This window comes from Phyllobates terribilis, unplaced genomic scaffold, assembly GCF_046119375.1.
Source record: "Phyllobates terribilis strain yellow unplaced genomic scaffold, ASM4611937v1 Scaffold_1__5_contigs__length_1240528914, whole genome shotgun sequence".
Classification (NCBI taxonomy): Eukaryota; Metazoa; Chordata; class Amphibia; order Anura; family Dendrobatidae; genus Phyllobates; species Phyllobates terribilis.
In genome coordinates this window covers 36807557-36868504 of record NW_027362761.1, presented here as the reverse complement: position 1 = coordinate 36868504, position 60948 = coordinate 36807557, and the positions used below count along the sequence as shown (strand labels likewise).

The following is a 60948-nucleotide window of genomic DNA, read 5'->3' as shown; positions in this document are numbered from 1 at the left end:
CCTGTTTAGCGTTGTGCAACACTGTAGTTGTGCGTCACTGAGCAATGTGCTTCTCATAGGGAGGAGTGACTTGGAAGTAGGCTCCGATAGAGGAGCTTTAATCATTTTACATAGCTAACCTCTACCACACATCCAAAGAACAAACACTAGGGCAGACATTTCCATATAGACACCAATGCATTCTGCTGCTAAGTAAAAGTCATCAATGCGAGTTTCTAATGAGCACTTTGGATCACAAAACAGAAAATACTGTAAATGGCCTAACTTGTCTGAACCAAGCTTCACTTTTGTAAGATATTAAAGGGATATTCCTATCTCTAAGATACTATTCCAATGTGTAGTTGGTGTAATATTAGAAATTACCTCCAATTAGAAATGTAGTATAGTTCTTCTAATTTGCTATGTCAATTACCCCATGTGCAGGGTATTGCAGTAGCTTAGGTATACACCTCTAAGACCACTAACAACTGACTGTCACTATATTAGTGGTCATAACCATGAATACCTAAGCTACTGCAATGCGCTGCACATGGGATAAGCAACATAGCGAATCAGGAGAACCGTACCACATTTCTAATTGGAGGTATTTGCTCATATTATTACACCTACTACATAGTGGAATAGAATCTTGGAAATGGGAATAGCCCTTTAATAAAACCTAGGCTTATTCGTAAAAACTTTTTAAAGACAGTGAAAAATATATTTAATCTAATCATAGAAACAGGGAATCCATTCCAAAGCTGAACACCTTTCCTGCTTCCCCAGGATGGATCAGAGAATACTTTTAGTATAGAGAGAGTGTTTGTGTGTTATATCTGTTACAAAAGGAGTGAATAGTGGTGCCAAAGAAAAGAGGAGCTGTTAAATAAAATAATGCAAGAAGCAATCAGCTCAGATATCAGAGCACCAGCTCCCGTGAACCTATGAAATAAATGTAAAACATCACCCTTAATATATTCAGGAAATATGGAAGCAATGCCTGACCAGGTTTCCTTTCATGTGTTGTAGAGTTCAATAAATCCCTTTCACATCAAGTGTGTATTTCCTCAGACCACAACTGAAATGCATCTATAGGTTAGGGGTAACTTACTGATCCGCTAGGTGTCCTAATGTGGTGTGCCTGATTGACCTCAGCTCCATTCATTGTCTATGGGACCATTGGGGGCAGTTCAGTGCCCAGCTAATCACGGCAGTCCCATACACAATGAATGGAGTAAAGGTCAAGCATGCGCACCTCCGCTTCATTCAGATGGCACTCTACAGAGTCAGTTCTTCGGATCGGTGAGGGTCCCAGTGATCAGCCAGTTATTCTTCACCTAATTTGAATTGTGGGAATAACCCTTTAAAAAGTCTTAAATTCAAGTCATTGACCTTGTGATGGATTAATCATACTGCCCAAACTACAGAACGCCTGAACCAACACTGGCTCTGTCAGGTATGTTTCACTCTAAAAAGGATTTTAAAGAAGACATAGATTTAGCAGGCAGCCGTGGACCATTCATCTTCGGATGACTAGTACAGGAGGCCAGTCCCCGGCAGCTTCTCACAGTCTCTCCCTATACACACATAGCAAGAGATCTCTGTGTTTCAGAGTACAACATACTGACTAATAAGACAGCCCTTGGTTCCGGCAGTATGAATCAGCTGCCAGGTTCACTTTAACATGAGTTTGTTTGCTGAAACATGACTGGGATCCAGCTGATAAGGGGAGTGAAAAGCAAGTGTCATAATGCTCTGCCCTGTGCCTTCATACAGGTGCCATCTACAACCACCGACTGTGATGATCTCCTCAAACACTAGTCACCTACACCATACAGGATATTATGGGAAATATGGAATACTAATTCCTAACAGGCTGCTCACATAGGAATTGTTATTCACATTACAATGTAGGTCTATATTAAATGTCCATGTGTATAAAGTATCACCATGAACTCGCAGCATATATAGGAAAATAGGCAAAAAGGGCACAACCATGTGCAAGAATATACATTTTCTCTTCACCAAGCAATGGCACTTTGCATCATTTTGCTGCTGAAAGGAAGGATACATTGGTATTTTAAAAGGCAATGCGGCAACCTTATTCCACAAAATTCTAAGCTAAAAAACAAACCTGCACAACATTCACTCAGTGAGAAAAAGTAAAACGGACGTAAATCATAGTCCATGGAATTGGCACGAAAGCCCTTGTGGCCCTGAATAGAAGTTTTGAGCTTTGATATCGCCTGCATCACTAGCATACAACTTTCCAAAAGTGATTAAGAGATGGAAATACCAGCAGCCTGTCAGGAGGCAATTCTGGATGATGATGATGATAACAGCGCAGTATAGAAAGTGACACTGAAAGGCTGTGCTCGGCTAATAATTCCTGACACCCCTTATAACCCCAGACCTGAACTAGAACCTAACAATGGCATTGTTAATGCCTCTTTTGGCAACAGCATTTTTTCACTTGTTTTGGCTAACTAAACTAGCACCAATCAGTTTCTTTAAAAATGCTAAGCACATCTTCTCCTTCATACTAGGAAGGAGAGATCTGCTATTCTAACATTTTCACTGTCAAAAGAACCTCCTGAAACAGCAAACAGGTTAAAAGTACCATGAAATGACAATCCACTTTATCGCTTAACATCAGACACTCGCTGGAGCTTCTTCAGAAGAATCTGTGTTAGGTCAAAGGTAGTAAAGCTTATACCGACTGCCACTGGGCCCTTTACCCAGTTCATACTGAGGCCTTTATACAACCCACGGATCAAACCCTCTTCTGCCACCACCTCCTGCATGGTTCCAAGTATGGAGCTGTATGTATGTCCAGTTACTCCAGCAGTCTGCATGCGTCTCCTCACCACATCCAGGGGGTAAGAGGCGGACTGACCAAGGAGTCCAGCGCAGGCACCGAATAACAGACGTTCAAAAGGGTATGGTTGTGCCCTGCCACTCTGCTCTAAAATGACAAATACAGAAAAATACCATCATTTTAGCCATATTGGTTATATGTAGCATATAAATTAAGCAAAAATTGCGTTTGTCATGTGTTCAAACAGATCCAAAGACCTTTCTTATAAGGATACCCATTAGATGCCCTCATAACATGGAGCTGGAAGCTACTATTACACCTATAAAGAAGTACGTTAACCAGTTTCTTTGTCCCAGCAGCTGGTGTTTAATTCTGCGGCTAGCCTCTTCAGCATGCCACCTGAGCAACTGGCGCATACTAGGCCAAGTAAGCACCATAGGCGTCCATGATGCCGGGCATACGAGTAAAGACCAGCAGCCATGGAAAACCAGACTGGAAGCACAAATCAAATTGCTCATATCACACAATGACATTTATTCCACTGCAATACAATCCAAGTTAGAATTATCTGCAATCTTTTCTAGATTACGGATACAAAGTCACGGTTGTCATTGCATAACTTGATCAGCGACGGTCCTAAATGCCAGACACTTAAAAGGGGTTAAATTGGAAACTTAAACCCCAGTTACATAAATGACTGAATCTTCATATGCAGTGGTGGCCGAAAGTATTGGCACCCCTTCAATTCTGTCAGATAATACTCTTCCTGAAAATGATTGCAATCACAAATTCTTTGGTATTATCTTCATTTAATTTGTCTTCAATGAAAAAACACAAAAAAAATTGTCCTAAAGCCAAATTGGATATAATTCCACACCAAACCTAAAAAAGGGGGTGGACAAAAGTATTGGCACTGCTTGAAAAATCATGTGATGCTTCTCTAATTCGTGTAATTAACAGCACCTGTAACTTACCTGTGGCACCTAACAGGTGTTGGCAATAACTAAATCACACTTGCAGCCAGTTAACATGGATTAAGGTTGACTCAACCTCTGTCCTGTGTCCTTGTGTGTCCAACATTGAGCATGGAGAAAAGAAAGAAGACCAAAGAACTGTCTGAGGACTTGAGAAACCAAATTGTGAGGAAGCATGAGCAATCTCAAGGCTACAAGTCCATCTCCAAAGACCTGAATGTTCCTGTGTCTTCCGTGCGCAGTGTCATCAAGAAGTTTAAAGCCCATGGCACTGTGGCTAACCTCCCTAGATGTGGACGGAAAAGAAAAATAGAGAGATTTCAACGCAAGACTGTGCGGATGGTGGATACAGAACCTCGACTAACATCCAAACAAGTTCAAGTTGCCCTGCAGTCCGAGGGTACAACAGTGTCAACCCGGACTATCCGTCGGCGTCTGAATGAAAAGGGACTGTATGGTAGGATACCCAGGAAGAACCCACTTCTTACCCAGAGACATGAAAAAGCCAGGCTGTAGTTTGCCAAAACTTACCTGAGAAAGCCTAAAACGTTTTGGAAGAATGTTCTCTGGTCAGATGAGACAAAAGTAGAGCTTTATGTTGATGCTTTTTCCCAAAGAGTGTACAGGAAAAAAAAAAAAGAGGCATTCAAAGAAAAGAACACGGTCCCTACAGTCAAACATGGCGGAGGTTCCCTGATGTTTTGGGGTTGCTTTGCTGCCTCTGGCACTGGACTGCTTGACCAGGTGCATGGCATTATGAAGTCTGAAGACTATCAACAAATTTTGCAGCATAATGTAGGGCCCAGTGTGCGAAAGCTGGGTCTCCCTCAGAGGTCATGGGTCTTCCAGCAGGACAATGACCCAAAACACACTTCCAAAAGCACTATAAAATGGTTTGAGAGAAAGCACTGGAGACTTCTAAGGTGGCCAGCAATGAGTCCAGACCTGAATCCCATAGAACACCTGTGGAGAGATCTCAAAATGGCAGTTTGGAGAAGGCACCCTTCAAATATCAGGGACCTGGAGCAGTTTGCCAAAGAAGAATGGTCTACAATTCCAGCAGAGCATTGTAAGAAACTCATTGATGGTTACCGGAAGCGGTTGTTCGCAGTTATTTTGGCTAAAGGTTGTGCAACCAAGTATTAGGCTGAGAGTGCCAATACCTTTGTCTGGCCCATTTTTGGTGTTTTGTGTGAAATGTTCAATGATTTGATTTTTGCTTCATTCTCTTTTGTGTTTTTTCCTTGCAAGCAAATTAAATGAAGATAATAATACCAAAGAATTTGTGATTGCAATCATTTTCAGGAAGAAACTGAGTATTATCTGACAGAATTGGGGGTGCCAATACTTTTGGCCACCACTGTAGTTCTTACTGATAACTTTAATGACCAAAGGAAATAAACATAGTATAAATCAGGTAGTAAAAGCAGTATATACTTGACATGATGGGATTAAAACGAGAGTGGAACAGGTAGTGATCGGAAACCACTGCACAATACATTATCTAATAAGTAATGTAGAAGGTACCTGCAAAGAAAAAGTACACTTTAAGCCCAAAATGCAAGATGGCCAGTCCTACTAAAATGGTGTGCATAAGCACCATAACAGGACAAATTTTCTTAAAGTAAAATTATTAGGAAAGTGTGGAGGGATGGCACAATATAGCTTAATGGTGCAGAAAATAAATAATTGCAGTGATGTAATGCCAGGACTATAATCTGTTTACCAGCATGTATCTTCTTTAATGTCTCATAAGTGAAGAAGCTGATTCCAGCATATGGTATAACGCCCAGAATAGTAGGATTGAATCCACGGTACAGAGATTTCAAGCCTTCTTCTCTGGACATGCGTATGAATACCTGAAAGATGTTACTGTACCTAGAACATACAAAGCGCTGTAACATTACTTGACAATCACAAGGCCTTTCTAACAAGAATAAAACTTTACTATAGTAAGGACTATGAATAAAAACTATAAAGGGGTTGTCCAGGCTCGGAATGAAAGTCTGCAGTCACTCTATGTGCCTGCAGCCTCCCAAATCTTGACAGCGTGCAGTGCGCATGCGGTCAGGATTCCCCTGTATTGCCAGTGAGAGTGGTCAGTCACGTGACCACTAGTCGTGGTGGTCCTCCCTCTAAAGAAGTGCAATGAGTGAGGACGAGCATGTCGCAAATGTGAGCGGAATCATACAAATCGCATACATATGGACCCGCTCATGCCTGTAATACTGGAGAACCCTGTATGCACACCGTACATGTCAGTATTCAGCCTCCAATCACAGAGTGGATGCAAACTTTCAGCTCAGAAAACCCCTTTACATATGTTCACACAAACTTTTTTTTTGCCCCCTCTACACGCTTTTCAGTGCCCAAAATCAACAACAAAACATGCTTCAAACAGCTTCTCATTCATTTGAATGATAAAACATGCCAAAAATATGGAATGCACTACATAAGAAGTTTTTTTTTATGGCATAATTTTCTAAACACAGCACGGTCTGAAAACAATACTTGAAACATATCGCACCATGTACAAGTCTTTTACAGAATCAATTCTTTTGGCATCTACTAAGAAATATTCTCTTGAAGGAGGTGGGATAAAAACTCTTTACACATAACCTTCAAAACGTCTCCATACAGCAGTAAAAAAAAATTAAATAAATAAAACACGCTGTATTGATTTACTGCATGGGAAATATTTAAATTTAAGTTATTTTAATTCTAGATGAACTCAGTCTTGTACGGCACCCGCTTAATACGTAGATGATGTGCACACATAGCATTCATAACATGTCTAAGAAGTTCCCAGCGCATGGGAGAATAGTCACATGTGCAATTAAAGGTCTTTTACTATAGTGCTTTACTGAGTGCTCGGCTGTGGTGCACACTTTCTTCTGTGTGGTTTCTACACGGACAAAGGGTCTAGCTTCTTAATACACCACTGGACTGTCAATGATCTCAAGCTTCCAAAATCATTCCAACAAGAAGTAGATCATACTGTGGGGAGCAACATCACACCACTAATTACAAGAGGCACATTATTTCATCAAATTCCTTATGATAAAGGCCATGCACGCCATTGCAGGACATTTCAATGCATCTAAAATAAATTTTAAAAAAAGAAACTTTGTAACTTTGTAATTAGTTCTCACAATTAGCATTTTGTGTCTACAGCTCCCATGTCTCAATGGTGACAAACTAAAATCAAACCCTACAGATTGCCTGAACCTACAATCTGAATGCAGTATATCTGGTTAAAGACAATGTGCATATACAGATGTATGCAGATTAAAATATCAAGAAGTTCTGAGGATTTTTCATATAACCATCCACATTGAACAGTGTCTGAAGACAGCAGTTGTGACACCAAAAGTTGTAAAAAGTTGTATGGAGCTTCTGGTTGCACATGCACTCTACTGCAATGGGCCCTGCTGCACTAAAGTGCTAGGGCACATGCACTCTACTGCTCTATTCAAAGAGCTCTTATCAATGGGCCCTGCTGCACTAAAGTGCTAGGGCACATGCACTCTACTGCTCTATTCAAAGAGCTCTTATCAATGGGCCCTGCTGCACTAAAGTGCTAGGGCACATGCACTCTACTGCTCTATTCAAAGAGCTCTTATCAATGGGCCCTGCTGCACTGAAGTGCTAGGGCACATGCACTCTACTGCTCTATTCAAAGAGCTCTTATCAATGGGCCCTGCTGCACTAAAGAGCTAGGGCACATGCACTCTACTGCTCTATTCAAAGAGCTCTTATCAATGGGCCCTGCTGCACTAAAGAGCTAGGGCACATGCACTCTACTGCTCTATTCAAAGAGCTCTTATCAATGGGCCCTGCTGCACTCAAGTGCTAGGGCACATGCACGACACCCCGCTACATTCAACTTCTGCTAGCCGTCATCTGGTGACCAAGGGAGAACAAGGGATCTAGGAGAGGGACCTACAATGATCTAACAATCATTACCTTTCCAATGGATAGGTGACAATGTAAGAAGACAGGAATATCCCTTTAAGTCGTGATAAGCCTCTAATCAACGGCATGCCAAAATGCTGGTACAGGTATAAATTGTGAGCATCAAATAAGTATATACACATACTGCTGCTAGACAGTCGTGAACTTACATCTCCTTTGGTGTGACGGCCATACGTGCACGAACAAGGTCCAGTGGATAAGTTAACATTGCTGCTGTTATACCAGCGAGAGATCCTGCTAGAAGACGGGGTATGGGTGTCAAAGCACTGGTGGAAGAAAAGATAAGCAGATCTTAAAAAAAAAAAAAATCAGAAATGTGCAATGTTCTGGATGTTTTCACACATTGCGAAGTTTTACTTTTTGCAGCAGTTGCAATAGAACGGCAACATTTTTCAGACATACAATACTATTCTCATACTGACAAGTGAGTGCAAATTTCTGGGATATGCCACCTATTGAATGTGAAATGCAGCTGCCACAACTGCGATTTAGTGGTCACGGCTGGTTCTGCAGATCAGCTCCTATTGGAAAGAATAGGAAACAAGGTACGGTAACCCGGCAGGAGCCATTAAACAGTGTACTGAGCAGTGGTGTTCTTTGCCCTACATACTTTTTACATCTGGGGCCCCTGAGGCGATAACAGCTGATCGGTGCAGGTGCCATGTGTCGGACCCCATCTAATGTTATATTGATGAACTATCCTTTGTATATAAAAAGCAGTGGACAATCCCTTTAAGTGAAAATAGAATGAAGAAATGACGTGACCCTGTCATACAGAATGTATACTGCATATTAAATTAATGGTGTAATACACAACTCTAAACATGGAAACTCCCATACTTTCATACTAGTGAGCATTCAAGTAAGACAAAGCTATTCCTGTAAATCAGTATGTGATTCCAATGAGGCACATGATAGCCATTTACACGGACTCAGCAGTGTGACCAAGGACAGTCCGCATGATACTTACAATGCTACAGTTATCAAGGGCACACAAAAAGTATCCTACTGACTACCTAATGCATTCCTTTATTGTTTATACAGATTAGGACCTTATTTCTTCCTTTACTAATTTAACCCTTTGGAGGAACCGGCCTGTTTGCACTGGGACCGGCAGATGTCTTGATTTTGAGCTTTAGTGTCCCCCCCCTTCTACCAAGAGCCATAAACTTTTATTATTTGTCCGTGGATACAGTCATATGAGGGCTCTCTTATTGCAAGACAAGTAGTAGCTTTGAAGGACACCATTCAGTTCACCATATTATGTGCTGAAAATGGGAAAAAATAACAAGTGGGATGAAACTGCAAAAACCCCTGCAATTCCGCAATGGGTTTTCAGGCCTGCTTTTACTGTGTTCATTGTGCAGTAAAGATGACCTGGAATGATTTTTCAGGTCAATACAATTACGGCGATGCCAAATCTAAGTACAGTTTTTTGTGTTTTTTTTTTGTTTTAATATACTTTAGTATTGAAATAAATTCAGAAATTTGCAAAAGAAAAAAAAAAAAAGAAATGGTTTGTGTGGCCATTTTCTGAGACGTGTGTCTTTGTGCTTCTGTCAATGGAGCTGTGTAAGGACTTGATGTTTCATTGATACCATTTTGGGAGACATACAACACGTTGATCACTTTTTATTGCATTTTTTGGGGGAACTTGGGGTAATGGCAATACCGCAAACTTGGCGTTTTGATTTTTTGATTACTGCAACGGATCTCCCGTTTATGCAGCGCACTCAAGTCCTGAGCCCGATTTACAGACTGCCATATCTGTATATCACAGTCTGGCTGGCCATGTGCGTGAAAAGGGTTAAAAAAGTATTCCCATCTTCTACGTTTATAGAATATCCACAGGAGATGACATATAGTATGTTCAAGTCTTACAATGGGACCTGCATCTATTTCAAGAACAGTGCTCTGACTCTCTTCGTTGCGAGTGGAGCGTTAGACAGAATTCCCATTCATTTGTTTGGCAATTCCAAACTTCATCACTGACAGCAGAGTGCATTGAGGTTCCATTAATCTGCTATACATTTATGGCATAACCTGTGGATATACCATAAATGTATGAAACAGGAATAACCCCTTTAAGGATCAAACATTTTTTTTGTGTTTTTTTCCATTGTCACATTCCAAGAGCTATAACTTACTCTCTGAGGCTGGGTTTGCAAACAGCACTTTTTAACCCTTTTAATTTTTTTTTCTTTTCATAGCTCGATGCCACTTTAGAGCTTGAAGCAAAACATTATAGAATCTACATATACACTGTTTTTTTGCCTTGTAAATCTCATTATTCTCTTTTCCAAATGTACAAAATGTAAAAAAAAAAGTCCACTATTACCGCTTTCAGAACCATGTGTAAATAAGAGTGTACAAAATCTAAAGGCCCCCATACACATTCGACTAATGTCAGTCTAACACACTGAAATCAATGGTTCGGCCAACAGTCTAATGTGTAGGGGCCCCTAATAACTGATTGCTGGGGGAAATGGCAATGGGGCATGTCCAATTTTGGACAATCGCTTTGTTCTTTCTAAAGGAGAACACAGCAGCACTTGGCCAAACAAGCGCTTCTCTCTATGGGAGATAATAGATTGTAAAGTTCAGGATATAATTTATGTCAAGTCAAAGGGGGAATTACCAGAGATTTTACACTGAGGGTGTGTACTTCTTCCCCTGCATGGTACTAACCAATCAGAAGCAGGCAGGAAAATACATTGAGAAAAAAAAAAGGACACATCTCCACAACAGCAGAGGTTTCTTTGTGTGAGACATGTAATAACAGATCACCCAGGTCTCACTGAAAAGCAGTGTTTAATTACAAAGTGCTGGGAGTGGAGCATTACAAACACGTTTGAAGCTCTCCTCTCATAATGCTCTACTCCTCTACCCCCACACTAACTGCCATGAGAAGAAAGGCATTACTAATTTCTCTTCTACTCCCAGCACTTGCAATCGTTCTGCAGTGAGAAGTGTATTTCTTATAAAGTGGATCTAGATACTTACGCTCCTTGAAAGCCATAATAGCTGCCAAGCAGTTTTTTATATTGTTCATGGGCGCAGAACTGTATGGCAGCATAGGGGATGACGCGCACCATAGTGGCAGAATTTCCTCTCCAGAGACTCAGAAATCCCTCATTAAGGTAAGTGCGATATATCAACCTGTAGGCTTCCTGTAAAAGGACAAAAAAGTTATTTGTACCCGAGGCTGTGTCAATAACTTCTACCTCTACCGATACCCGCGGGAACGTACCAGTAGTGCCCATGAGTGACCACTGCTACATTCATTGTCTATTGAAATAGTTCTCATAATCCCTTCCATAGACCCATAGATGTGAATGTAGCATGTGTATTACCATTCCATTCACACAAAACTTTGGAATCCTGAATCTCCGAGTCATGGGGGTCCAAGCAGTAAACATGTGAATCACCTGGAGCGATGCTCAAACAAGCCGGCCAGGGGCAGCGCCGGACTAGTCTCATCTCTGGCTGTGGCTACAAACTAGGTTTTCTCAGAAACGCTAGGACATTTCACGGAAATGTCCTGCTCCCATTGAGCAAGCAACATTCTTACCTTAGCAGAGAATCTGTTTGAAGACACTGTAAAGGAGATGAAATAACAGCATTAGTGGCTGGGCACTGGAATTAGGAAAATATAAAATGTACAATACAGATTAGTATTGCTGTATGAAACATAAGGTAAATGTTACAGGCAATAGCTTATATGACAAGCTGAGTTCCATGTATCCACAAGCATTTGGGGTTAAATCTACAAGAACAAGAAGCACAAAGCTTTTACTTCTTCTCTGCAGGTCTCAAGAGGGTATCGGTGCCAGTCACCGGACTTATCACTACAGCTAGAAAGCAGCTCAGGATGGTATCCAACGACTAGTAAACCTAAAAGGTGGCTATACACCTTCAAGAGCTGTCAACTAAATACATTTGACTCACAGCTATTCTTTTTGATCCACCCTCCCTCCTCCATACAAAGCACACTTGGTTCCGCTGTGGTGTGTGCTCAAGAGGGAAAGAAGAATAAACCGCTGCCAGACAAAGGATGGTAGCAAAGGACTGGAAATGTCAAATCTTTCTTCCCCAAAATCAGTGTGGCAACAGAGACGGCACATCCCCATTCACATAAGACCGTGGGCCGGCTATGCCAAAATCAGCTGGTTTGGCCCAATTTGAACATGTGTATGGCGGACCTTCCAACTAATGATTGTTGACATATATAAGACATAACGAGTAAGACTCATTAAGAAAAAATGATTACAATTATATATCAATAAATGCATCGTGTATAATTATATATTTTTTTTAGTTACTCCCATTAAAAAGGGAGGCATCACCTACAATTATTTTGTATTGTTTAAAAACAGGGTAATGTGTTTTTATTTCTAAAAAGTATAGGATTTTTTAGATTTCAATTACAAGATTATGAGGACAGCTATCTTGCTTGAAGTTCTGTTGACAGGATTTAGAGGTATGCTTTACAGTAGCCACAGAGCCCATAGGCGGCAATATACGGCTTTAACTCATTGACTTCTATAGGGGAATTTTCTAGGCACTTTGCAGGGAGGTAGTAGGTGAGCTTTGACCATTACTTATGCTGAATGAGGAGTCAATTAAAGGGATTGTCCGGTCTTAAGCTACAAGTCTGCAGAATTGTGAATCCTCACATTCCGTGCACTGAGGATTTTCTGGTGCCGGGAGCGGCCACATTCCGACTAGATGGCCGTGGCTTTGCTCAACAATCTAGCATTGAGCGAGGCTGCATCCATCTAGTTGTAATGTGGCCGTGAATGTGCAGATCGCATACTTACCGGAAAATCCTCACAGCACGCAGTGCACGAAATGGAAGATTAATGGACAATGTCATTAATACTAATGGACGATCCCATTAATATCAATAAAAATATTGCTTACAAAATAAAATGTAAAATATGGGGTTTTGAAACCATTACCTTGGAAGATGATTTTGGTTCGATCCAATGGGGCAACAGCTGTCTTGGCAACAGCACCAGCCAGAGCGCCAGACATCAAGGAGTTGAGGACTCCTTCGCCATTTTTATTTCCTTTCTATGAAAAAAACAGAAGCAAAAAAAAAAAACCAAACACCTGAACATAAATGATGGTAATATCCCAACTAATTTACAAACAATTTAATATCTGATTCACTTTCTTTCTGGCTCAGCATATCATCATCATCATAAAAAAAGCTGTACTAGTAGGATAAAAGATATGGATCTTTTTTTTTTTTTTTTTTTTACTTTACCTATGCCATGTTTTGAAGGGAATCTGTCAGTAGGATCAACCCCCCATTGGCATGTAGGTCATAGTAAGCTGAATAAAAGGATACCTTGATATCTGCGATTCTGTGTGTTGTTCCAGAGAAATCCACGTTTTTCTTATATGTAAATGAGCTGTTTAGGATTATGAGCCAGACACTGATCTGAAGGAGAATCTGCCTCCAGAGCTTACCGTTAATTTAGGAGGAGATACCAGTAATGACAGTCTGCTCTCCTGGATCGCGTGATGTAACAATCCCTGTCCCCTCCTTCAGACATCGCTCTCCCTTCCTCTTGATGTCAGTTACGACTGAAGGAGGGGACAGTGAAGTGGCCACGATTGTCACGCAATCCCTGCAGCCAATGTCACGCAAGCCCCAGGAGAGGCAGTGCCGACACCGCTAGAATGGCGTCAGCACCAAAGTAGTATAGATATTATTTTATTGGTGGAAACAGTGAATGAGAAGGGGTTGTCCAAACAGGGAAAAACACTTTAAAATAAGCTCTAGAGGCAGAGTCTCAGTGAGATCCATGTCCAGCCCATAGATCTTAACAGCTCATTTACATATTAAAATGCTAAAAAACAGTCATGTGTATACATAAATATATTATTCATGTAACATTTTTCATGAGATCAAGTTAAGAATATTTGGCTAGTACTATAAGAACTTAAATACTATCATAAAAATATTAACTTGGGCTTTTCAATTGATCAACTAAATTAAATACCTTTTGATTTACAAGAAATAATTTATATCTAATTTATATTTAAGGTAACACCCATCCAATTTATTAATATCAATTTTATATACAGTACAATACTTGGAAGTCCCTTGCTTTGTAAATATAATGGCACTCTATTGGGTAGTAATGAGGTGACAGAAATTAAATCCTAATTAAAGCCAGAATTGTTTTACACTAATGTTTTCTAATGAGAACCACATTATGATGCAGCAAAGAAAACAAAAAGGAAAAAATGTAATAGCGGCAGCCATACTGCAGTATAAAAATAAAATATGGCTCTCTTTATGACGTTGTGCAAATGAGATTTTACAAGATGTCATTCTCTATAATATAATATAATATAATATGCCAGCTATTAGAATTGGTCTTCCTCTTTTAATGGGAATCTGTCACCAGACATTTGATACTCCATTTGTGAGGAGCATAATGTAGGGGCAAAGACCTTGATTCCAGCAAGGGGTCACTTATTTGGCTACTTGCTGCAGTTTTGATAGCCGATATATGCCTATACCTGAAAACAGGTGTTCGGTGAGCTATGATGTATTCCTATTGGCCAATCCCTCCTTAAATAATAAATGGTTAGTTTCCCAACAAGCCACCACCCCTTACATGTGACTGGTTTGTTATATAGTATACCTACTTACTTACTTACTTACTTACTTAGGTATATTAGATTAACCCTGCTGTTCTGTCCGGGTCTACTATACACTTATAATGTTCCGGTCATTTCTATTAAAGTCTTGATTTTTAGCTCATTCAAGTGTTTTATTTGAATACCTGTTGCATTATTAGACTGTATATGAACATGGTTGTTAAACAAATTAAAAAATTTTTTTTTTTTTTTCCCCCCCATCAAAAAATGTTACATGGCCTTATTGCAATATTCATGCATATTGCACATAAAAAAAACACTCTTTATATAACTAAACTATAACGAATAACATCAAACTGTATGTAAATATATTAAAAAAAAAAAAAAAGTTCAGTTTTTTCCATATAAAATGGTAAATAAGGTTTGGATTGAAAGACCTACGATCGGATTACATGTAGCTGATTGGCAGTCATGTAACAGCAGCAGTTGGCCGGTCCAAATGGACCCCAATCTATGGACTCCCTGAGTTCCTAACACCAATCCAGATCACTCAAGCACATGTAGTTTAAAGGAAATACTTTATAGTTTACCCTCTGATTCTCTACCTATTTTCTGTTTTATTTTTTTCTGAATTAGGACATAAAAGTCAGAAATTATTTTTTATGAAACCATGTATTACCCCCCCATACACAATAGATAGCTGTCAACAGCCATTTCTCCTCGCTCAAGTGCTTCAGTGTCCTCTGTGAGAGACGCTGTCAGACTCTTCCAATTGTGGCTTATCCCAAAGAGAATAAAAGGATCGGTTGTCAGAAATCAAACGGAGGACATGTGGGAAGAGAGAGAGGGAGCTGGGAAGCAATGGGTAGACAGAGTAAGAAAGAGTTGGCAAGTGACAGTGCAAAGCGCATCAGTCGTAATGAGTTTGTCATATGGCTGCTGCGCTCTGCATAGGCAGTAACCAAAATGCCAAACCGGAGTTTTACAGAGTATGCAGTGCACAGCAGCCAGATGACAAGCTCATTGCAACTGCTGCACTCCACATTGCCATCATCTATTGAGAAGACAAAGAAGGTAGCTACTGAGTGCTTTACTGATTCAGCTAGCCTGTGAAGAGAAAGGGGGGAGCGGTAGAAGGTGTGTGATAGTATGCTTATCAGAAAATCCACCATACACTTACACTTACATACAATATAAAAAATTTGAGCTGTAGGTCTTTTCTTTTTAATTGTTGTGTCAGCGTGGAGAAGAGAAGCTACTGCCCTAGTGGTGTGCCGGGAGCTTCTATATGTAGGCACTTCAGATGCTTAGTGCACATATCAGCTTTCAGCTAGGTGTAAGAGGTCCAGCTGGTGGAGGGATTCTACTGTATGGCTGAGGATGGCATTTTAAAGAAACAGGGACCTGCACAAGCTCATCCACTAGAAGAGGTGGTCAGAAGAATGTACATTGTGGCTCCTTCACTTGGTGTTGGTGCTGTGTGGAGGCCATTGTTGCAGTGGTTTTGTGTCTATGGGGCGGTGTAGCCTGGAGTCATGGTGACTCAGTCTAGTAGCATGGGTGCTGTGAGGGACCAGGCCGCCCTCCATGCTGGAGCATTGTCAAGGTTAGAAAAAGTTAGGACCCACTGAGAGGTTCGTCATGACGGGGCAGTGGGCTTCATACGGTCTGATCAGAATGTTATGGCAGTTCTGTACATTTTTCCCTGGCGGCATTAGATTAATGTATGATTTTGGATGTGCAGTCCATGTCTTTTCTACAGTTCAGCATACAGGCCAGTAATACTGAAGCTAGGGGGGCGCAATGCAAAGCATCAAGTGGTACTTGTATTAAAAAGGATACCCCATTTAAGAGAGATTTAAATGACAAAAGTATTTATTTGCAAGAGGTCTGCAGCTGTAACTGCATGTTATACAGTGGCACAAACGGCGATCCAGAATTTGTCACCACCATACAATTTTAACGCAATCTCCTTATTCTCATCCTGTAATCTCTGGTCGTCACAAGATCTCCTTTTTTCCTGTGCATCCTTCATACTCTAACTTGCTACCATAGCCCAGCATGAAGCCTGTAACACAACCTGAAATCCCATGTATTCAGAAATGCCTACAACCTCCAATAACTCTGTTGTGATGTCAATCCCAATGCCGACCTACTGTCTCCTTCAGTACCTTGTAGATTGTAAACCCGTGAGGGCAGAGTCCTCTGTACCAGTCTGACACTGTTCGTTCATGCTTATTCTACTTGTTTTTTATGTTGTTATCTCTCGTCACATGTATAGCCTCCTGGAATTAATGATGCTTTAAAATAAATATCAAAGCGTACCTGTACTTTCCCAAGACTATGACTATAGGCCAGGATTTTACAGTATAATCAGCTTTCTGAATAACTTAGTGATTTTTGATAATACACATCATGGACCGGCCAAAGTCTGTGCCGAGGGCTACACTAACCTAAGCAAAGTCCTTCTGCTGCTGGGCTACCGTATTCAGTGCGGGAGCGAGCGTCATAGGATTTTACAACACTCCATCACTCTGTGCTACCGTCTTCAGTGCAGAGCAGGCAGCCCAGAACAAGGATGATGCTTAGTTTAGTGTAGAGGGATGTAAAGAAATAATACTGCAGAGTCCTGCACTATAATCAATGTGTTCTTTAAAGGGTACCTCCAGTTTCACAACAATATTCAACACCAGATAGCCATTGTGTGCCTGGACCCTGGGATGTCATCATTTTGACAGATTCCATTTTAGGACATTTTATAGGAAATTTCTTACAGACAATTAAAAGAAAACCAAACAAACTCCTTTTATTTGCTTCAATTTTCCTTGCAGTTGAGTAATAGAAAAAGTCACATGAAACCTAGATATCTCTCCATGCCTTTGACTTGAGAAAGTAAACCCTTCTCCCATGAATGGGTTATTCATTCTCACATCAGGAAATACATACAAACATACTAGTTTGTTTATATCTACTTTAAAAAAAAAAAAAAAAAAAAGGTTGCATGAAAACTAAAATGGAGCAGCATGCTGGCTCAGTGGTTAGCACAGCAGCCTTGCAGCGTTGGGGTCCTGGGTTCAAATCCCACCAAGACAACATCTGCAAGGAGTTTGTATGTTCTCCCCGTGTTTGTGTGGGTTTCCTTTGGGTTCTCCTGTTTCCTCCCACACTCCAAAGACATACTGATAGGGAATGTAGATGGTGAGCCCCAATGGGGACAGTGATCATAATGTCTGTAAATGGTCTGAACTGTAAAGCGCAGCGAAATACGCTATATAAATAAAAAAGATTATTATTAAATGAGTATGAACACAAGAATTGACAACATTGAGGAGGTTCTGGAGGTGTCAATTGTAACACAAGAATTTCACAAAGGCTTAAACGACTCTTCTGCACAATGGCAGATTGTGCGTTATTGTAGAGTTCGCCCATTCCTATTTAATAAGGTTATGGCATACTACTACAACAAGTCATAACGCGCAATTTGGTGGGGTCTGAGACCCCACTGATCACAAGCTGGTTCTAGTGAAACTGTTATAGTTCCTAGCACAGAGCACAGCAAGAATGTCACGGTGCACAGTAAAATCTGTAAAGGAACAGCAGTATTCAACCAGCTGTGCTACACCATCAGTCTGAGGATTGGTGGGGATCTTGGCAATTGAACCTACAATGATCAGTAAGAAAAGACTTATTCTAGTCATAGACAGTCACATAAAGGGGTTGTTGACTGTGGACCTATGAATTCCCCCAGTGTACAGTGTGTGCTCTGCGAGGATTCGCCGGTTTCTGAGCCGGGACCAGAGGGTATGTATGAGCTACACATACTCCCGGCCAGAGTCCGTCCAGTGGGCACAGCCTCGCCCCATACACTCCCCACTGGACGGACTCTGGCCAGGAGTATGTATAACGCATACATATCCTCTGGTCCCGGCTCAGAAACTGGCAAATCCCCACAGCGCACACGGTGTGCACTGGGTAGATTCATAAGTCTGCAATCACACAGAGTGACTGCAAACTTATCGATTTGGACCAGACGACCCCTTTAGGATAATGGAAAGTTCCCTTTAAAGATGATCTGTCATTTGCTAAAAAAAAACAAAAAAAACCCACAACACTGAGCTCTCCCCTGATTCTGCCACTTTTTTCCCCCATTTTGCACTGCGTCACTACATTTATTGCTTTTGCAGTGCAATATATGAAATCCCTGCTTGCAGTCAACATTAATTATTAAAATCTATGGGCCCGATTTATTATAGCTTTCACACCAGAACTCTGGCGTAAAGATGTTGAAAAGTCGCAAAATTTTAGGTGCAACTCGGAACTGCACCTAAATTTTGCGATATCTGGCGTCTTCATGCCAATTTCTCCCAGCTCTGCTAAAATAGGCAGAGCTGGGGCATGGCGACCGCGTGTTGTCAAATTCATGATGAGCAACGGTGTTCGCTATGCCCCAAATCTTAATCTGGATTAGGATTTGTGGCGAGGTGCGCACAGAGGTGTACGCCACTCGACCAGCATTCCTGGTTCATGAGGGCGTAGCCTTTTCATGAATCTGGCGCGTCCGACTCCAGCACACTCCCTCATCAAGACCAGAGAGAACAACGCCGTTCTTGATTAATCAGGCCCTATGTATCTGTGCACCCGATTTAGTATACTGCACCTCCAGGTCTCAAGATGTTTCAAGATGTTTCTCACTTGTCTTGATAAGGAGGTGTGCTGGAGTCAGGCGCTCCTGATTCATGAAGAGGTGTACATCTCTCCGTGAATCAGGAGTGGACAAATGACATATCTCTGTGAGCGCGTCACCACAGATCCTGAATCAAGATTTGAGGCATAGCGAACGCCACCAACTCACACCAGCTCAGCCCATTTTGTTGGAGCTCTATAAAAATGACATGAAAGCCAAAAGTTGCAAAATTTTAGCGCCATACTTATGCGACTTTTCATAGCTATTTACATCAGCACTGATTTGACAGTAGAATCTGTTTCTTGATGACATCCTAAAGGAATTATCAGACCCTGATAGACCATTTATTTTACTGGGGAAAAAAAGGATCAGTCATATGGTACTTTAAGTGAAGAGGAGTACCGTAGGATCGCTCTTTCACTCATCCTAGAAATGACTAGCATGTACTAGCATCCAAGCCAAGTGAGCATGTTAAATGGAGATTTACATTAACATTGCTCATTACACACTATTCTTTGGCAAGCTTAACATGACACTACCACTATATGTTAGATGGTATGTAGATAGCACCATATTAAATCTCTACCTCCAGGTGGTAAAAAGGCTCTGCATTTCTTGTGTGATCTCTTACCTCTGACACCATAGCAGAAGGCAGCACAGTGTGTGCCCCATTTTTGCTTAGACCCACTTGGCTTTCTTTAATACCAGTCTCCATACCACGATTGTTCCTAAAATAAAAATTTAAAAAGATTCAGTCTTTTCAGATCAATATAGAAAAAAGAAAGTTTTATCAGAACAAACTAGAAAATCACCCCTATTTAAAGGGGCATTCTAAAGTTTAAAAGTTATCCCGTTTATGGGATAGGGGATAACTTTCTGATCGCTGGGGGTCTGACCACCTTGGCCCCCACCAATCCTGAGAACCAGGAGCAGTAGTGTACATGATTGATCTCTCCTCCATTCAGCAAGGGCTCTCCAGAGTCCAGGTACTCAGGATTGATAGGAGCCACGGCAGTAGAACCACAAGCAATCGAAAAGTTGTCCCCTATCCAGTGATAATTTTAAAACTTTAGAACACCCCTTAAAGAAGCACTCCAATCAAAATTTTTATCCCATTAGTATATTGCAGCACTGTGTACTTACAATTGTTCATTTTGCCTTTCTACCCAGCTAATTCTTCTGTTTTCCATTAGGTCTATGACATCACATGATTAAAAACTGACTAGCTGAATCCTTCTAAGCTCTATGTAGAAACAGGAGGTCTATTTTACCTGTATTAGTCATCAGTCACAGCAAAAGTCAATGGCAGGGGGGGAGGAGTTGAAAAGGGGAATGATAAATGCAGGGAACAGAGACTTCCTGTTTCTACATAGAGCAAAGAAAAGAGAAGAATTAGCTGGGTAGAAAGGCAAAATGAGCAATAGGAAAGTAAACAGTGCTATATAATATGATGACTGCAATATATTAAGAGGATAAAAACGGTGATGGGAGGAGGGCTTCTTTAAGCCATACCCAGTCTGCAGTGTGTGTGTTTGCCCAAAAAAAAATTACATATATAATTTGCAAGTTTTCCATAAACAAGATGGACATTGTCCAAACCAGCTGATGTGTATGGGGATTTCCCAACTCTTCCCCCCCCCTCCCCATCACATGTCAGGGGAAAGAAGGACTGGGCATTCTGGATGTCAACAGTCCGCAGCTTCCTTGGTTTTCCCTGTGCAGGGAGATTGAGAAATGTAAGCATTGAGGAGGCTTTAGCACTCACCCAAGCGCCCCTTCAAACTGAAAAGAATAGGTCTTTTCTATTCAAAATTACTGTACCAACAACATGCAGAAGCGGAGATCTGCCCCTGTGGGAAGAAAATGACAAACTAGATCCCCACTTTGTGTAGGTGTGTGACATGGGAGGAATTTAGATTTTGTGATACCCTTTAAGACCTAAAGGGTTATTACCAAGATGATACGGTATTCCTTATCTATAGGAAAGGTACTGACTGCTGAGACCTTCAACGAATCCAAGAAGGGGGCTCTGGAAACCAGACTGTACAGAGCCTCATTTTAAATGGAGCAGTGGTGAACATTTCAACATGTGTTTCATTCACTGACTGCTAGAAATACCTGAATGCTAGACTCCGCAGTCCCATAGACAATGAATGGAGTGGAGGCCGAGAATGCAAACTTCCCTTTTATTCAACACGTAACCCCCCCTCTGCAGATCCTTGGTTCCAGAGTACCATTCTCTGGATTGCTGAGGACCCCAAATGGAAGACATCCAGCGATCAGTAAGTTATTGCCTATCCTACAGATAAGAGATAACTTACTATACGAGGAAATACCCTTTAAGGCTACGTTCACATGTGTATTTGGAGAGTTTTTGATTTTGAAGATTTTTGGCAGCATTTCTGCACCTATTAACCCCTTAGTGACAGAGCTAATTTTGACCTTAATGACCAGGCCAAATTTTTTAAATCTGACCACTGTCGCTTTATGTGCTATTAACGCTTCAATGGATCCCAGTGATTCTGAGACTGTTCTTTCATGACATATTGTATCATGTTAATGGTAAATTTTGGTCAATAGGATTTGCGTGAAGAGTGAAGGCAAAATGGCCAACAAGTGCTAAGCATCTCTGGGAACTCCTTCAAGATTGTTGGAAGACCATTTCCGGTGACTACCTCTTGAAGCTCATCAAGAGAATGCCAAGAGTGTGCAAAGCAGTCATCAAAGCAAAAGGTGGCTACTTTGAAGAACCTAGAATATAAGACATATTTTCAGTTGTTTCACACTTTTTTGTTAAGTATATAATTCCACATGTGTTAATTCATAGTTTTGATGCCTTCAGTGTGAATGTACAATTTTCATAGTCATGAAAATACAGAAAAATCTTTAAATGAGAAGGTGTGTCCAAACTTTTGGTCTGTACTGTACATATAGTGGGGAAAATAAGTATTTGATATACTGCAGAATTTGCAAGTTTTCCTACCTATAAAGAATGGAGAGGTCTGTAATTTTTGTCATGGGCAACATTGAGGTTTAGCTCCCTCCAAAGATTTTCTTTTGAGTTCAGGTGTGGAGACTGGCTAGGCCACTGCAGGGCCTTGAAATGCTTCTTATGAAGCCATTCCTTAGTTGCCCTGGCTGTATTTTTCAGATCATTATCATGCTGGAAAACCCAGCCACGACCCATTTTCAATGCTCTTACTGAGGGAAGGAGGTTGTTGGCCAAAATCTCGCAATATATGATCCCATCCATCCTCCCTTCAATACGGTGCAGTCGTCCTGTCCCCTTTGCAGAAAAGTACCACTAACCCTAAGCCCAACCTTAACCTTAAACCAAAGCCAGACCTCAACCTCAACCACTAAGCCCAACCCTAACCTCAACCTTAAGCCCAGCCCCCAAGTCAAAGCCCAACCTCAAGTCCAAACCCAACCCCCACCTTAAGCCCAACCACTAAGCCCAACCCCAAGCCCAAACCTAACCCTAAACCGTAACCCCAACCCCCATGCCCAAAGGCTAAGAATGAAAGAAAAACAAATCAAAATAAAAAAGGTATCTAAAAGGCATGACACATGGGGATGACATACTAATTATTGGCTTTTGATCACTGTGCCAACCCCAACCCTTACCCCAACCCCAACAGTAAGCCCAACCCCAACCGTAATCCCAAACCCAACCCTACGCCCAACCCTAAGCCTTAACCCTAAACCCAACCCTACGCCCAACCCTTAAGCCCAACACCCTCAACCACAACCCCTAAGCCCAACCACAACCCCTAAGCCCAACCACAACCCCTAAGCCCAACCACTGTTATGATCTGCTACAAGCACTAAGGAAAGACAGGAGATCTGTCCCTACAATAGAACTAAACTGGATCCCTACGATGTAACGGGGAACCTGATCCTGCGATCAGACCCGCTAAAGTCCTCGGCTAGTCTGTACGAAGACCTATAGATGCAAGGGAGGGATCCCTACAAGAACTAGGGACTGGGATAAAGTTGGACACCTCCTAGCAGAAATTGTAGCAGTAAAAGACAAACACACAACATAGAACATAAAGGTCCGAAGACCTAGGTAAACTGACTGAGAACGGTAACAGAGCACCAAGCTAGCTCAAGAGTAGTAAATACAATGAAGTCCAGCAAGGCCAGGAGGGCGGAGCCGGATTAAATAGGCAAAAATGGTCATGTGACCAGCAAACTAGAAAAAACCTAACAGGAGAGTTCTAACAACCACAACCCCCAAGTCCAACCACAAACCCCAAGTCCAACCACAAACCCCAAGTCCAACCACAAACCCCAAGTCCAACCACAAACCCCAAGTCCAACCTTAAGTCCAACCACAAACCCCAAGTCCAACCTTAAGTCCAACCACAAACCCCAAGTCCAACCACAAACCCCAAGTCCAACCACAAACCCCAAGTCCAACCTTAAGTCCAACCACAAACCCCAAGTCCAACCTTAAGTCCAACCACAAACCCCAAGTCCAACCTTAAGTCCAACCACAAACCCCAAGTCCAACCTTAAGTCCAACCACAAACCCCAAGTCCAACCCCAAGCCCAACCACAAACCCCAAGTCCAACCTTAAGTCCAACCACAAACCCCAAGTCCAACCACAAACCCCAAGTCCAACCACAAACCCCAAGTCCAACCTTAAGTCCAACCACAAACCCCAAGTCCAACCTTAAGTCCAACCACAAACCCCAAGTCCAACCTTAAGTCCAACCACAAACCCCAAGTCCAACCCCAAGCCCAACCACAAACCCCAAGTCCAACCCCAAGCCCAACCACAAACCCCAAGTCCAACCCCAAGCCCAACCACAAACCCCAAGTCCAACCCCAAGCCCAACCACAAACCCCAAGTCCAACCCCAAGCCCAACCACAAACCCCAAGTCCAACCCCAAGCCCAACCACAAACCCCAAGTCCAAGCCCAACCACAAACCCCAAGTCCAAGCCCAAGCCCAACCACAAACCCCAAGTCCAACCCCAAGCCCAACCACAAACCCCAAGTCCAACCCCAACCACAAACCCCAAGTCCAACCCCAAGCCCAACCACAAACCCCAAGTCCAACCCCAAGCCCAACCACAAACCCCAAGTCCAACCCCAAGCCCAACCACAAACCCCAAGTCCAACCCCAAGCCCAACCACAAACCCCAAGTCCAACCCCAAGCCCAACCACAAACCCCAAGTCCAACCCCAAGCCCAACCACAAACCCCAAGTCCAACCCCAAGCCCAACCACAAACCCCAAGTCCAACCCCAAGCCCAACCACAAACCCCAAGCCCAACCCCAAGTCCAACCACAAACCCCAAGTCCAACCCCAAGCCCAACCACAAGCCCAACCACAAACCCCAAGTCCAACCCCAAGTCCAACCCCAAGCCCAACCACAAACCCCAAGTCCAACCCCAAGTCCAACCCCAAGCCCAACCCCAAGCCCAACCACAAACCAAGCCCAACCCCAACCCCAGTCCGCAAGCCCAAGCCCAACCCCAACCCCAGTCCGCAAGCCCAACCCCAACCCCAGTCCGCAAGCCCAACCCCAACCCCAGTCCGCAAGCCCAACCCCAACCCCAGTCCGCAAGCCCAACCCCAACCCCAGTCCGCAAGCCCAACCCCAACCCCAGTCCGCAAGCCCAACCCCAACCCCAGTCCGCAAGCCCAACCCCAACCCCAGTCCGCAAGCCCAACCCCAACCCCAACCCCAGTCCGCAAGCCCAACCCCAACCCCAACCCCAGTCCGCAAGCCCAACCCCAACCCCAGTCCGCAAGCCCAACCCCAACCCCAGTCCGCAAGCCCAACCCCAACCCCAGTCCGCAAGCCCAACCCCAACCCCAACCCCAGTCCGCAAGCCCAACCCCAACCCCAGTCCGCAAGCCCAACCCCAACCCCAACCCCAGTCCGCAAGCCCAACCCCAACCCCAACCCCAGTCCGCAAGCCCAACCCCAACCCCAACCCCAGTCCGCAAGCCCAACCCCAACCCCAACCCCAGTCCGCAAGCCCAACCCCAACCCCAGTCCGCAAGCCCAACCCCAACCCCAGTCCGCAAGCCCAACCCCAGTCCGCAAGCCCAACCCCAGTCCGCAAGCCCAACCCCAGTCCGCAAGCCCAACCCCAGTCCGCAAGCCCAACCCCAGTCCGCAAGCCCAACCCCAGTCCGCAAGCCCAACCCCAGTCCGCAAGCCCAACCCCAGTCCGCAAGCCCAACCCCAGTCCGCAAGCCCAACCCCAGTCCGCAAGCCCAACCCCAGTCCGCAAGCCCAACCCCAGTCCGCAAGCCCAAGCCAAACCCGCAAGCCCAAGCCTAAACCCAACGCATGACACACGGGGATGACATACTAATTACTGGCTTTTGATCATTGTGATAGACCCCATCACCAGGGCCGGCTCCAGGTTTTTGTGGGCCCTAGGTGAAAGTCTCAGTGGGCCCCTTTAACACATACCACGATTTATGATGCATAGATACCACAGAGAAATATAGATATAGTACAATGCAAAGATTTCACTTCTTACATTACATGAGCAATATCTATTGTAAATTCAACAATAGCTCAGAAACTGGCGAATCACTCCACACAGGATACTGGCCCCCATATAACGCTCCATACAGGATACTGGCCCCCATATAATGCTCGATGCAGACTGTTCCCCCCCACATAATGCCCCACGCGGGCTGTCCCCCCCCCCCCCACATAATGCCCCATGCAGGATGTCACCCCCCCCTTATAATGCCCCATGCAGGATGTTACACCCCCCTCCCTTATAATGCCCCATGCAGGATGTCACAGGGCACTTAAATACTCAAAACAGCAGCAATCAAGGTGAGTTCTGAACACTGCTGTTACAGGCAGACGCTGGCTATGTAACAAAGCAGACATCTGCCTGGTATGGAGCAGGCTCAGCTCCTGAACCCGCTCCATACAAGCACATCCCAATGGTGACAATTATGACAAGGTTAGCAAATTTCACTTGTCTGTTCCTAAATGTGGAAAGACAAATGGAATTCCCTAACACATGTGAAAGAGTCCTAATAGATTTAGTAAAGGTGCCTCAAGCATATGAATGTTATTACACACCACAATGGACTGTTACATACATGCATCTTACAAAAATACATATTATTCCAGATACGTAGACACGCACAAACACATCAGTACATGAATACATCATCTGAACCACCATCAATTGTAATGTCAGGTCAGACCCATATATCTTTGTATCGCATAAACCTACAACTCCCAGTATGTAATTAACAATAGAGATACTGGGAGTGGTTATCAGTCATCATCAGACTGCGGACCATACAGGAACCACAGTACTGATGAGACGCAGGCAGTATCACAAATGAACATTTACATCCAGGTATCTTATCTGAGAAGTCTTCTCTGATTACAGTCGTTCTCTTTCTTTTCTTCATGTTGTCCAGACGCCATGATGAGTTGTCTCATCCACAGCTCGTCTCTGCAGACTTCCATCTTCTCCGGTCTTCTGCAGCACATCCCCACACGATGCCCTTAGAGATACAGTGTCATTATAATGCTCCTGAATAAAAATATCTACACTGAGCCCCTGAATAAACCTAACTCTTACAATGCTCCATGCACAAAAAACATGACATACACTCTACCCTTCTTATGGTACCTGCTCTCCACACTGTCCTCTCCTTAACATACTGGGCCCCCTCTTCACACTGTTCTCTCACACTGTGTCCCCCCTATACTGCCCCGTCTCTATACTGTGCCCCTTCATCACACTCCCCCTCCTCAGCATACTGTTCCCTCCTTGCTGTGCCCTCACACTGTTTCCCCCATACTGCCGCATCTCTATACCTTCCCCCACACTACCTAGTCACTGTGCTGTGTCACCTCACACTTTTCTCCCTCCATACTGTCTCCTCACACTATTCCCCCACTCTCCATACTGTTTCCTCATACATCCCCCTTCCCCATTCTGTTCCCGCACCCATTCCCACCCCTCCCCTGGTTCACCATACTGTTTCTTCACACATGTCTCGCTCCATCCACCAACGTCACGTTGCACCACAGACTGTCCAGGAGTTGGCGGATGCTTTAGTCCAGGTCTAGGAGGAGATCCCACAGGAGACCATCCGCAACCTCATCAGGAGCATGCCCAGGCATTGTAGGGAGGTCATACAGGCACGTGGAGGCCACACACAATACTGAGCCTCATTTTGACTTGTTTTAAGGACATTACATCAAAGTTGGATCAGCCTGTAGTGTGTTTTTCCACTTTAATTTTGGGGGTGACTCCAAATCCAGGCCTCCATTGGTTAATAAATTTGATTTCCATTGATGATTTTTGTGTGATTTTGTTGTCAGCACATTTAACTTTGTACAGAACAAAGTATTCAATGAGAATATTTCATTCATTCAGATCTAGGATGTGTTATTTGAGTGTTCCCTTTATATTTTTTTGAGCAGTGTATAATAAATCTTCGGAAGACCACACAGACATGCAAAAGCGCGTTTACACACAGGAAAACAAGCGCGCACAGACACATACTAAGGGCTCTTTCACACGTCAGTATATGCGGTGACAGTTTCCATATGTACCAGGGACATTGGTACACCTAGACCCATTCAAATGAATGGGTCTGTGCACATGTCAGTGTGTTTCCACTTTCCACAGACCATGTGGTGTCCGTGGGCAAAACACGCTGACATGTCTGTTTACCTGCTGCATTGGCCACAAAACGTCCCGAACACTGATGACGGTTAGCGCTCTTCCCAAGCACCGGGTGCTGAGTGCTGCCCTCATCATAGATCCCTGCCGGCGCTGCGATCAGCAGCAGCAGGGTCAACGATGAGAGTAGTAGACTACTCCCGTCGTGTCCAACTGTAAAAATAGGAATAAAATAAAAAAATACTCACCTCTCCTAAGTGTCACCCGTTGTAATCCGTGAGCGCTCACGCCGAGGAGAATGACTCCTGCAGCGAGTGGGCCCTGGAGCTGCACTCAACAAGCGGCCCGCTCACTGCAGGAGTCATTCCCCTCGGCGTGAGCGCTCGCACGGATTACAGCAGGTGACACTTAGGAGAGGTGAGTATAAGGATTTTTTTATTTTATTTTTACAGTTGGACACGGCGGGAGTAGACTACTACTCTCATCATTGACCCTGCTGCTGCTGATCGCAGCACCAGCAGGGATCTATGATGAGGGCAGCGCTCAGCACCCGGCTCTTGGGAACAGCGCTAACTGTACACTGATTCCCAAGCGCCCGTATGTGTCACATTGATGACACACAGGTGGACACGGATATCTCCAGTCCCGTAAATATCAGGACATGTGAAAGAGCCCTAATATACACACGCAGATACACATACTCACAGAAATGGGGACACGTACACACACACACACACAGACACAAAAATGCAGACACGCAGGGAAGCACGCACACACGTGTGAAGACACATACACACGTAGACATGCAGGCACTCAAATACATACACACAGACACAAACACGCGCATGCAGGCATATACACACACATGCAGGCATACACACATTGTACACACATGCAGGCATATATACACACACACACACACACACAAATATTACTACCTTGGCTTGTCTCCAGTCCGGCCCCTATAGTGTACAGAAGCACTCCTAAGGCAGGAGACTGCAGTGCAGGGCGCGCTGTGACATCACTTTTAGCAGACGTGGGGCCTTGTCTGCTAAAGTGTGACGCTGCAGTTCAGCCCCTGCTCTCAGGCCCCTCCCGCTACTATCCTGGGCATCGCGGCGGTGAAAGTGCGTGCGGGCGCCCTTAAAGGGCCCGCGACCACTTTTTTTGTCTTTTTTTTTTTTTTTTTAAATTCTCCACTGTCTTCTCTGCAGGTGCCCCAGGGCCCACCGGGAAATTTCCCGGCACCCCGCCAGGCCAGTCCGAGCCTGGCCGGAATCATGTAGAATCCAAATCTATGTCTCTTTGGTTAAAGCCATGCTTCCAAGCTGATGGTCTTAGAGAGTTTGATCTTTGCATCTCCTTGTAAAGTCTTTCTGACTCTCCTTGATTCTGCTTGCAGCAATACAGACATCTCTGTTTATATTTACATCTGTGTAAGGTCATCAGTCACAGGTCGGGGGGGAAAGGTGCAGCACTCAGGTCTCATTGTTTGAGCATTTAATGAATTTGCGTAGTTTGTCCTCCTGTTTTGTGAGTCACCAAGCCACAGGGTCCACACATTGGTTAATCAACATAATTAGCAAACATTCATTGCTCCACGGACCAATAGAAGTCAACATTCAGGGTTATACAAAAAATCATATGGCTTTCTTGGCCAGCCACAGAAATACGCATACATTTACAAGTCAACACAAAAGATAATAGTGTATTTCTCTTGAATTAACAAATCTAAATGACTGGCTGATTAAGATTATAAACTGTATCGTCACAACAGGATACCTTTATTGGAGCTATTCTGGCAGCACAAGGTGGCCCTACACAATATTAGGCCAGTGTTTAAATGCTATGGTTGATCAGTTTGAGAGAATATGAATAAGTTTGAGTAATATATGGCTATAAAGTGTCACTTTTTCTCATGGTTTAAAAATGAGGCAAACCGTCATGTTAGATAAATGAACTTCCATCACAATTTACTGTGTGGCAGTAATCAACCTGGAAAAAAATGGCAGTTGTCCTATACAATGACAATTATAACTCAGTACAGCAATGGCACAACAGGTTTGGCATTTTGTCACTTGTTTTTAGACCAGCAGAGGTTGCAATGACAAAACTAAAGTCACTAAATGAAAGCTATAGCCTTGTCTTATGTCAGGTGTGACATAAGACTTATGTCAGGGCACTATTAGCACGGTTCTTCACTACTTACTATTTGCAAGCTTGGCAACCAGTTCAGGCGATTATGCCAACACTTTAGTACTGAAATCAAAAACTGGAAAAGAAAAATTCCAATAAAACTCTGCATCATACCCAGCACCTAATGATTAGAACTGTGTTCTCCTAACTTTCCTCAAGAAAACGGTTTTCCTACAGACCTGTAACAGGACCAACACTTTCACCTGCAACCAGTGCACATGAAACTGATCCTGCTGGATGGTGTGCACGGCACTGTTGGTAGGGCACTGTGGCATTGTACAGGACCCACAAGAAACAGTACGGAGAAAAGCTGGGCAAAGTATAAAAGCATTAATACAGTATGTAGGTGACAATATACAATTAGAGAGGGCGTTCAGTGTTATGCAAGACGAATACTTCTATAATAAAAAGTTCAGCAACTCATTATACTTTAAGTTTCAGTATCTTACCATTTTCAAGATCTCTGTTCATTGCCAATGGATATAATTATTCTTACATACATCAGGAGGTTGAAAACGTTGCAGATCTGCTCAAAACTGAGAGTTTGTTGCAATTGTATTCAATCAAGACAATCCTATATGAGCCAAGGGTGGCCATACACATAGTGGCAGCTTATTTCCCTCTCCCCACCTATCGTCAATATACTGTATATGTACAGTGGAGAGGACTAGCATTCATCCAGCTGCTAGTGAAGGTGTATGAGTAGCTTAATAGGGTTCCTTGGTAACGATCACTTCCACCTCGGAAGGCAAAGCGTCACTGATAATGAAAAGCCATAGATGTCATAGGAGGCATAAACATTACTTCTCATCATTGCTCAACTTCAAGTGAAGGAAGGGAGAGGTGCTGGAGAATCCCACCAGTTATCCACACTTGTCCTATACCTATAGTTATAATCTTGGCAAAAATACATATAAAAATGACAATTGGGCGTCCATATTTCCCTTGTCAATAGGGCGTTTCCTTTCACGGCCTGTTTTCTAGAAAACAGCCTTCATGCAGAGATATATCGAAAGGGGGTTGGTGCCCCGGGGGTTGCGCATCCATGTATTTCCGTCATTTAATGTGGTGGTGGAGGATTTTAAACTAGCCTGGGAAACAGTGGCACTCACTTGCTACCATAGTTTTATGGGCCTTTTAATAGATCACAATGAGAAGTCAATTATTGATATGGAGTCAGAAATCAGAAAGATACAAGAGACACTTTCCTCGCAACTTTCGCAAGAGGAACAGACTAAGATGACTGAGATGTTGGATCGAGAATTTGCTAAATGGGAGAAGGAGATAGTAGAAACTAAAACTAAAAAATATCAGAGGGACATTGCTGATTTTAGGAATGGTCGTGTATACAGATGGAGAGGTAATACTGGAAAAAAAAAAAAGAGTAAAATCTTACCTGCTACTAATAGCTAAATCTAATGGTCACTACTCCCTGCTGATTCTCTTGGATCTCTCTGCAGCATTCGACACTGTGGATCACCAGCTCCTCACTATGCTCCGCACTATTGGCCTCAAGGACAGTGTTCTCTCCTGGTTCTCCTCCTATCTCTCTGACCGCTCCTTCTCTGTATCTTTTGCCGGCTCCTCCTCCTCCCTACTTCCCCTTACTGTCGGGGTTCCTCAAGGATCAGTCCTAGTCCCCCTTCTTTTCTCCTTATACACCGCTCCTATTGGACAAACAATCAGCAGATTCGGTTTTCAGTACCATCTCTATGCTGATGACACCCAATTATAGACCTCTGCTCCGGACATCACCCCTGCGTTACTACAAAAAAACAGTGATTGTCTTTCTGCTCTGTCTAACATTATGTCCTCCCTCTACCTAAAACTGAATCTGTTAAAAACTGAACTACTCGTCTTTCCTCCCTCCACTAATCTACCTGTGCCCGATATTGCCATTTCCTTTTGTGGCTCAACCATTACTCCCCAGCAACAAGCCCGCTGTCTTGGGGTCATTTTTGATTCAGATCTTTCTTTCACTCCTCACATCAAATCACTCGCTCGTTCATGTCATTTACACCTCAAAAACATCTCAAGAATCAGGACTTTTCTCACCTTTGACTCGGCAAAAACTCTTACTGTAGCTCTTATTCATTCTCGTCTTGACTATTGCAACGCTCTACTAAATCGGTCTCCCTCTTACTAAACTCTCCCCTCTCCAATCCGTCCTTAACGCAGCAGCCAGGATCATATTGCTCGCCAACCGCTACACCGATGCCTCTTCCCTGTGCCAGTCATTGCATTGGTTGCCCATCCAATATAGAGTTCAATTTAAACTTATCACGCTTACCCACAAAGCGCTCCATGCTTCAGTACCCCCCTACATCTCCTCTCTTGTCTCAGTCTACCACCCTACACGTGCCCTCCGTTCTGCAAATGACTTAAAACTAAAATCCTCCATAATCCGAACTTCCCACTCCCGTCTCCAAGATTTCTCGCGTGCTACGCCAATTCTTTGGAATGCACTACCCAGGACAGTTTGATTAAGTCCCAATACCCACAGTTTCAAGCGAACCCTAAAAACACATTTCTTTAGACTGGCGTATCGCCTAAACACACTCTGTCCGTCCCAGTTTTCCCCCATATTAAAATCTTCTTCAACTTCAGGTTCATACCAACCATGCACTTAATAGCCTCTGTCAGGACTGTACACATACTGGCTGGCGACCAGTCCATGTATTATTATTTATCCCATTTAGTATATCAAGGCTGCATTATACAATATATGTACTTTTTACCTTTTGTGTCTCCCCCATTTCCTCATAGACTGTAAGCTTGCGAGCAGGGCCCTCATTCCTTTCGATATGAGATATGCTTATTCCGTATTGTCTGTATATGTCCCCCCTAAAATTTGTAAAGTGCTGCGGAATATGTTGGCGCTATAAAAATAAAAATTATTATTATTATTATACCTGCTGAACTGGTTCCATTAGGCCCTCCAGCATCATCACTATCCTCCCTTGATGAGGAACCATCAGGGAGTGAAGAAGTTTGAAATAGACCCTTGACCAGAGCTGGGTTGACTAAGAGCAAGGGACCCAGAGATATATCTAAAAAAGGCTAATTATCGCCTCGAGCTAAACAAAAGTCGAATCAGATGGAGGTAATTAATTTGTCAAATTTGACCTTGACTAAACCTCAGATTGAGGTATTAAAACTAGGCCTTACCTTTGTCCCCAGCTCTAACTTTGACTCTTTTACTGTAGCCAAGGATCTGAGCCTGTTCCTTCAGAAACTTATATTACATAAACTGCATACTAGACGCCCGACTATCTCAGTCTCTACCCCCACGTCTTCTTCCCAGATTGAGACAGATGCACTATTGACCTTGGAGGAATTGGAGGAGGAGTCGAACCCCACGACTAAAGGTAAATTTCCGCAGCATGTATACCTGAAGTCAATGACGTTTCCCCCCTTGTCGTTATGTCCCCAAGTTGAAATTTTTAACACACTGGTCCTTAGAAAACTTGAAAAATTGAATACCCGCAGCTCTAGATCTAACCTCTCCTTTAAACAAAGGGAGGCTCTTCGTGAGTTGAGGGATCTAAAGGGGGTTGTTATTAAACCGGCCGACAAGGGGGGAACCGTTGTTATTTGACCGTCGGATACGTATGAAAAGGAGGTGATGCGCCAGTTGCGCAACAAATCATATTATGAACGACTCCACTTCAACCCCATGGCCCGGTTCTCTATGGATCTTGCCTGTGACCTCGAGGATGCCCTTGATAGGGGTATCATTACAAAAAAGTTGTTGGAGGGCCTCCTCGTCAGGGTCCCAGTGATCCCCACCTTCTATTTATTATCAAAGATTCACAAAAATCCACTGACTCCACCGGGTCGTCCGATTGTCTCTGGAATTGGGGGGCTGTGCGACATGACATGTAATTTTATTGAATACTATTTGCATCCACTTGTTGAGACGCTGCCCTCCTATGTCAGGGACACTTCGGACGTCCTGCGGTTGGTGGATAGACTTACACTGGAGGGTGGGGTATCGCTGGTTGCCGTTGACGTGGAGGCCCTCTACACTAGTATTGAACACCATCACGGATTGAGGGCAGTAAAGTACTTTTTGGAGAGGAGTAGCCTGGAGGCATCGCTCTGCTCTCTGATTCTTACCCTATTAGAGTTTGTTCTCAAACACAACTTCTACCTGTTCGGGGACCGGTTCTACTTACAGAGGAGGAGCACTGCGATGGGCAGGGCCTGTGCTCCGTCGTACGCAAACCTCTTCCTCGGTTTCTGGGAGAGGGAGGTTTTCGGTGGCGAGGCTCCGGCCGCGGCCCATGCGCAGTGTTGGCTCCATTACATTGATGACATTCTTATAATTTGGGATGGATCGGTCTCCGAGCTGGAGGGGTTTATCTCCTCCCTGAATACGAATGATTATAATATCAACCTCACCTTTAAACATCATCTGAACAGTATTGATTTCCTGGATATCAGGATTTCAATTCATGAGGATGGTGGGGTGGGTACGACCATATTCAGGAAGGAGACCTTGGTCAACTCTCTCCTGCATGCTTCATCTGCGCACACAAGATCCACAATTAACGCAGTACCTACAGGACAGTTTTTACGTCTTAGACGTATCTGTTCTGATGATGTGGATTTTAATGAGTGTGCGGTGGACATGCAGGAGAGATTTGTCTCGAGAGGCTACAGCAATCGTAGCATTAAGAGGGGCTATCAGAGAGAAGCGACCCTCCAGAAAGAGCTACTTGCACCTAAGCCGCCTTCGGGGTCTACCGGCCAACCCGTGGTGAGGTTCAGATCTACATTTAATAATCAGTGGCACGCTGTCAGGGGCATCCTTGATAGACACTGGCGGATCTTAAAAACTGACCCAAGTCTCCGGGAGTTTTAGCCGGATCATCCTCTTATGACGGCAAGGAGGGGCAGGAGTCTCAGGGATACTCTGGTGCATAGTAATTATGTACGCCAGAGCGCCCTGCCCTTCAATGTTGGTAACCCTAAATGGGGTTGCTATCCCTGTGGCTCTTGCCTCTCCTGCAGAAACATAGTCAGGACTAAAACATTTTCCAATGCAGATGGCACGAAAGTTTTTGACAACAGGCAATATATTTCCTGCAGCAGCGTTGGTGTCATTTATCATGCCACCTGTGGATGTGGGCTCATCTACGTGGGGCTCACGTCTAGGGAATTGAGGAGACGCGTGAGGGAGCACGTTTTGGATATTTTGGGGGCTGGGGAGGTGGAGGATGTATCATCACTTCGGACCCTGCCAAGACATTTTAAGCAATATCACCATTGCGAACCTAGGAGTCTGCAGATCTGCGGCATTGATCGGGTCCATCTGGGCCTAAGAGGAGGTGACGTAAAGAAGGCATTGGCCAAATTAGAATGCCGTTGGAACTATAGACTGGGAACTATGAACGATTGAGTTTTTCCCCCTTTCTCTAGCCCTTGGTGGTCGTCCGCCCCCTCCGTGTCTCCTCCTCCTTGCTACGCGGGCGCCCTCCGGGCATGACCCATGTTTTCTTGGCTACTTTATTATCTATGGGATTCACCCATTAGATTTAGTATGTTTTTTTTACTTCTCTTGGGAATGTCCTTGACATGATTTTTATAAATCCTCCTACCTGGATGTCTCCCCCTGGTGTACTTTGAGGGGAGAGGGGGGTAACAAAAATTCCCCCCACCCCTTTTTTTTGGAAAAAAAAAAAAATTGGGGGGATTTTTTTTTTTAGATTTATCTCTGCATTTCTGCCTCATATAGCTCTCTTTTTTCAGTCTGTCTTTTAGTAAGTGTGTGTTTTTATTTTTATTTTCAGCTCCCTTTTATTGCCCCCAGCCACTTTCTTCTTTCTTTCCTCTGGAGCCCTATCTGACCACTGGAAGAGAACCTGATTGCTTTTGGATGACAAATTGGCTAAATTTAAATAGAACTCTTTCCCTTTAAGGATAAGGAGCGGACATGGACACCTATTTATTATGGACATTTATTGCAACATCATCTGTTATGTATTATATGCATGAACTTTTGGTGCAGGGTGAGTGGGGTGACACTTGTCACTCCACCGATATGATGTATCTCCTTCTCCGTTGTTGAGTAGTCTGTCCTGCTCCATATTTATTCCTTATATGCTCATGATCGATTCCTGTGGTCTGACCTTGTGCGCATGCGCCGGATGCTGCGGTCATGTGGCCGCAACACGGTCTCGGGTGGATGGTGTCCCGGAACATGTGATGTCAGTGGGGGAGTTCCCCTCTTCCTGGACGCCGCGCCGCTGTCACTAATGTCTGCTGTTATGCGGCGACATGCGCCGCTATTGGTCAGTAACTAATTGCTTCACATGGGACCCACATGTATATAAGAGGCCCTGTATCCACACACACCCCACCACGCCCCCTGAGGAAGTACGGAAACAAGTGTTGGGGCCTCCCCTGACACTGCTGGTCACCTGTTTACTTTCACTAAGTATGTCTTACTTAACCCTTTCCATGTGATGTTTGTATTTTTTATGTGTTGCTGAAAAAAACCTCTGATGGTTGTTTATATTGTGACTTGTTATAGGTCACTTGATTTATGTTATTTTAACTTTTTCTGCACACAATGTCTGTGACTAATGGATTGTATAGGTTGGACTATGTGACCTAGTATAGGTCCAATGTGAATTTGATACCAGCGGTGTCTCTATCCCCTGCTGCCTCACATGCCTATTTTACAGTGGTGGCCAAAAGTATTGGCACCCCTGCAATTCTGTCAGACAATACTCAGTTTCTTCCTGAAAATGATTGCAATCACAAATTCTTTGGTATTATTATCTTCATTTAATTTGTCTTCAATGAAAAAACACAAAAAGAATTGTCCTAAAGCCAAATTGGATACAATTCCACACCAAACCTAAAAAAGGGGGTGGACAAAAGTATTGGCACTGGTTGAAAAATCATGTGATGCTTCTCTAATTTGTGTAATTAACAGCACCTGTAACTTACCTGTAACACCTAACAGGTGTTGGCAATAACTAAATCACACTTGCAACCAGTTAACATGGATTAAAGTTGACTCAACTTCTGTCCAGTGTCCTTGTGTGTACCACATTGAGCATGGAGAAAAGAAAGAAGACCAAAGAACTGTCTGAGGACTTGAGAAACCAAATTGTGAGGAAGCATGAGCAATCTCAAGGCTACAAGTCCATCTCCAAAGACCTGAATGTTCCTGTGTCTTCCGTGCGCAGTGTCATTAAGAAGTTTAAAGCCCATGGCGCTGTGGCTAACCTCCCTAGATGTGGACGGAAAAGAAAAATTGACGAGAGATTTCAACACAAGATTGTGCGGATGGTAGATAAAGAACCTCGACTAACATCCAAACAAGTTCAAACTGCCCTGCAGTCCGAGGGTACAACAGTGTCAACCCGTACTATCCGTCGGCGTCTGAATGAAAAGGGACTGTATGGTAGGATACCCAGGAAGACCCCGCTTCTTACCCAGAGACATAAAAAAAGCCAGGCTGGAGTTTGCCAAAACTTACCTGAGAAAGCCTAAAACGTTTTGGATGAATGTTCTCTGGTCAGATGAGACAAAAGTAGAGTTTTTTGGGAAAAAGCATCAACATAGAGTGTACAGGAAAAAAAAGAGGCATTCAAAGAAAAGAACACGGTCCCTACAGTCAAACATGGCGGAGGTTTCCTGATGTTTTGGGGTTGCTTTGCTGCCTCTGGCACTGGACTGCTTGACCGTGTGCATGGCATTATGAAGTCTGAAGACTACCAACAAATTTTGCAGCATAATGTAGGGCCCAGTGTGAGAAAGCTGGGTCTCCCTCAGAGGTCATGGGTCTTCCAGCAGGACAATGACCCAAAACACACTTCCAAAAGCACTATAAAATGGTTTGAGAGAAAGCACTGGAGACTTCTAAGGTGGCCAGCAATGAGTCCAGACCTGAATCCCATAGAACACCTGTGGAGAGATCTCAAAATGGCAGTTTGGAGAAGGCACCCTTCAAATATCAGGGACCTGGAGCAGTTTGCCAAAGAAGAATGGTCTACAATTCCAGCAGAGCATTGTAAGAAACTCATTGATGGTTACCGGAAGCGGTTGTTCGCAGTTATTTTGGCTAAAGGTTGTGCAACCAAGTATTAGGCTGAGGGTGCCAATACCTTTGTCTGGCCCATTTTTGGAGTTTTGTGTGAAATGATCAATGATTTGATTTTTGCTTCATTCTCTTTTGTGTTTTTTCCTTGCAAGCAAATTAAATGAAGATAATAATACCAAAGAATTTGTGATTGCAATCATTTTCAGGAAGAAACTGAGTATTATCTGACAGAATTGGGGGTGCCAATACTTTTGTCCACCACTGTATGTCTTTTCACACGTTATTTATACCTATGTGTTATTATTTTTTTATTTTTTTTTCTAAAAATACATAAAGCATTTATCTCTTTTAGTCAACATATGGTGCTTTAATTATGTTATTTTGGGGTTTTGAAAATACCTATGGTCTCTCTGGTTTATATAATGTTTAGTGGTATGCCCCCTATTACATCCAAGGTCCTATCTGTCATTGTTATTTTGTTTTCTAGAAATGTAGCACACAGATTGTGGAACAAAAGACATGATTATTCCCAGGGCAAGCTGCCCTGCAAGGAGATAAGACGCCCAACCATTGCTCAGGGAGGTGAAGGGCTCAGCAGTGTACAGGCTCAACAGAATGTCTATGGAGCCATACACCACTGTGTGCACAGGCTCCTACACTTTTTCTACCAGCTACCAACTTACTGACATTTTCCAGGAGAAATAGTAAAAGGTTCAGAATTGTTATTTTATCACAAATGCCATTATTTACTGAAACAAATGTCAGGTAGGATAACAGGTCCTCCTCTGCTACAGAACTCAAGGGGTGGTCTGAGTTTTCAAGACAGCGGCTGCAGAAGAAATGAAGTATTACATGGTGGCTAATGTGGAGGCTCTTTAGGCTCCTAAAGAGGGTTAGCAGCAGGGGACCAATTTCTAAGGCTACATGATATAAGATAAAGATCAATTGTGATTGTGGTTGCAAGAAAATTCTGCATGTTAGGAAATTCTGACCATATACACGGTCATTATTTCCAAACCCACTGTTAACTCACTGAGTAGTCCTAACCTAGGGCATAAGGGTCGTGGTTATCTTAGAGATATTATTAAAGCGTACCTGTCAGCAGGATTGTGCTCCGTAAACTACATAAACTGTCAGGTGGGCGACATTACACTGATTAACATGATACATTGGTTGATGAAATCCATGCTGTGGTTCTTGTGTAATCATTACTTTCAGTTTGGAGATAATGATGTGCTCGTGCTTTGGGGCGGCCTGTGGGTGGAACTCTATCTGGTGCTCTGCTTACATATTCATCTGTATGCTTTTATGACGGCTCATTGTGCCTTCACTGACCTGCCTCCTATTTTACATAATGCATCTAGTAGTGCAAGGCTAGGTAAAAACAGGTGACAAACCTTGATAAAGTGCCCCAAACAGGTGCCACTCCATTGCTGCCATTTAATGTGTGAGGAAGCCCAATTTTGTGTGGGTATTAACCTATACATGGTGGCATAATCTAGAGGTCTTCCCTGCCGCCTGCCCTATATGGCCGTCTAACCTAGAGGCGCTCCCCGCCGCCTGCCCTATATGGCCGTCTAACCTAGAGGCGCTCCCCGCCGCCTGCCCTATATGGCCGTCTAACCTAGAGGCGCTCCCCGCCGCCTGCCCTATATGGCCGTCTAACCTAGAGGCGCTCCCCGCCGCCTGCCCTATATGGCCGTCTAACCTAGAGGCGCTCCCCGCCGCCTGCCCTATATGGCCGTCTAACCTAGAGGCGCTCCCCGCCGCCTGACCTAGAGGCGCTCCCCGCCGCCTGCCCTATATGGCCGTCTAACCTAGAGGCGCTCCCCGCCGCCTGCCCTATATGGCCGTCTAACCTAGAGGCGCTCCCCGCCGCCTGCCCTATATGGCCGTCTAACCTAGAGGCGCTCCCCGCCGCCTGCCCTATATGGCCGTCTAACCTAGAGGCGCTCCCCGCCGCCTGCCCTATATGGCCGTCTAACCTAGAGGCGCTCCCCGCCGCCTGCCCTATATGGCCGTCTAACCTAGAGGCGCTCCCCGCCGCCTGCCCTATATGGCCGTCTAACCTAGAGGCGCTCCCCGCCGCCTGCCCTATATGGCCGTCTAACCTAGAGGCGCTCCCCGCCGCCTCCACTATGGTCGCCTAACCTAGAGGCGCTCCCCGCTATCTGCACTATGGCCGTGTAATCTAGAGGCGCTCCCCGCTATCTGCACTATGGCCGTGTAATCTAGAGGCGCTCCCCGCTATCTGCACTATGGCCGTGTAATCTAGAGGCGCTCCCCGCTATCTGCACTATACTCTACAAAGCCCTCATCCCAACTAGTCATATGAATCTAGATTTTCTGGGTCTGATCCTTATCTCACAGTTTGGAGATTTACAGAGTTGCTGGGGTTTGTAGTTCTCGCTTTACCTTACACTCCCGTGATGGCAAATGGTGAGAAGTGGGCAGCTGGTGGTGCCAGTGTCAGATCCACCCACCTATGTACGGGTTAATTGGTCTACAGCCAGATTCCTCTAAACAAAATGCTAAGCGTTCTGGCATGGATTACACGGAGACATGTGAGTGCCACGATCGCCATAACAACAAATATTATGAACGCTGAAGTAAACGAATGTGGTGAGAGGGAGGATGTGACATTGGTACTACAGAGACACACTGGCACACCGTAAAGTATGGCACTTTTAGGGCACAGACGTCACACCCCGCCTGCAGGTGACACTCACCTCTTCGGCCAGTCCTCAGATCCCTGCTTGTACAGTACAAGCGTCCACTCCAGGCCACCGTACACGGACTGAGTAGCCCGGACACGCCCTTCACAATGTTGCCCGCGGACAAGGATAATGCAATTGGTCCGCAAGATGAGAGTGACGGCTCAGTAAACCAATCAACATCTAGGGGACGTCACGCCGTCTGGTGGGACTGACAGGCCGTGTTTAAAACGATGATTGACGTAGGATTCACCCAATTATTAAAAAAGAGGGCGTGGTTACAAATCCCATGTGGCTGCTATTTTGGGGGGGGGGGGGGGGTGGAAGAAGGGTGAACAGAGGGTATAAGAAACGGGGTGAAAGGTGACAGAAGTGGGTGACGTGTCCACGGCACGTGCGGCTGACAGTTTAGTGCGCAGCGTGTTGTGGATGTGGCGGCAGAACTTTCCACGTTACCTCTAGGGATGGAGGGGTTAATAATAACGCGGCCTCCCCTGTGTACTGATGACCACCTGGGACAGATTCAGTGGTGGAAGTGTTCACATGCAGCGTTTTTGCTGTTTTTTCTGCAGCCAAAACCTGTTCACTTAGTAAAAACGCGCATAGCTATTCCCAAAACCTCTGCTGCGTTTATGGCACTTTCTCACTGCTTTGTGTGGGTCTAGAGACTGGCATGCTGCAGACTTAGAAAACGCTGCAGTTCTCATCTTCCCTCAAAATGCCTGTTTCTTAGGCATTCCTCACATGTATAAAGGCTATGTGCCCACGTTGCATTTATGAATCAGAAATTTTCTGCTGCATAAATGCAAGTCCTCTCCCGGAAAAACGCATGCGGAATTCCGCACGCGTTTATCGTGCATTTTTCGCGCGTTTATCACGCGTTTTTCACATGCGGAATTGCCTTGCGTTTTTTATGCATTGGACAAAGGCAATTCTGCTTGCGGAAACGCAAAATTAAATGACATGCTGCGGATTTTTGAACGCGGCATAAACGCTGCGGAAAAATCCGCAGCATGTGCATAGAAGTTGCGGAATCCCCTTGGGGACCATGAGGTGCGGATATACATGCGTTTTTCAAGCGTTTACGCTGCGGAAATTCCGCAGCATATACGCTTGAAAAATGCTACGTGGGCACACAGCCTAAAGCTGTCAGTCACAAATCATGAGCACGGAGTGACTAAACCATAACATTCGAGCACACTGAAGATACTCGGAAAACACCCGAGCATGCTCGCCGAAAGGGTTAACCGAACACGCTCGCTCATCACTACTGAGAGCAGCCATGTGCAGGTTCCTATTTCTAGAAGAAAGTGAATCATATGGCTCGGGGCCATCTCCAGGGTTATGTGGACCCTTGGCCGACACAGTGCCAATGGGACCTTCTTTGCTTTTGATTTTTCCTCTTCTTTCAAGAGCTGTAATTTTTTTTCTTTCTTTCAGCCTAAAAAGTTGTTTCTTTTCTGATGCGAGCTGAAGTTTTCACCATTTTTGGGACACATACAACTTTCAGAACTTTTCATTCTCTTTTTAGGGGGAGGAGATGTGAAAAAAATACAGCATTTCTGCCATTTTGAGTTTTTTGTCTTTGATTTTGGCATTCTGGGATAAATATTGTGATATTCTATTACACACACGACGATGCCAAATATGTTTGTAATTTTAAATTTCATTATAAGTCTGAGAAACGAAGGGTCACATAGTTTTATATTTTTTTACATTTTCTATTGCTCCCCCAGGAGATCAGAAGCTGCAATCACATGATCGCTTGTAGAATACACTGCAATACCGTGATATTGCAGTGTATTGTAAAATTGGCAATCTCCATTGAACACCAACCATATACAATCTGTTACGCACACGCCCAGACTGACTGGCGTGAGCGTGGTTAGTGATCCCACTAGACCATGAACCAAGGAGTGCCTGGAGGGGCGTGACTAAGTATCAACTCGGTCCGACCAAGGTCGCACGGCGGCTCAGTCGACTCCATGAACCAGGGAGGAACCGAGCAGAGGGACCAGGTGCTACTCCAGGTCAGACACCGGTCACAGCTGTTGACCCACACCGGGGAATGCAGGAACAGGCAGGTTAGGCTGGCATACTGACAGGTGGGTACTGGCAGGCACGGCTGGTATGCAGACAGGTGGGTACTAACAGGCACAGCTGGTATACAGACAGGTGGATACTGACAGGCATGGCTGGTATACAGACAGGTGGGTACTGGCAGGTAGGAACGCAGGCAGGATAGGGACCAGTAGAGACTGGGATACAGGAACAGAGCCGCAGGTGCGGCAGACAAGCAGAGCAGAGCAAAACCCGCAGGTGCGGTAGACAAGCAGAGCAGAGCAAAACCCGCAGGTGCGGTAGACAAGCAGAGCAGAGCAAAACCCGCAGGTGCGGTAGACAAGCAGAGCAGAGCAAAACCCGCAGGTGCGGTAGACAAGCAGAGCAGAGCAAAAACCCGTAGGTGCGGTATACAAGCAGAGCAGAGCAAAACCCGCAGGTGCGGTAGACAAGCAGAGCAAAACCCGCAGGTGCGGTAGATAAGCAGAGCAGAGCAAAACCCGCAGGCGCAGTAGACAAGCAGAGCAGAGCAAAACCCGCAGGCGCAGTAGACAAGCAGAGCAGAGCAAAACCCGCAGGCGCGGTAGACAAGCAGAGCAGAGCAAAACCCGCAGGTTCGGTAGACAAGCAGAGCGGAGCAAAACCCGCAGGTGCTGTAGACAAGCAGAGCAGAGCAAAACCCGCAGGTGCTGTAGACAAGCAGAGCGGAGCAAAACCCGCAGGTGCGGTAGACAAGCAGAGCGGAGCAAAACCCGCAGGTGCAGTAGACAAGCAGAGCGGAGCAAAACCGCAGGTGCGGTAGACAGGCAGAGCAAAACCCGCAGGTGCGGTAGACAAGCAGAGCAAAACCCGCAGGTGCGGTAGACAAGCAGAGCGGAGCAAAACCCGTAGGTGTGGTAGACAAGCAGAGCAGAGCAAAACCCGCAGGTGCGGTAGACAAGCAGAGCAGAGCAAAACCCGCAGGTGCGGTAGACAAGCAGAGCAGAGCAAAACTCGCAGGCGCGGTAGACAAGCAGAGCAGAGCAAAACTCACAGGCGCGGTAGACAAGCAGAGCAGAGCAAAACTCGCAGGTGCGGTAGACAAGCAGAGTGGAGCAAAACCCGCAGGTGCTGTAGACCAGCAGAGCGGAGCAAAAACCGCAGGTGCAGTGCAAAACCTGCAGGTGCGGTAGACAAGCAGAGCGGAGCAAAACCCGCAGGTGCGGTAGACAAGCAGAGCAAAACCCGCAGGTGCAGTAGACAAGCAGAGCAAAACCCGCAGGTGGGGTAGACAAGCAGAGCAAAACCCGCAGGTGCGGTAGACAAGCAGAGCAGAGCAAAACCCACAGGTGCGGTAGATAAGCAGAGCAGAGCAAAACCCGCAGGTGCGGTAGACAAGCAGAGCAGAGCAAAACCCGCAGGTGCGGTAGACAAGCAGAGCAGATACACACAATGTACTTACAATGTGTTATGATCTGCTACAGAGACTAAGGAAAGAGAGGAGATCTGTCCCTACAATAGAACTAAACTAGATCCCTACGATGTAACGGGGAACCTGATCCTGCGATCAGACCCGCTAAAGTCCTCGGCTAGTCTGAACGCAGACCTATAGATGTGAGGGAGGGATCCCTACAAGATCTAGGGACTGGGAAAAGTTGGACACCTCCTAGCAGAAATAGTAGCAGTCAAAGACAAACACACAACAAAAAGGCATAGGGGTCAGAAGACCTAGCAAAACTAACAGAGAACGGCAACAGAGCAACAAGCTAGCTCAACAGTAGTAAATACAAATGAAGTCCAGCAAAGCCAGGAGGGCGGAGCCGGATTAAATAGGCAAAATGGTCATGTGACCAGCAAACTAAAAAAAAACTAACAGGAGAGTTGTAACAGTACCCCCTCTTCTAAGAGGATCCTCCGGATCCCCTAGGCCCAGGCTTACCAGGAAACCTCCTGTGAAACGCTCGGACAAGTCTGGGAGCAGAAACATCATCCGCCCTCACCCATGAGTTATCCTCAGGTCCGAAACCCTTCCAAGCAACGAGATACTGCAAACTCCCTCTATACCGTCTAGAATTTAGGATGCGGGAAATTTCATATTCCCCGTCCTCCACCACCGGAGGAACAGTGGCAGAGGCGTCACCATCCGACACATCAGCTTTTTTCAACAGAGAAACATGAAACACCGGATTAATCCTCCAGGACGTAGGAACCTCCAGCCTAACAGCAGATTGGTTAACTATCTGAAGTACCTTAAAGGGCCCTACGAACTTGGGACCCAATTTTTTAGAAGGAATCCTCAATCGCAGATTCTTAGAGGACAACCAAACCATGTCACCAACAGCAAACAAAACCTCTTGCCGTTTCCTATCAAAGTACCTCTTAGATTTCTTGTTAGCCTCCTGAAGATTACCACACACATCCGTCCAAACTCTCTCCAAATCACCGGAAAAACTCTCCTCCTCAGGCACAGCCGAAACCAATTTGGAAAATGACCCAAAAGACGGATGTCTCCCAGAACAACAAAAAAAAGGCGAACACCCAGCAGAAGAGGATGTATGGTTGTTAAGAGCAAATTCAGCAAGTGGCAGAAACTCAGACCACCCCTCTTGATTGTCTGCCACAAAACAACGCAAGAACTGCTCAACATCCTGGTTCTTTCTTTCTGTCTGGCCATTAGACTCAGGATGATATCCGGATGAAAACGACAAATGAACTCCCAACCTGTCACAAAAGGCACGCCAAAAACGAGCCACGAACTGAGGTCCCCTATCAGAAACAATGTCAGTAGGAACACCATGTAGTCTGACAATTTCCTTGACAAAGGCCTTGGAGAGTGTCTTAGCGCAAGGCAGTTTGATGAAGGGAACCAAGTGACACATCTTGCTAAAACGGTCCACGACCACCCAGATGACCGTGACACCTTCAGAGGGAGGAAGGTCAGTAATAAAGTCCATAGCCAGATGTGTCCAAGGTGCACTAGGAACCTCCAGAGGCCAAAGCAACCCCGCAGCAGGAGCATGCGAAGACTTGGATCTTGCACACACAGTACATTGGCGCACCCACTTAATGACTTCCTTCTGCCATCCAGGCCACCAAAAACTGCGACCCACAAGTCTCTTGGTCTCAGAAATTCCTGGATGACCTGCCAACCGAGACTCATGACACTCAACAAACAAATCTCTCCTAAAGGTCCTAGGCACAAACAACCTCCCATGGGGAGTGTTAGATGGGGCATTCTCCTGTGCTTTAAGAATCTCATCCTCCAAAACGGAGTCCAAAGCAGCAATCACAACACCTTCTTGTAAAATGCTCTCCTCTTCCTCCTCAACACCGACCATGGGAGAAAAGCTGCGAGACAAAGCATCCGCTTTAACATTCTTGGTACCCGGGATGTAAGTAACGGAAAAATTAAACCGCGAGAAAAAAAGTGCCCACCTAGCCTGACGGGCATTCAAGCGCTTAGCAGCATCAAGATAGATCAGATTTTTATGATCAGTGAAAACCTGAATGGGAAATTCAGCACCTTCCAAGAGATGACGCCAGTGTTCAAATGCGAGTTTAATCGCCAGCAATTCCCGATTACCAATATCGTAATTAAGTTCAGTCTCGGAAAATTTTTTTGAAAAAAAGGCACAGGGATGTACTCCATCCTTGTTTTCCTGAGACAACACCGCACCAACCCCCACCGAAGAAGCATCAACCTCAACCAAAAACGGCTTAGTCACATCAGGCTGCATAAGGATGGGAGCAGAGGTGAACCTCTCCTTTAGAAACACAAAAGCTTCAATGGCCTCAGAAGTCCACTGAACCGCATTAGCACCTTTCCTGGTGAGATCGGTCAGCGGTTTGACAATAATAGAAATTTTTTTTATGAATTTTCTGTAATAATTGGCGAAACCCAAAAACCTCTGTATCGATTTCAAACCAATAGGCCTAGGCCATTCCTGCACAGCTTGAACTTTAACCGGGTCCATCTCAAAACCTTCACTGGAGATAATGTAGCCCAAAAAACTAATTCTCTGTACAGCGAACTCACATTTCTCCAGCTTAGCAAAAAGCGAATTGTCCATTAATAACTGTAATACCTCACGTACGCTCCGCCAATGAGACTCCAGATCCGGCGAATAAATCAAAATGTCATCCAAATACACAACCACATTTTTGCCGATTAAAGGTCTAAGGATATCATTAATAAGATTCTGAAAAAATGCTGGAGCATTGGTGAGACCAAAAGGCATAACCAGATTCTCAAAATGACCCACAGGAGTGTTAAAAGCAGTCTTCCATTCATCACCCTTCTACATGCGCAACAAATTGTATGCCCCCCGGAGATCAATTTTAGAGAACCACTTGGCCCCCACTAACTGGTTAAATAAATCAGGAATCAATGGCAGTGGGTAAGGATTGCGTACAGTAATTTTATTAATCTCACGAAAGTCCAGACAAGGACGTAAACCACCATCTTTTTTTTTTACAAAAAAAAATCCAACAGCCACAGGAGACTTGGAAGGCCTAATGTGACCGGCGGCCAAGCTTGTCTGTATGTATTCTTCCAAAGCCTTTCTTTCAGGAATAGTAAGATTAAATAAACGACTCTTAGGAAGAGTCGCGCCAGGGACAAATTCAATGGTACAATCATAGTCTCTATGGGGAGGCAAAACCTGCGACTCCTCCTCAGAAAAAACTCTCCAAAAATCCTGAATAGGTACAGGCAATTCCCCTCTATCCACAGCAGCAATGCGCCCGTTACAACACTTGTCATAACACTTAGGGCTCCAGGACTTAATTTCATTGGTAGACCAATCCAGTACAGGATTGTGCAATTTTAACCAGGGTAACCCCAATATTACTGGAGAAGGCAAATTATCCAATACCACCAAATCCAAATTCTCTTGATGAATACCATTAATAGTGAGGGGAAATTCACAGACCTTGTGAGTAACACTCTTCAAGGGAGAGCCATCAACAGAAACCACAGCAATAGGGGATGACAAAGTTTTAGGTTCTAATCTAAGTTTTTCCAAGAATCCCCCATCAATCACATTCACAGTAGATCCACAATCCACAAATACCCGAAATTCAATTAATTCATCCTGAGCAGCAGTAGTGGCAGATAGGAATACTCCTAGAATTTAAACAGGCAATACGAGCATGACTGACCATTTTTTTTTCTTTCTTCTTACGAAGCACACAGCTGTTAATAAAATGACCAGAATTTCCGCAATAGAAACACAAGCCTTCAGAAAGTCGGCGGTCTTTTTCCTGAGAGCGGGGTGCCATCGCCCCAATTTCCATCGGCTCTCCATTGTCAGCACAGAACCTCTCAGGACTCGAAGCTGACATAGCAGAGGATTTGCTCTCATTAACCCTTTCACGCAGTCTCCTGTCCACCCGTATAGCTAATTGCATTGCCTCCTGCAAGTTTCCAGGTGTGGGATAAGCAATCAGTAAATCCTTTACCCTTTCACATAGCCCTGCAAGAAACAAGCTTATCAAAGCAGAATCGTTCCACCCCACCTGGGCAGACCACCGACGGAAGTGAGAACAATATTTTTCCACATTACCTGATCCCTGCCTCAAACGTCTTAATTCAGACTCAGCAGATGAGACACGATCAGGATCATCGTACAACAAACCCAAAGCAGAAAAAAAACTATCCACTGATCTAAAGCACGGATCACTAGGTTGGAGAGAGAAGGCCCATCCCTGAGGATCTTTGCGCAAAAGTGACATTATGATCCCTATGCGCTGTGATTCATTACCAGAGGATCCGGGTCTCAAACGAAAATATAATAGACAAGCATTTTTAAAAGAAAAAAAATCTTGTTGTTCGCCAAAAAATAGATCAGGCAGACGTACCTTAGGTTCCACAAAATGCGCTCCAGAACAGCTACTCACGTGTTGTTGGAGCTTGGTCACTTCCAGAGAGAGTCCCTGCAAGCGTTGAGCCAAATCTTGCACCGAGACCATGATGGAAAACTGGAGGTCTTTCCTTAGAGAAAATTTTTTTTTTTATGGCTGGACTTACTGTTATGATCTGCTACAGAGACTAAGGAAAGAGAGGAGATCTGTCCCTACAATAGAACTAAACTAGATCCCTACGATGTAACGGGGAACCTGATCCTGCGATCAGACCCGCTAAAGTCCTCGGCTAGTCTGAACGCAGACCTATAGATGTGAGGGAGGGATCCCTACAAGATCTAGGGACTGGGAAAAGTTGGACACCTCCTAGCAGAAATAGTAGCAGTCAAAGACAAACACACAACAAAAAGGCATAGGGGTCAGAAGACCTAGCAAAACTAACAGAGAACGGCAACAGAGCAACAAGATAGCTCAACAGTAGTAAATACAAATGAAGTCCAACAAAGCCAGGAGGGCGGAGCCGGATTAAATAGGCAAAATGGTCATGTGACCAGCAAACTAAAAAAAACCTAACAGGAGAGTTGTAACACAATGAAGTAGCGAGTGGACACTAAACTCACAAACAGAAGTACAGAGACAACGAGTTGAAGTTAGGTGCAGGTTCAGACACTGCAGGAAAAGGGAAGATACGAACATAGAGGCAAACAAGTAACGGGCTAGGACACTGTTCTGACAGGAACTGAACCAGGAACAAGATACAGGAACGAGCCTGGGAACTCAGCCCCCAGGGTGGCGGAAACAAGACTAGAAGTCACAGATACAGGCAACGGGCCTGGGTATACAGCCCCCAGGGTGGCGGAACAGACTAGAAGTCACAGATACCGGTAACAGGCCTGGGTACTCAGCCCCCAGGGTGGCGGATACAGACAAGATACAAGACAGGACCTGGCAACTCAGTTGCACAGAACACACTAAAAGAAAGTGTTGCTCAGGCACCTCCTACTGGGTGGAGGGGGTTTAAGTATCCAGTGACTCACAACAATAGGCTGGGGACGCATTAGGAGTGCGCACACAGTAACTATAAGAATCAGGCAGTAACCGCGCCGCCGCCCTAAGCAATCAGACAAGAGACATGCACACAGCAGGTACTGGAGCAAAGTGTGCAGCCAGGACTGATAGGTAAGATGGTGGTCTTGCATGGTGGGAGGTGGTAAGCCATGCCAGCACGCCGCCAGGGATGTTACACAATCTTTCAGGAGGAGCCACAGGTTGGGCTTCATGGCTGTAGGAATATGGCAGACACTGGGACCTTCAGTAAGGCCCATAGCTGTCATGACAGTACCATCACAACCTTGCAATCATGTTGCGGGGATGTGGGCAATAGTCATAGGAAGGGACACTTTCCTCCATTTCCACTCTTTTAAATGCCACTGTCACGATTGATATTTACATCTATGAGGTAAAAATGCTACGATCAGAGCTAGCTCCATTGCAGACTCGTGTGCTGGCTGTATAACACAGCCCCGGAGCAACACAACACCGCTCGCTGAGCGCAGCTCCGGGGCCCACTCGCTGGAGCGAGTCATTCTCCCTGGCTCCTCTGCGTGAGCAGTCAGATGGGTTACAGCGGGGGACATATTCGGACAGGTGAGTATCACAATTTTTATATTTTATTCTTTTTTTACACCAGGACACAGTGGGAGCAGAATACTACTCTCGCCATTGTCCCTTGCTCGCGCTGATAGCAGCGCCGGCAGGGGACAATGATGAGGGCAGCGTTCAGCACCCGGCGCTTGGGAACAGCGTTAACTGTACCGTTGATTCCCAAGCGCCGGTATGTGTGCTCCTGATGTGGCACACTGTTGCCACTTGGGTGGACACGGATATCTCCGGTACTGTTTTTTCCAGAACCGGAAATATCGGGACATGTGAAACCGGACTTACTCTGGATTATGTCTGGCCTCTGCTCAGCTGTGTTCTTTTTTTCAGAGGTTCACAAAACTGTGGCCGACGGCACTTTTATGCACGACTAATAAAAAGAGGGACACCGTGGGATCACAGGCCAGACGGTGACCACGGTGCCTCCATCTGCCTCCTTATAGGGAATCTTCCGCCGGTTCTGTCTGAATCACGTATTTCAGAGATTTACACGGAAACCCCGGTGTAAGCGCTCAGTGCAGAGCGCAGGATAAATGTGAGTCGAGCCATACTGCGATCTTTGGGAGGCAGAATGAACAAATCAGCAGCAGGTGAACAATTTTTATTTATTTTTTACACTGTTCCTCATGCGGTATAAGTGATTAGGCAACTTTATTTTTCGGGTCTGTGCGATTACAGCGATACCAGATTTATATCGGGTTTTTATGATTGACAGCTGTCACACACTAAAAAACGCTTATTTTTGCAAAAACTAGATTTTGAGAGCTATAATTTTTCCATATTTAGGCCGACAGTCATGTAAGGGCTTGTTTTTTTGCGGGACAAGTTGACGTTTTTATGCGTACCATTTTCAGGCACGTGACATTTTTTGATCGCTTTCTATTCTGATTTTTGGGAGGCAGAATAAACAAAAACCAACAGTTCAGGTATTGTTCGGGGTCTTTTTTGTTTGTTTTTTATGCCGTTCCACGAGCGGTAAAATTGATAACGCGGCGTTATTCTTCGGGTCAGTACATTTACAGCGATACTACATTTTTATAGTTTTTTTATGTTTTGGAATTTTTACACAATAAAAACTTTTATAGAAAAAAATATATTTTTTTTGCATCGCTTTATTCTGAGAGCTATAACTTTTTTATTTTTCTGCTGATTGAGATGTGTGACGGCTTTTCTTTTGCGGGACATGATGGCGTTTTCAGTGGTACCATTTTTTATTTATATTCATCTTTTTGATCGCGTGTTATTCCACTTTTTGTTCGGCGGTATGATGATAAAGCCCCTTTTTTTGCTTAGTTTTTTATTTTTTTACCGTGTTCACTAAAGAGGTCAACTAGTGGGACAGTTTTATAGGTCAGGTCGTTCCGGACGCGGCGATACCAAATATGTGTACTTTTATTGTTTTGTTTTTTTTTTCATAATATTTATTTATAAGTACAATATATAATATATTTTTATTATTATTTTTAATTTTTTTAAAAAATAGTTTTACAACCTTTTTTTTTTACTTTTGTTTCTACTTTGTCCCACTATAGGATTTACACTTTCTGCAGGCTGAACACAATCAGTGCAGGATCACTGCTATACCTTATGATCTGTTAGCCCTGCAGACACAAGCTAGTTTGACCATGCACTGCGCATGATCAAACTAGCTCGCTAGTGCCTGGTGACCCGGATGTTGTCATGGCGACATCGGGTCACTATGTCAACGATCTGGACCCACGCTGATAGCGCGGGGTCTCCGATCCAAGGTAAGAGGGGCTGTTTTTCCTCTCCCTGCTCCCAAAATGCTGCGATCGACTTTGAACGCAACATTTCGGGGGTTAATGTACCGGGAGCGTTGCGGGACCGCTCCTGGCACCAAGTACCGGGTGTCAGCTGTCAGAATCAGCTGACACCCGGCGGCGATCGTGCCCGCACAGCCTGTGTGCTGGCGCGATCGCCGGTCCATAATAGTAAGTACCTGATCCATAAGGCCCAGGGCACAGTGACGTACTATTACTGACTACGTTATAAAGGGGTTAAACACACTTGAATATGCTTTTTGTTCAGCGATGGAGTCTTGCATGGTGAGCGTGCAGACAGGCCATGGAGGTTGAGTGCATTACTTATAGTTTTCTTGGAAACAATTGTACCTGCTGATTCCAGGATTTTCTGTAGCCTTACACAGGTGGTCCTTGGCTCTTGGACAACTCTTCTGATAATTCTTTTACTCCTCTGAAATCTTGTGGGGAGCAACTGGTAATGGCCGGTTTATGGTGAAATGATGTTCTTTTTCCGGATTATGTCTCCAACAGTGCTCACTGGAACCTTAAAGGGGTTTTCCCACAAACAAAAGTTCATTGTAATCAATGGCTGTATCTGACCATGTACGAAACATACCACATCTCCTGGGCAGGGGAGGAAGCAAAAGAGAATACAGATATTACAGCAGGGGATCACAGCTGATTCTTTCTGTGAGGTAAAACATTTCCCTGCCTGTTTTTAAACAATGTTTTACTTCAAAGAAAGAATCAGCTGTGATCCCCTGCTGTAATGTCAGTATAGTCTCTTGCTTCCTCCTCTGTCCAGGAGCTGTGGTATGATCAGACTATGTTGTGTACACGGTCAGACACAGACATTGATTAAAGTGAACTTTTGTTCATGGGAAAACCCTTTGAAGTAGTTTAGAAATTCTTCTGTAACCAATGCAATCAGTATGTTTAGCAACAGTAAGGTTGCGAAGGTCTTAAATCAGCTCTCTAGTTTTACCCATCATGAGATGTTTCTTGTGGGGCACCTTGGTAATAAGACACCTTTTTTATGGGCCATCAGTTGAACCAGCTAATATTATTTTTCATTAAGTGGCAGGATTGCTTTCTAGTTACTGATAGATTTCAGCTGGTGTGTTGACTTTCCATTGCTTTTCGCACGTCTTTCTTCATGTGTTCAATACTTTTTCCCTGTGTAATTTCTCATTATTACACAACTTAATTTATGAACATCTATGGTTTGATTTATTAGCCTGTGTAGATTGGATGGGTTGTTACCGACATCTGGCGAGAATTTCATGTCAATAGCACCTTTAGAAATATATTTACTTAGAAAATTGGTGACATGTTCAATACTTATTTCACCCTCTATACACACTCCTCAACAATAAAATTGCATGAACAAGAAGGAAAAGTTGTGAGGTTATGGAAATCACAGGATGGATAGACATGTTAATTACATGGAAATGTTGAAAAAAATGGAAAAAACAAAATTCAAAACATTCCGATTGTTACGCTCACGCTCGGACTGTTCAGCGCCAGCGTGGATCGTGGTCCCACTGTGCTGTGGAGCGAGGAAAACCTGGAGGGGCGTAACTAAGTGCTACAATAAGACAGACCCCGGATGCACAGCAACTGACGGTGCCGCGATCCGAGGAGAGCTCGGATGGGGGTGGGGGGCGAGACCAGGTGCTACTCCATGGAAGACCTCGTACACATGGCAGCTGACTCTCAAGTAGGTATACAGACTGGCAGGTATAGGACCCAGTTTAGACTGGACGGGTAGGAACAGCTTCAGGAAGAACTGGGTCACTGGCAGGTACGACTGGAATACAAGAAAGGAAAGGATCCAGTTCAGACTGGACGGACAGGAACGACTTCAGGAAGAACTGGGTCTCTGGCAAGGGGGTACTGGACCACAAGTGCAGACAGACAGGGAACCGCAGATGCAAACAGGATCAGGTTCACATAGAACAGACTGGGTCAGCTAAGGACAAGTACACACAGGACAGACAGAGCCAGACTCACACAATATACTTACAATGAAGTAGCAAGTGTACACTCAAACCACTAATGTTGCAAAGAGGTAACAGATTAGAGATAGGTACTGGTTCAGGCATTGCAGTTTTCAGAGATATGTACAGGTTAAGACACAGGGAATTTAGGAAAAGATCCAGACTTAGATACAAACAGGTTCAGGGATTGGTTCTAATTCAGACAAGGGCAGACATAGGTACAGAATCAGCCCTCAGGGTGGCAGGAACAGGAAAGATCAGATAAAGTTACAAATTCAGGGTTCAGGCCTGGGTATTCAGCCCCCAGGGTGGCAGAAACAGGACAGGACCTGGCAACTCAGTAATTGCACAAACACACTAAAAGAGAATGTTGCTCAGGTGGAGGTACTTTAAGTACCAAGTGCCTCCCAGCAATAGGCTGGAGACACATTAGGAATGCAGGAATCAGGAAGTGCACATGTGGGTTCCCTAAACATGCAACCAGGAAACATGCACAGCAAGCAGAGGACAAGGAGCACACTGCACGGCCCGGGTGGTGAGTAAGTCGGTGTCACGCACATTGTAGGAAAGACTAAGTGATGAGGGGAGGGTAGCCCAAACGCTAGGGAAAGGGGGAGTGGAGACCCCTAGGCAGATCTAATATCACCCTACCAGTCCTACTGTCCCTATATAGGTTCCGCACCTATCTCCGAACAGGAAATCGAATTCCTGTATATCCCTAGAGCTTGACCCTAGGAAGGGAGGGGTAGTGAGCACTGGTCAGTCCCCACTATAAACTAAAGACAACAAGGGAGACAAACAAAGGGGGGGGGATTAGATTGAGCAGACACCAGAGAGATAACACCAAACATCCTCCAAAGGCACCAGAGAGGAAGCTAGCCGACTGCTATTGCTCCAAGCCTTCACAAGGGAAAATGAGAATATAACCGGTGACTCCCTGAAGCAGACAGAGTTTATAAACACCCAGACCAGGGTGTGTCAATCAGAGCAGGAGGGACGTTGCCACTGGGTCCAAAAATCAGAAGGATTAAAAAGGCGTCTGCAATGCCAAAAGCAGTGACCTTCTGCAGCCATATCCAGAGTGACTGTCTGTTACATCTGACACACCCATGACAGTCGGTGTCCCTACATGGTGGGGGATGGGAAGCCATGCAGGGATGCAGGCAGTGGTGTTAGGCCACGGCCCTACTATCAGCATTTGGTCAGTATTTTTTCTCAGGAGTGGGAGCCAAAACCAGGTGAGGAACAATCAGAGAAAAGGTACAATAGAAACAAGTCACCAATTCTGCATTTATCACCCACTCCTGGTTTTGGCTCCCACTCCTGAGAAAAAATACTGACGAAATACTGATAGTGGCCTTACATCGATATATTCAGTATGGAGTATGAGCACCACATGTAGAAATACTCACATGTACATGCCTTGGCTGCTATCAATGAGGTTCTTAATGGTTGTCTGAGGAAGATTCTGCCATGCACTTGGGCACATACTTCTTATGATCTATATGGATGTATTTTTTGAGAACTTAGGCTATGTGCCCACGATGCAGAAATGAAGCAGAAAATTTCTGCAGCATTTCTGCATCTCCCTGGCAGAAAAAACGCATGCAGATTGTGCATGCGTTTTTCCTGCAGAATACATGCGGATTCACATGCGGATTCACATGCAGATTGACAAGCGCTTTCCAGGCTATAGCATCACTTGGAAAGTGCTTGACAACTAGGTCACACTGTATAAATCCATGCAAACGGCATGGATTTATATAGTGTGACCGTAAAAATAAAATAAAATAAAGCTATACTCACCCCCGATGTCCCGGCGTGGCTGCAGCGCTGCTTCCTCGCTGGTTCCTGGCTGCCGGCATATCGCGAGACAGAGCGGTGAAGGGCCTGCGGTCACATGACTGTGATGTCACTGAAGGTCCTTCAGCGCTGCCGGCATGCAGAGAGAAGCCGTCGGACAGGTGAATATAAACTTTATTTATTATTTTATTCTTTTTTTTTACAGGTACAATGGTACCCAGGTCTGGATGAGAGTCTTCTCTCCTCCAGAACTGGGTACCATCCGCACATTGAAACGCATATTATCCGCTCATACAAATGTACAGTCGCGGTTTCTGTGCGTTTCAATGCAAGTCAATGGCGGCGCTTCCGCTGCGCTTCCGCAAAATTAATGAACATGCTGCGGATTTTTGTACGCAGCATAAACGCTGCGGAAAAATCCGCAGCATGTGCTTAGAACATGCGGAATCCCCTTGGGGACCATGGGGTGCGGATTACCTAGCGTTTCACAAGCGTTTCCACTGCGGAAATTCCGCAGCATAAACGCTTGAAAAACGCTACGTGGGCACACAGCCTTAGTGTTTGAAAAAGGAGACGCCCTTGTTAATATCAGTCACAGATCAAGGTGACCCATTCAAATCAGTGGGTTCATGAAAAAAAATGGACAACAAATGGATGTCATCTGTGTCACCTGGGCACAGTCCAGTTGTTGCTGTAGGAGACTCTTTTTTTTTTTTTGATATGCAAAAAAATATATACAAATTGATGCAACACTGATGGTAAAACAGCTAAAAGGAGCAAAACTGGATAAAAATCAAATCCAGTGCACTGATGAAAGACGGTTCATTTTATTTCTCGTATGCAAAAATAAAATGGATGTCTGAATGAGACCATAAAGGGGTTGGCCACCTTTGGGAACAATTTTTTTCTTTACTTAAAGGGGTGATCCAGAACCTAACATGTATTTTCTAAATATCTATCCTTACACCCTAATCACTTTTGTATTTTTTCCCGCTAATCCCTGAATGTGTTTTTTTTAACTCACTTCCAGTGAGTCTCAAACGGGACGTCACAGGAGGCTGGGGCGGCACACACTTCCACGCAGTGTCTATCGCCCCTCCTAGAACAGGACGTCACAGGGGACAGCGCTGCAGTTACTCACTAGTTTCTTGCATCGCTGCACCCTCTGGAGACATCCTGGATCCGGATGATGGACCCTGTGGGAGCTGTGAGTGCAGTGCTGGCACTCTGCTTCTATCTCCACAGCCGCCGTATCAACTTTGAAAGAATGGGTCGGAGATAGAAGCAGTGAGTGACACCAGCGCCGCCCTACAGATTCTAGCACCACCCTCAAACAAACGGTCATCAGCGGGCAGCGCTGGTGTCACTCATTGCTTACAGCACTGCCCTCAAGCGAATCATCAGCCGTTGAAAGTGTGGCACAACAGATTTTTAAAGGGACAATAATCTCTCATATTTTGGATGACATGCCCAAAAAGAAAATCTGTTACCAGGTTTTTTCCACATAATCTGAGAGCAGCTTAATGTAGAGACAGAGACCCTGATTCCAGAGATGTATCACTTACTGAGCTGTTTGTAGTAGTTTTGATAAAATCGTTTTTTATCGGTAGGAGATCAATAGAGAATGAGTAAACCTGCTGACATGTAGTCCTCCATATTCATGAGCTCTGTATAACCCCGCTCCCCCCTCACTGATTAGCAACTTTCTGGCTATGCACAGTGTATACCGAGAGCTGCCAATCAGAACTGCTAAATCTACAGCAGATAAAACAAAACTGCAGCAAACAGCTCAATAAGTGATACATTGCTGGAATCAGGGTCTCTGCCCCTACCAAATGCTGCTCTCAGACGAGTCAGCAAAAACCTGGTGACAGATTCTCTTTAATGGGCATGTCATCCAAAATGTGAGATATTAGTGTCCCTTTAAAAATCTGTTGTGCCATACTTTCAATGCAGGAAGGAAACTGAACCCTTGACAACAGATTGAGTTTCAGAATACGAATGTGTCTATAAATATATCTTTGATACATCGTAAAGTATTTGTCAGGTATGAAATAAGCTGAGATAGACAGAAGGTTTATGTGAAGACAAACACTACAATACAAAATTACGTTCACAGGGAAGGAACGGAGCTGTTTTATAGTGAAGCGGGATGCATTTTATTTCCTGATATTCACATAGAAGCACCATATTCCACAGTGCTGTACTCAGAATAAAATCACACTGCAGGTCAATTTCCGCATGTGTTAAGAAAAAAAAAAGAAATTAAAAAGCACAGTGAGCTTGAGATTTCTATAAATCCCATCCACTTCGCTGGAACTGGAAGACAGTTTTTTCACACGAAAATACACAGTGGAAACAATGCACAACATATTTATCATGGAAACCTAGCCTTAATTGCCACTGTTTTTGGCAGTGTGCTCGAACGTGCATTTTAGATTGAAACCAGATGCAACTGCACCGGGGTCCGGAGGTGGAGGGGGGCCCTTGCAGGGCGGCTAATACTGAGGGCAATCTGGCCTGTTTCAAAACCCGAGGCCAGATTGCCCTCATCATATGCGGTGGGCAGGGAGCAATCCCTGCAGCTCCGCTGTCTACAGGAGAAAATAGCAGCGGAGCGGAGCTAAAGGGATTCGTCCTCTGCTTCCTGCCTGGCAACTTCTCCCTGATACCGGTGCGCGCGGCTTGATGACGTCAGCATGCAGCGTGTGCCTGTGTCAGAGAGAAAGTTGACGGCGACGATGATGCTGCGGGGGAACAGGCAGAGAGGTGAGTGTTTTTTTTTTTTTAACAAATACACTGGGGAGACCAGGAGAGAACATTAAGGTGTGGTGGGGCAGAACAATGATGGTAGTGAAGGGGTAGAGAACACTGAGGTGTTATGAGAGAGAACACTGATGGGGTGGGGGGGGAACAATCATGGAGGTGGTGGGGGAGAGAACACTGAGGTGTGGTGAGTGAGAACAATGATGGGAGTGGTGGGGGAGAGGACAATGAGGTGTGGTGGGGAGAACAATCATGGGAGTGGTGGAGGAGAGGACATTGAGGTGTGGTGGGGGAGAAGACTGATGGGGGTGGGGGAGAACAATGATGGGGGTGGTGGAGAGGAAAATGATAGATGTAAGGGAGAGGGCAATGATGGGAGTGGTGGAGAGGACAATGAGGGAGGTGGGGGAGATGACAATGATGGAGGTGGGAGGAGAGGACAATGATGGGGTGGGGGAGATGACAATGATGGATGTGGAGGAAAGGAAAATGATGGATGTGGGGAAAGGAAAATTATGGATGTGGGGGAGATGACAATGATGTATGATGGGGTAGTGGAGAGGACACTGAGGTGTGGTGGGGGAGAACAATGATGAGGGTGGTGGAGAGGACAATGATGGGGGTTGGGGAGAGGAAAATGATGAGGGGTTGAGGAGAGGAAAATGATGGGGTGTTGGAGAGGACAATGGGGGGTGGGGAGAGGACAATGATGGATGTGGGAAAGAGGACAATGATGTATGATGGGGTAGTGGAGAGGACACTGAGGTGTGGTGGGGGAGAACAATGATGAGGGTGGTGGAGAGGACATTGGTGGGGGTGGAGGAGAGAACAATGATGGGGGTTGGGGACAGGAAATTGATGGGGTGTTGGAGAGGACAATGAAGGGGATGGGGATAGGGCAATGATGGATGTGGGGGAGAGGACAATGAGGGGATGGAGGATTGGGATGGGAGTAAGGGAGACTTATAATGGACTTATGAACAGAGGGAGGAGGACGTTAGATATGGATGTAAAATTAATTAGGTTGTGGAGGAGGGTGCTAAGCCCCTGATAGCATCCTCCTCCATCTTACAATTCATTATTCCCCATAAAAATTATTGGGGAGTGGGTAAGGTGCATAGGACACTTTATAATGAATTGAAAGGTGGGAGAAGATGCTCTCAGGGACTTGTAATGAATTGGGAGGTGGCGGAGGATGCTCAGTACCTGATAATGTCTTCTCCCAGCTCTCCCACTTCTCCCTCATTATGATCCTATCAAGGACTTACATGTGCTATGGCTCTGGGAACAAGGGGAGCAAAAATGGAAAATCCCAGGGTTGCGAAGGGGTTAACAGAAATAAACACTTGAAATAGATCACTCTGTAATGACTCTATATAATATGAGTTTCACTTTTTGTATTGAAGAACTGAAATAAATTAACTTTTTGATGATATTCTAATTTTGTGAGAATCACTTGTACATTAAATCTTTTTTAATATTCATTCCGTTAGGAACACGACTATTTAACTTCAGAATCCATGAACCTTATCTGTGTCTCAAATTCCTAAGTTTGTCTCCTCCTCTTTTAGGTGGAAAAACCCGTTCTGCTGCATTAACTCTTAGAGAGCCAACATCAACATTATGGTAATTACAAAAGTGCTGTGAAGCACCTGAGAGGCTCCAGGTAGTGCAGTTTTGGTCATCATATATATGTTCCGAAATACATTTTCTAAGGGTCCTGGTAGTATAGCCCACGTACTGCAATTCACATTTTTCACACGTAATGTCATACACCACATAGGTTCTACTGCAATTTATTAAGCTTTTGATAAGATATTTCTTTTTTATCTGTAGTTGACAAACATTTAGTTGTATTATACATGTAAGAGCACAAACCGCACATTTTTTTACCGCATCTATATGAACCGTTTATAGAAAGCCAATTTTTTGTATTTATATGGTCGTCTATATTAGTGTGATCACTGGGGGCTACTCTATTACCAATGGTGAGTCCTCATTTAGATTTATGACATCCTTTATCAAGGATGATTTTTAGATTTTCATCTGTTCGCAAAATAGGTAAATTTCTTTTGATAATATTGACTATCTGATAATAGTTTACACTATAATTGGTGGAGAAAATGATAGAATGTTTGTTTAAATCATCTATATCACAAAATGTATTTTTTTTGTGTCAGGTATTCTTGTCTGGTTTTGGAATTTACTTTGTCTTTAGCTTTATTTAGTATTTGATTAGAATATCCTCTTTTAGAAAAAAGAGAATCAATTATAGTACACTCCTTATAGTAATGACTTTCTAAGGTACAGCTGCGTTGGGCACGTATATATTCTCCCACTGGTAAATTACGGACCACATGTCCAGGGTGACAACTCGTCGCATACAGCAGA

The 60948-nt window shown here is 44.6% G+C and overlaps 1 protein-coding gene across 1 annotated transcript; it reads right to left on the bottom strand.

The window, feature by feature from the left end:
* Positions 1-542: 542 nt before the first annotated feature.
* SLC25A42 (solute carrier family 25 member 42) lies at positions 543-40810 on the bottom strand. The gene is made up of 8 exons (XM_073661032.1): positions 40680-40810; positions 19683-19779; positions 12708-12822; positions 11318-11343; positions 10750-10916; positions 7896-8012; positions 5498-5649; positions 543-2944 (listed from the first exon to the last, which is right to left on the bottom strand). The coding sequence occupies exons 2-8, from the start codon at positions 19764-19766 to the stop codon at positions 2619-2621; spliced, it is 987 nt and encodes a 328-aa protein (XP_073517133.1). The 5' UTR covers positions 19767-19779; positions 40680-40810; the 3' UTR covers positions 543-2618.
* Between the last annotated feature and the right edge of the window lie 20138 nt (positions 40811-60948).

What these genes read in the sequence shown, in the direction of transcription:
- SLC25A42 (XM_073661032.1), bottom strand. Translation starts at nt 19,766, where the DNA reads ATGGAGACTGGTATTAAAGAAAGCCAAGTGGGTCTAAGCAAAAATGGG. An exon ending in AACCAAAATCATCTTCCAAG is followed by an intron (nt 11,344 to 12,707) that starts GTAATGGTTTCA and finishes TCTCCTTTACAG; the next exon opens with TGTCTTCAAACAGATTCTCT. An exon ending in TATTATGGCTTTCAAGGAGC is followed by an intron (nt 8,013 to 10,749) that starts GTAAGTATCTAG and finishes TTCTTCCACCAG; the next exon opens with TGCTTTGACACCCATACCCC.